The sequence below is a fragment of the Artemia sp. Qi Xiang Cuo genome, chromosome 15 (assembly GCF_049724085.1).
Source record: "Artemia sp. Qi Xiang Cuo chromosome 15, ASM4972408v1, whole genome shotgun sequence".
NCBI classification, from domain to species: Eukaryota; Metazoa; Arthropoda; class Branchiopoda; order Anostraca; family Artemiidae; genus Artemia; species Artemia sp. Qi Xiang Cuo.
The window spans coordinates 13,865,949-13,938,037 of NC_142808.1; the positions used below are offsets into that span (position 1 = coordinate 13,865,949).

The 72,089-nt window shown below is 35.8% G+C and overlaps 1 protein-coding gene across 4 annotated transcripts; it reads left to right on the forward strand.

Annotated features, from left to right (window-relative positions):
* The first annotated feature begins 1,336 nt into the window (after positions 1 to 1,336).
* Positions 1,337 to 58,998, forward strand: LOC148943355 (tetraspanin-9-like). 4 transcript variants are annotated; one of them, XM_089101654.1, is made up of 2 exons: positions 1,337 to 1,402; positions 57,263 to 58,997. In XM_089101654.1, the coding sequence occupies exons 1-2, from the start codon at positions 1,364 to 1,366 to the stop codon at positions 58,034 to 58,036; spliced, it is 813 nt and encodes a 270-aa protein (XP_088957780.1). In that variant the 5' UTR covers positions 1,337 to 1,363; the 3' UTR covers positions 58,037 to 58,997. The 4 variants fall into 4 exon arrangements, with proteins under 4 accessions (XP_088957780.1, XP_088957784.1, XP_088957783.1 ...); XM_089101658.1 differs by lacking the exon at positions 1,337 to 1,402 and adding an exon at positions 42,420 to 42,444 and having other exon boundaries at positions 57,263 to 58,998; XM_089101657.1 differs by lacking the exon at positions 1,337 to 1,402 and adding an exon at positions 52,923 to 53,063.
* Positions 58,999 to 72,089: the final 13,091 nt, after the last annotated feature.

Sequence of the window (72,089 nt, forward strand, 5' to 3'; positions counted from 1 at the left end):
AGGATCGAAGTATTTCAGGAGTTGTTTTTAAGTGATCGGAACAAAAAGTCAAACTTTAGCATAAAAATCGAAGCATATGAGAGGGCTGGAACCCCCTCCTAAATAGAAGGGGGTTGCCCTCCTCAATAATCCTATTCGTTTTAAGATTTGATGTTGCTCCCTACTTTCAGTTGAAAAAAAACTTATTTTTAAATTTAATTCTAAATACAATAATGGTGAAAAATAATGGCTCTTTTTTGTTTTGTTTAATGATTTTGTATATATACTTTTACCATTTAACAGTAATATTTGTTGTCATATATTAAAGAAGAAATCCTAAAAAATAAAGAGAATTGCTAATTGTGGATGCACTGTAATCCATACACAAAAAATTTAGGCTTTCTGTGTTTTTCTTTTTAATGTGCGACCCGCCTCATATGCGAAGTAATTTCTGTTCGTTTTATGATTTAATGTTGCTCCTTACTTTCAGTTGAAAAAACTTGTTTTTTTGAATATAATTCTATATGCAATATTGGTTGAAAACCATTTGGTAATTTTGCATAATAAACCATAACTGCAATATTTGTTGCTATACATTACAAAATAATTACTATAAATTAAAGAGAATTACTACTTAGGGATGCACTGTCATCCATATAAGATAAACATAGGGTTTTGGTTTCGTCTGAGCACTACGGTCCATGTCATCCACAAAACAATTTCTAAAAAGGGAGGGGAAGGACCCAGGGACCTGGATTTCAAAAGGCCTATATGCAAGATAGACTGTTGTTTTATGGGCATAGACGGTTCTTGAGAGAAAGTTAATCAAAATAGTGAAATATGTTACCCTTCTTCTCCTTCTGCGAAGCAAAACAAGGGCAGTAGCAGCTGCAGTTGGAGATAGAATCATTCTAAGAAGAATCTAAAAATAACTTGTTTAGCTTGGATTTTTCCACATTCAAAATGCGTTTTTCCCAAAAATATTTGCGATTTTTCCGCAAAAAGAGTGCGGATATCGCATTTCGTTTTCCCGCAATCCGCAGCATGTGGGAACGAAGGGTTATGTAGTTAAGAAAATTCCATAAATCGAAGTCATTAAAATATGGCTCTTATTTTTTAATGCACTCAAAATAAAAGTCAAGGAGGGCTCCCTTCTTAAACAGAACTGTAATTGATGAATTGGAATAAAAAAAAGATCTTTAACTGAAGGACAGTCAGAACCATTGCTGACTTACTGTGGTCCTTAAGAGTCAAAGTTTTTTACTATACTTTTTTCGAGCGAAAATCACTCTTTTTAGGCCTTAGCTTTCACTCGCTCAAAACGTTGGCAATCACCGGATTTGACAATATGCAAAAAGCCCATTACTTAGAAGAAATCAAAGAAATGTCAAAAAACAAGTTTTGTTGGTCAATGATGTCTAAGGTAAAAGAAAATTAATTTGCTGCCATGACTATTTCACCCTTATGTCACGATGGAATTAAAAGCTATGAAGTAATATTTGCAGACTTTGTAAAACTCTAGTTTAGCTACTTTTTTGCTATCTTTCAAGGGGTTAGGTTAGGAAAATGAATTTTTCAGCAATGAATCCAGGGCCAAAAATATACTCTGGGAAGGTATTGCAAAGCTTCTATGTTAACCCTTTTCTGATTTCCAAGTCTTTGAAATTTGCCTACATGATAGGTATAAAAATTTTGACAAAACAACATTCTACCTTAATTTTCAGTTATCTGTTTCCTTTTCTCTTGTTTTAGGTCTGAAAATGCAATTCCTGCTATTTGAGTTGAATTTTAAGCCATATAAATGATTTTTTTTAAATTTAGGAAACATATCAGCAGATCTTAGAAACATCATAGATTAGGATTGAGCAAATTTATGAGGCTGAAGTTATGAGCAAAGTTATGAATGTTACTGCAGATTCATTTCTTATCTTTGGAAGTTTGCTTGCTGAGCTTGGCAAGTAAGACTTTTAGGAATGGATTCAGATAGCCCATATATTCAGATAGCCTGAGGATAGCCCATATGTAAATAGTTTCCACAGTTGTAGTAGTGTCGATGATAGTGATTCATTTAAGAGTGGCAATAATAGTTGTGCTTTCCATTCATGCTCGAGCCCTTGCTCATCAGACATTAGTTTCAAGAGTTTGCCAAAAGTGATACATTATAGTAACCCTCCACAGACTAGTCAAAAGAAATTATTGAAGCTTTTTTACACGAACATTGATACAGTGACAAATAAGCTTCCTGAACTAAAACTTACAACTACTGCTGAAGAATACGATGTGTTGTGTATCTGCGAGCTGACCCCCAAGAACTCTACTACCCCACTGGAAGATGATCATATCATGATCCCCGGATATCGCCTGTTCTCGAATCTCTCAACTCACCCCAGAAGAGGCGTTGCTGTTTATGTGAAGGATGTATTACAGGTCAGAGATTTGACTTTGAATCATGATTATTCCCCATGGGTTGAGAGTGTTTTTGTTAATATTGTTATTGGGGGAAGCCACTTCTAATAGGATGCGTTTATAGAAGCCCAAGCAGCCCAGATGCCGCTGCCTCTTATGGGGCTCTTACTCAATTAGCTGATCATGCATCTAAGCATTGTAACCAAGATTTTATTTTAATTGGAGATCTAAATATGCCTGATATTTTGTGGGTGGATGGAGCAGGTTACCATCAAAGTTCAACTGCAACTAACCCGTTTGTGGAATATTTAGGCAATAATAATCTGTACCAATTAATTGATCAGCCAACCCGTTACAAAAACAACCAGATACCATCTCTACTAGACTTGACAATCACTAACAACCCAGGACTGCTAGTGAATACTGATTACCTGCCCCCCATTGGCGCTAGCGATCACCTCTGTATTTCCCATGACTTGCTAATAAGTCAACCACCAAACAACTGCACCAAACGAACGTATACCAACTACAGCAGGATCAGGGAAATACTACAGGCGGTTGCATGGGATCAAGTGACTAACAGTGATGATATAGAGCAAGCCTGGCTAAATTTCAAGAACGCCGTCCTCCATGTTGAGCAGCTTTGTACTTCAACGTCTTTTGTCAAGGCACCTAGAACACTGCCTCACATAGATCGACCCATTAAAAGAGCCATGAACAGGAAGAAAAAGGCACTTTCGAAGTACAAGAAGTGTGTATGCACACAACACTGGGAGCATTATGCCAGAGCCAGGAATAAGTTGAGACATCTAACTAGGCATTTTATGGCAGAATATGAGGAGAAGATAGCCTTTAGTATAAAGGAAAACCCTAAACGATTTTGGAGGTATGTGTCCAAGAAAGATAAGAACAGGCGATCAATACCATTCTTATTCAACGCTGAAGGGAAAAAGTTGGAAGACCCAGAAGCTATAGCAAACTTGCTTAACACTACCTTCGCTTCGAACTTCTCCTCAGACTCATCAGCTGAACCCTCATGTCCTGACCCCAGACATATCGAACATCTTATGCCGAAACTCATCATCACGACTGAAGAGGTTAAGAAAAGACTATCAAAGCTGGACCCTAACAAAGCCAAAGGACCAGACGGCATCCATCCCAGGCTGCTCAAAGAAATCTCTGATATAGTCACCGAACCGCTCTGCTCCTTGTATAATCTGTCTTTGAAGACAAAGAAACTACCACCTGATTGGCGTACAGCAACAATAACTCCAATATTTAAGAAAGGTTCCAGAAGCCAGCCAGAGAACTACCGGCCCATAAGCCTTACCTCAGTCGTTGCTAAGCTGATTGAAGGAATTGTCAATGATGCCGTTATAGCTCACATGACAAGGAATGGTCTCCTTTACAGCGGCCAACATGGCTTTAGAAAAGGAATGTCCATTGAAACGAACCTGATCCAAGCTTATGAATCAATCACTGAGGTTATCGAATCGGGATCCCCTGTAGACGTGTTCCTACTGGACCAGGCAAAAGCCTTCGATAAAATGTCCCACCGGTACCTGATGATTAAACTGTCAGCATATCACATTGATGTAGACGTAGCCCAGTGGATCCATAGCTTTCTGTCTGATAGAATCCAGATTGCTGCAGTCTACGACCACAACGGAAACCTCGTGTACTCGGCACCAGTAAATGTCAGAAGTGGTGTTCCACAGGGAACTAAGTTGGGCCCGACTTTATTCAACCTCTACATTAATGATGCTCCTGAGGTTGTCCAGAATCTGCTGGAACTATATGCAGACGATTCCAAACTCTTTGGACCTGCCGCTTCTGACGAAGACTGCAATGCCCTGCAACAAGACTTAACAAACCTCTGCCAATGGGCCTCAACTTGGACACTAGAGTTTAACCCAAGCAAATGTAAAGTTTTACATCTTGGACTGAACAACCCTTGCCATAGCTACCATATGTTGGACTCTACTGGTGCTATAACACCCATCCAAAGCGCAGAGGAAGAACGTGATCTCGGGGTAATCATAGATAATAAGCTGAAGTTCCATAGTCACTGCCGAACTCAAGCCGCAAAGGCAAACAAGATCCTAGGCCTAATCAAGCGATCAGTGACTAGTCGCCACCCCAGGGTCATTAAGAAGCTTTACACAGCCCTTGTCCGCCCTCATCTTGAGTTTGGGATGGCAGTTGCAAACCCCACTTTAAATGCGATGCAGAGTTGCTGGAAAAAGTCCAGAGAAGAGCTACTAGGCTCCCATTTGCCAACCAACAAATCCCATATGAGCAACGCCTAGAAAAGCTTGATTTGCAAACTCTGACCTACCGTAGAAAAAGGGGGACGTAATTTTGGCATATAAGTTGATGAACAGCAGTGTTATCAAGCCCATTCTCGAACAGGACCAGTCTAGCAGAGCGCGAGGTAACCCCATAAAACTCCGCCAAAGATTCAGCAGAAAGCGTGAGAAATACAACTTCTTCACCAATCGCGTTGTTCCGTTGTGGAATTCACTGAGCGATTCAACTGTTTCTGCAGCTTCAGTTAACAGCTTCAAGACTGGCGTTGACCATGACTGGAGGAACAAGCCATGGAGGACGCAGTGGGATGAGCCTGCATCCACCACTAGGGTCTATTAGTGTGTGATATTCAACTGTCCTGTATACGTGTAGGATGTGATGATCCACTATTGAATTGGGCAACGAACTCCTGTCAATACTACCTGGCGACATCTACAGGTTCCTGCAACCTTAGTCGCTAGAAGATGCGATTTAAGGTAATTTAAGGTAATTTAAGATCTTTTGAAGTAGGTTAGGCTAGCCTATTATTAACCCTGCATGATAATTTTTCCTGAGAAAGAAACACTTCAATAACAGAAGATGTACCATTCAACACCTAGCTTACCAAATACAATGGTAGCCAAATTAGCCTACCACAATAATTACTTCACCATCTTCTACCCCTAATAGAGCTAGGCCATAGGTTGTTCATACAAAAATATGGTAAAATTCTAGACAAGCTACTGTTTCCCATCTTGGAAAGTTCTAAGGTTAGGAAAATGAAGCTTTTAGGGATAGATCTACAGACTAAGGTGTGACATGGAAAGGCATTTTGAAGTGCCAACCTCCATTCCTTCTGGGTTATTTACATTTGACATTATAGAAAATTATTTCTTTAGCCTATATCTGAACAGTAGAATATTGTCAATTACTAGTGTAAAGAAAGGAGTATAAAGTCAAACATAGACAATATTCTGTTTTCTCTAATTATATAGGCCTAGGGTAAAAGACCAATATCCAATTGAGCAAAATTATGTAAAACTTAAAACATCATATCTTGTTATCAAATTAGAGTTGAAAAGGTTTGTATAGGCCCATGAATAGCTAAAAATCCAAGCTATGCAACAACATGGTTATTATTAAAATTATTTAAGATCATTCACTGAAAATGATTAGTTTATTGACTTACCTAGAAAGACCTCTTTTTGGAAATACCAATTATCCTGTTTTGATGTAAATATCTTTTTAGTGTTTCAGTATTATTCACATATTAATAGAAAGCTGATTTTCTTCTGATTCTAAAAATCTAACTTTTATTTATTGATTTTCATTCTATAAATCACAAATATTAAATATATTTTTTTTTCATTTCACTTGCTTGTCAAAACAGAGACCACACATTGGATTTATGATGACAAATTACTCCCACTGGGCTGGCTCTAGTGAGAGATACACTTGCATTGTGTCATACTGTAGTAAAAAAAAGGGTAGTCCAAAAACCCATTGCTATTTTTCCAAAATGCCAAAGAAAAGTGGTCTTTCCCAAAAAGAGGTCTTTTACCCTAGAATAAGAAAAAAGTCATGAAGATGACTTTTTATACCTTGTTCTATTTTAGGACAAACATAAATATAGTCATATAGTTGACTTTTTATACCTCATCCTCATAAGGCCAACATGGAAAAAGCTATACAGATGACTTTTGGTTTTACTTATATACTATAAAACAAAAGTTAAGAATAATACAAAACACATTTTAAACAAAAGTGTTTTTTAATCTCACTATTTTTCCATAATCAAAATATTTCAATATAGACATAATAGATGATGCACCTAAATTTTATACAGAATACATTATACTGCCCCAGTTCTATATAAGATAAACAATAAAACATATTACAGATGACTTCTTGTCCTACCATAATGACAGTATTGACACTTGTGTGAAAGAGCAAGAGAGAGGGGGGAGGGCAATTTTGGAGAGAAAACCAAAAATAGTCAGAATTAAAAATAAATTGGATCTGCCTCAAGAGGAAAGCTTAGAGACCCCTTGTTCCCAATTTCTGAGGACAGTAGGGGGGGGGTGTAATTTTGGAGGGAAAACCAAAAATGCTCAGCATTAAAAATAAATAGGATCTGCCTCAAGAAAAAGGCTTAGGGAGAGGGTAATTTGAGAGGGAGAACCAAAACTATATACATATATAGGAAAACAAATATACACTTTTATTTAAAATATGCTTTGTATATTCCTACATTAAGTTTTACAATATGTAAGGAAAACCAAAAAAAGTTATCTGTATGACTTTTTCCATGCTGCTCCTTAAGAGATGAGGCATAAAAAGTCATCTGTATGACTTTTTCCATCCTGCTCTTTAAGAGAGGAGACATCAAAAGTCATCTATATGACTTTATTTATGTTTGCTCTATAAAAGAATGAGGTATAAATAGTCATCTGTATGAATTTTTATAATTCTAAAGAATGAGGGAAAGTATGGTATTGGCTTTTGTTTGACTGTATACTGTTTTCTATATAGCAGTAAATGACAATATTTGATCCTTAGTATATAAAGGATCTATAAAAGAATGAGGTATAAATAGACACTGTATTACTTTATTCATGTTTGCTCTATAATAGTGTGAGGTATAAAAAGTCATTTGTATGACTTTATTTATGTTTCTTTTATGATAGAATGAGGTATAAAAAGTTGTCTGTATGACTTTTTTTATGTTTGCTCTATAACAGAATATGGTATAAAAAGTCACTTGTATGACTTTATACTGTTTTGTAGACAGTAGTAAATGTCAATATTTAATCCTTAGTATATAAAGGATCAATGACTATTATAGCCAAACATTGCAAACCCATTTCTTCTCCTTCTAGTGGGCACTCATCTTTGATGACCTTTAAAAATATTTATTTTATGAAAGTGAAACCTTAAAAAATTAATCTTCTGTCTAAATGAAGTACAAGAAAAGTATTTTCAGTTTCACAACTTTGCTCAATTCCAGTTTATGAGGTTTGGAAGATCTGGAAGTACATTTCCTAAATATAGAAAATCCCATTGGTATGGCTTAAAATTTTACTCAAATAACAGAAATTGAATTTTCACAACTAAAAAAATAGAAAATGAAACTGAAAATTAAATTATAATGTTTTATTTTGTCTAAATTCCAATAGATATATGACCTGTCAAGCAGGCCAGTTTCTAAGATGTCAAAATCAGAAGAGGGTTAACATAGTTGCTTGGCAATACCTTCCTGTAGTATGTTTTTGGCCCGGGATTCATTACTGAAAGTTTTATTTTGGCCAACCTAACTACTTTCCAAGATTACAAAAGTAGTTTGTCTAGAATTTTTCCATTATAATAGGCAGAAAATTTCTACAAATACTCTTTTCCATCTTAATCTATGCTTAACCAAGCTCTTTATAACCTATGGCACAGGCTAGGGTTGTATCTGGCCTAGTAAATAGTATGCTGTTTTATTAATGCGCCAGTTAAAAAAGATAAATACATAATTCAATAATTACTTCTGGTAGAAATTCCATTTTCAGCCCTTAATAGGGTACCAAGAGGTAAACAGTCCATAGTAACCAATAGTTTACCTTAAATTGCTGCATGGAGTAATCTAAGGATTTTTCTTTGTGGCTGATAATCCCTATGCCTTCTCAAGACCAGAAAACAATTTGTGCTTTACAGAAAGCAAAATATGTCTGAAATGTTTTCACCTTTCTTAATTTCACAAATGAAAAATTATCAAAACCTTAACAAAGAAATATCAGTATATGTCAATATAACTGACAATCCAGGGTCATTTGTTTTGTTTTTCAGTAAAGTGCAAATTGCATTCTGGTCTTGAGAAGGCATAGGGGTTATCAGCCCTACTCATGTTAACCTCAGAGCCAGCATATTTAAGAAACTCATTTACCAAACTATCAGCACCTGAAGCCTTATTATTTTTTAATCCTTTTAGTACTGTTGCTAATTCCTCCTCACAAAACAAATCATTCATTGCATCTAAGATATCACAAACTTTTTCATTTTCCTCTATATCTTTTTGTGCAGCTATATTGCAGTTTAGCAAATTCTCAAAATGTTTATTATTGACATAGTCTTTTCAGGGAAAAAAATGTTGTATATTTTTCAGTTTTCAACTATAAGAATCCATAGTATGGGTAGCTATTTGTATGTTGGAGAAGCTTTTTAAACAATTTTTAATCTTGACACAAATAGTATTTTTTAGTTTAATTTTATAGCTTTTGAAGCTGACCTGAAAAATAAAACTTAATATCATTCCCAAAAGATTCTATCTATGCTCTTTGACAACCTCAATACAATTACACTCTTTTTATTTATCAAAATTGTAAGATCATAAGTAGTAATAGTAGTATCCCCAAAAGCTTCAACTTAATACCCCCAATTGTTCTGAATATATTGCTGAGGTGTCATAAACCATTTACCACAGTGTCTTTTGATTTATTTTACAGCAACATTTAGTCTTAAAGCATAATGGGCCAATTGCATAATTGTGGGGGGTTGATATGCCTAATATCCCTAAAGATATAGTTGCTGGACTGTTCTACTATGCTGAACAAAATGGTTGTCTCAGAATTTTGACTGGATACATTTGGAAAATGAATGGGCCTGAGAGAAGAGCTGCTTGCCATCCAATCTCTTGTTACTCTTAAAAAAAAAAGTTACTCTCATTTGATTGGATGTGTTTGGGAAAATGGTGGGTGTGGAAAGGGTATTTGTTGCCCTCCAATCACTTACAACTATTAAAAAGGGCACTAGCCCTTCCAATTTTCAATAAAATAAGCCATTTTCAAAGTTTCTATGACAACTCCTTTGAAACAAAGTACCCTTTCTAAAAAAAAAAAAAAAAAAAAAAAGACCAAGAAATAAATAAATAATACATTGTGCCCACATTGCTCTTTACTTAGGCAGTTCTATTGTGCTGCCTATGATTATAGCCCTAGAAAGCAATGTAAAACCACACTTTTCATACAGCCTACTGTTTGAAATATGGTCAGTCAGTTTGTTACCCTGAACAATGTGTAGGCAATTTCTCTGGAAAAAAACTAGCAAATCTTCATCTGCTTTTCAGGGCACCCATGCTTCAGAACCATATTTGACCACTGTCAACACTGTAGCTTCCAATATTCTAATCTTTGTTTGCTGACTTATTTTCCTATTCTTCTAAACCTTTTTAGCTGTCAAAAATTAGGAATGCCTAAATTGTGGCATGGGAAGATCTTTTCAAGTGTTGACCTCCAAAGCACAAAAAAAGCACATGAAGAAATTTAGAGCTGTATTTTATCACAAGTAGCAAACAGAAAACACATTAATATAGTGAGTTTCTATCTGTGTTCCTTAAGAATGTACAAAATAGTGCTTGTACATCAAGTTATAATGTTAGTCTCATCATTCCAAATATAGAAGTTGTCATGGAAGAGGTCCTGAAAAACCACTCACTTGCATTTATTAACAAAAAATGTTGCACAAAAATAAATACCAGACCAACTCTTCTAAGGCGCCCTTACAAGGCAAGTGGACTGTATCCACAACTGCTGAAAGAAAATTACATTATAATTGAACTTCCTCTAGCTCACATTTCAACCGAAATTTTAAAGTCTCCTTAAACTCCAAAATATTGCAGAGAAGAAATTGAACACTGTTACCTACAAAATATAGCTTATTCAATTGCAACTACATTTTTCCTTTCCCGATTTTTTTTTGTATGTCAATTGGTTTTGCTGCATTTCAACTGAATTCAGCTGAATTTCTTTGCTGCCATTCCTGAATTTCTAGTATCTTTTTCCTTACCTGGATGTCAACAGAGTTGTCCATAGATGCATTAAGTGGGGAGGAGCATGATTACACAGGATGGATAAATGTCCAATCCCTCCTTAGAAGAGTTTCTTGATGATAATGCAGGTTGCATCATGATTGAAGTTAAAGAAATCCTCCAAGTGCAGCCAAAACTGACCTTCCTGGCTTTCAAATGGTTCAATACAAACCTAAAAAATAGAAACCACCTTTAAAGAGGAACATAAACCTGAAGTAGAAGTAAAGTTCCTTTACCAGAATTAAAGGGGGACAGCTGCTTCCCCCCCAGATAATGAGGCCTAAAATCACTACTGTGAACAACATATTACAAGTTTTCAGAAAAAAACCTGCTAGAAGCCAAAAGGAGTCTATTTTGGGGTACAGGTGCTGTTTTTCAGAAGAAGAAGATGATCAGAAAAAAATATTTTCACACCATAGCAAATATTGCATAATGTTTTCACAGCAAATATACTAAAAAGACTTCTTTCCACACCCTGGGGTTGTAAGGAGAAAACCTTACTCCAGTTTTATAAATCACATATAAGACCCCATATTGACTATGGGCTCATTGTCTATGGTGCATGTGCAAAGACCCAGATGCAAAAAATTGAAACAACACAAAATGATATAATACGTCTCATATTTGGTCTTAGGAAACCCACAAGCACCAAGTTTCTGCTTATGGAGAGTGGATTAACAACAATAAGGGAGAGACGTAGCTTTCTCTTGATAAAACATCTTACAAAAATTGAATCAAATAGCTCACACACATTACATAATTGGTTAAGAAATCCAGCCATGTATAGAGGTATTGCAGATGAGTATGCCAATATTCAAAAGAAGTTCCCTGTACCAGCAAAGTCTATTGCACCTACTTTTCCCCAATCCCCTCCATGGAATTGGTCATTTCCCATAATAAATACTGAATTTTCAAAATGGAATAAAGATTTAACCCCCATTGCTTTTGTTCAGAAAAAATTTGCAGAACTTAACACAATTACCTATAAAAATCACTTCCAAATATTTGTTGATGGGTCAAAAATGGATGAGAAGGTTGCAAGTGGTGTTTTCCTTCCTCACCTGAAAATTGCAATGGGTGAGAGATTATTTAATAATTTATCTATAATGTCTGCTGAGTTAAATGCCATAATCATGGCATTAGAACACCTTAAGCAAAACCAATCTTTGATTGAAAATTCGAATAATATTATCATTTATTCCGACTCTTTATCAAGCCTTGAGTTGCTGGCCTCAGCTCCTCAATATAAGTTGGACATTGACACTTATCATTGTCTCAGTATTATTGATAATCTTGCTTCAAGTGGCATAAAAACTTACTTTCAGTACATTCCTAGCCACTCTGGCATAAGTGGTAATCATCAGGTTGATGAAATAGCAAAAAATGCTATAAATATTGACCAGCCAAGTGGGAGACCAATCCCAATTAGAGATATTTACCGATGGAGGCTATCAGATATTAATTTTAATAAGATTAATCCTATTCTTTCCCCCTGTCCCAATAAGTATCTTTCTAAAATTTATCATAGAATTCGTTCTGGAACAAATGGACTAAATTTCCTTGCATTCTCATATAAGCTTTCTAATTCAAGTGGTTCAATTCCCCTGTCCCCTCTTTGCAGGTATTGTAATACGAATAATGAAACAATCGGCCATTGCCTATTTGAATGTAATATGCTGACGTCTGCACAGCATACCTTGCTTTCTAAACTGTTAAAATACTTCAAACACCACAAATTCCCACTATCAGCCAAGAGCCTAGCCAACTATACCTGCACACAGAGTATAGAAATCGACATCTATCATCTTATATTTGAACTCCTAGAGTCGAAAGATCTGCTGAAAGATATCTGAATATATCTAATAAATATGAGGCAATCAAGCCAGTAGCTCTGTAGCCCACAGAGTGAAGCAAAAGGAAAAGGGCTAAATAGTGTTACTGAAAAGCCCGCCTGCTGTTAAATAGAAGAAGAAGACCATAGACTGCAACTTTACTGCCAGCATTAACCAAATTGGTGCTTAGGTTTCAATATGAAGCACATATGAATAGGCCTTACAAATAAATATTTTACTAGCACCCTGGTTGAAACCAGCTGTAAATCCTTTTAAACTTGTAATTTATCATGGTCCTCTAGAAATCTTCCTTAAGAGAGTCCAATGAATAATAAAGATTGACTGGTCCCTGGAATTTCTTCTTCTTATGAAAAACAGCACCTGAAATCTATAATAGACTCCTTTTGGCTTCTAGGAGGTTTCTTCTAAATACACAATTAATGCAACCATCAGATAAACAAAAAGGCTTTTTCTTTTTTTGCTGTCAACATCAACACAATCAATAAGTTTTTTTTTCTGTAATTGTTAAAGAATATAATACACTTGGTTTTCATATAACAGAACACAAGGAAAATCAGAAACAGTGGAATTGGATGGCTTGTGGGAAGTGCAAGTACTCAAGCTGTCATTTCCCAGCAATTTAAGGCCTGGAGGCCAGCTAGTACCTATATGGCTCTTACTACTTGCTCTTGCTCTCTTCTGTACTCACTTTTGTCTCTTCAAACAATATTATTATCCATGAGAAAATCAATTATGCTTTTGTACAAGTATCTTTCATCTGTTGCATTATAATTGGCTTTAAATTGCTGGTTGATATCTTTACTTGTCTTCAGTCTTTCAAATGTCCATTTGATATTTGCTGTCAGGTAAGCTGTGCTGCAGCATTCAAAAATTATTTGTTGTTAGATCTCAGGCACAATTTTAAACAAAACCTGCAGTGTGGGTTGTCCCTTTTATTCCATTCATATTCTTCCTTTCTTAAAATCAGAGAGTTACTCTTTATTCTGAAATAAAGAACCTTAGTGTCCTAAAATGGGAAGATGAGAATAGGAGGTAAGAACAGTTTTTGAGGTATTCTATGTTGGGTTTTGTCATATAGAGTGAGAGACCTGGCATTGATAGAAATGGGTGTATCCACTGTATAATTTGCCAACAAATAAGCTATTTCATTATAGTGTATACCTGGATGACTTGGAACGTGTTGAATTTGGATGATAGTATTTCTCTGTTGAAGGTCAAAGAGAAGGCTTTAAAGGCAGTAGAGATCAGAGTCAGGTGCTGATTTGTGCACTTTAAAAATTAACTATAAAGCTGACCTTGAGTCTGAGAAGACAACACACTTTTTTGATAATGGAGTTTTTGCTTTAACTACCTTAAGTGCCTCATTCATAGCTTTAACCTCAGTAGTCAGGATGGAAGATCCATTTGGCAGCATTGTACAAATATTCAAAGAGTAACTTGGTATTGTTGCAGCTGAAGCAGCTTTGGACCCTTTTACCTAACCATCTGTCTTGATTTGTTGGAAATCAGGGTAATCATTTGACTTTCTGTCTGAAAACTACCTTAATCTGAGTGGGGAGAAAGCTTGACTTCTTATCCCTTATAAGCTCAGTGCATACTTGAATAGGATTAAACTTCCATTTGGAGGCTGAAGATGTAAAATACAACTCCCTGCCTCACTGTTCCAGTTGGAAACTAGTTTAGTGAAAAGAATCCAAGAGTGGATATGCCAGCTATTATTCATTGAACAATTATTACTAAAGGTTTTTGATTTTATTACTAAAGGATTTTTGTGTAATACTTGATTACCAGCGTGTTCCTCCTTTCTTGCACTGATGGCATACCAGTTAGTGCCTAGACTTTATGACTTAGGTATGGTTGTGAAAACCAAGGGCTATTATTATTGCCATGTTTTGGAGGTTTTCCAACTTTGCTAAACTTGTTTTGCAACATCCTCCGCGTGCTTCAATACCATACTCAATCTTTGACTGGATAAACCTTTTGTAAAAATCAAGTAGGACTGTTGGTGAGCTGGCCCATTTAGTAGTAGCTAAACGTTTTAAAAGAAAAGGCCTTTTCATGCAAGACTCTTTATTAACAAAATCAGTATGGTTTTTCCAAGTCAAACCTTGATCCAAATGGATACCAAGAACTTTGGGTGAATGGTCATAATCAATTTCATTGCCATTCATCCATATTTTGGGAGGGACAAATCCTTTGTTTTGTAAAATATAATTGCCTTAGTCTTTGATGCTGATACCAGAAGAGAATAAGCCACAGAAAAAGCCCATAGCTCTTTCATTAATCTGGTTTAATTCTGTTGCCATAACATTTGCATTGGACCCAGAGCTCCAAATCAAAAGATTGTCAGCAAACTCTGCTTTGTAAGCATTATCAGAGCTGAACTTTAAATCCAACAGAAACAAAGTGAACAATTAAGGGGTAAGTGAAGACCCCTGCGGGAGTCCTTTATGCACTGGATAGACATTACAGTATTCTCTATGGACTCTTAACTTTATAATGCCTGTCAGATAGGTAATTATCTAAAAATTTGATAACCCCCTCTGGGTTGTCCATATTTTGAAGAGTTTTGCCGAGTAAAGTTTTATCAACATTGTCAAAAGCAGCCTCAAAATCCACCAACACGGCAATTAAAATCTTTCCTTGCTCTGTGGATTGTCTCATAGCAGCTTCCACATATTGTCCACAGCATATCTACCCCAACAAAAACTTGATTGGGACCTTGGTAGTAACTGGTTAGATTCAACAAACTATTCCAGTCTATTATGAATTGTTTTCTATAAGAGTTTACCGAGGACCGGTAAAATTGAGATAGGTCTGTAAGACTGCTCATTCAGCAGGTTTTCCTGGTTCAGGTACTGGTACAATGATAGCTGGCTTCCATAACTTCGGAAATCTTCTACTCTGCCAAGATTGATTATAAATATGAAGCAGTTTGGTTTTAAAAACGTTTCCAGACTCAATTACCCATTTATAACTATTTTCATCTTCACTTGCTGCAGATGAAATATTGACTTCCCCCAGAACATCATTCAACTCTGTTATTGTCAGACGCACCAATAATTCCTCCTTTGACTTGCCTGTTTCATGGAGCTTGCAATTGAGGGGTTTCATCGTCGCCAAAATCTTGGTTTTCACAAAGCTGACGGCCAAAGCTTCTGCCATTTCTTTATCAGTATGTAATATTTTGTCTCTGGACCTTAATGATGGGACTGTGCTGCTTGTATTTTTGTTACATCCCATCATTTTATTTATAAAGGTATGAATCTTTGTTGAGGGGACATTTTCGTCTAATTCTAAGGAAAAATCATTCCATACTCTTCTTTTAGCTTTTAGTACTGTCTTTTTGACCAGAGATTATGTTCTCTTCATTAAAATCAGTGCTTCTTGGCTAGGGTGCCTTTGAAACCTGTTTCTTGCCTTTTTCTTATCCTCAACTGCCTTTCTGCAATCATCGTTCCACCATATTTTAGGACGTTTCTTGACTGTTGGAAAATTAACTTGATTAGAAATAAGCCCCATAGCCTTTTCAGCTGCTCTTTCTAATTGGTTTGAAATGAGGATTGCTTGACATTCTAGGTCTTGACATACAAAATCCCTCAGATTTGGTCAAACATCTTCAAGTAGGAAAAATGAAGCTATAAAATGTGATACCTGCGCTGATTGTCACTCATCAGTTACATGCAAAACAGCCCCCCCCCCTTCCATTTTTTTTTATAATTGTGGTCATGATCACAAATCTGTAGAAAAGTAAATGTGTCTTAAGTACTTTGAAAGGGTGGAATCTTCAAAAGACCTCAAGAGGAAAACCTGCCAGTATTAGTTTATTGGAATGAGGCAATATAATAATACTTCTAAACAAACCAAGCCATTGAAAACTAATTTTCAACTAAAAAGCCCAAATAATATCCATAATCTTAGGTCGCCCAGCATATAGTTTCTCTTCTAGAGCTTACAACAAACCTGCCAGGCCTGAACTATCAACAAAGCCACACCTGGCTACTGCAAGGTCCACAAAAGAGATGTCAAAAGCCCCAAAACAATCTCCTACCCTAAGACCAACCATTCTACCCTAATCTAGAAGAAAAAGCAGCTAATTTTGTTATTAATTTTAAAAACTTTTTCCACACAACAAGTTTTTCAAAATAAAGCGCTCCATTAAGCCAAAAATGAGCAGAAATAAAGTCAAATCTTCCAAGCGTAAAACAACCCAAAATCAATATCAACAAATAAATGAAACTCAAAACGAAGAGAAATTACAATAAATAGCCAAGTCAAACTCAAAACAAGAAAAAATCGACATGAGTAGGCCTGAAAACCCCCATGCCTTATCAAGACCAGAACATAATTTGTGCTTTATGGAAAACAAAATACGTTTTAAGTGTTTTCGCTTTTTTTATTTAATATAATAATTAATAATAATAATATATAAAAAAAATGAAAATGAAAAAAAAAACTGAACAAATGACCATGGACTGTCAGTTTAATTTACATATACTGAAATTTATTCCTTGAAGTTTTAATATTGTCTGTTATTTATTAAGGTAAAAAAAGTGGAAACATTTAAAACGTATTTTGTATTCACTAAAGCGCAAATATATTCTGGTCTTGAGAAGGCATGGGAGTTATCAGCCCTACTCATGTTTATTTTCGCTTTGTTTTGAGTTTGACTTGGCTATTTATTGTAATTTCGGTTCGTTTTGAATTCCACTTATTTATTGATATGGATTTGTGGTAATTTTACACTTGGAAGATTATTTGACTTTATTTCTCCTCATTTTTGGCTTAATGGAGCTCTTTATTTTTCTTTGAAGAACTTATTTTGTGGAAAACTTTTTTAAATTGATTTCTGTTCGTTTTTTGTTGACATAGTCTTTTTCATGGAAAAAAAATATTTATGTCTTTTTATAGGAATCCATATTTGGATTGCCCCAACACAAATAGTATTTTTTTAATTTAATTTTATACCTTCCTGAGTTGATCTGAAAAATATAACTTAATATCATTCCCAAAGATTCTATTTATGCTCTTTGATAACCTGTATACACTTACAATATTTTATTTATTTAAATTGTAACAGCAGAAGTAGTATTGGTAGTAGCCCTGAAACTTTCAACTTAATACCTCCAGTCATTCTCAATATATTGCTGAGGTATCTTATGGGCAACCATAAACAAAATGCCTTTTGATTTAGTTTTAAAGCATAATGGGCCAATTGCATAATTTTGGGGGGCTGGTGTGCCCAATATCCCTAAAGAAATAGTTGCTGCACTGTTATACTATCTTGAACATAATGGCTATCTTATAATTTTGAATGGATGTGTTTTGAAAATAAATGGGCTTGAGAGAAGTACTGCTTGCCCTGCATTCTCTTTTTACTCTTAAAAAGACACTAGAACTTTTAATTTTGAATTGGATTAGCTCCTTTAAATGTTTCAATGATACTTCTAGCTATTATAGTGCTGCTGTCTATGATATTGCTTATATGCCCTTTTGAAAACCTACATGGCTACAGTTTTTTCTTTTAATTGAGCGTCTTCCTTAATGTTCCCTAAAAGTTTCTCCTTAATATCCTTAGCATTATTAGTTACATTAAATGTAGTGGTAGTATTAAAAGTATACACATAGTGACTTCTGGCTAGTTCAAAATCCCCCACAACTTACCTTCAAAGGTCTAACTTAATAGGGTAAGCAGTTATTGTGACATTTACGTTTGGTGAAAAGAGGGGTAGTTGGGGGGGGGGGCTAGTTGACCTCCATCACTTTTGACTCTTAACAGGAAACTAGAACTTCCAATTTCAACTAAATGAGCCGCCTCTAAAGTTTATACAACCATCCCTTCCATAAGAACCTTAAATGCCCCAGAGTCATAATGTACAACCCTCACCCCCAGGCTCTGGTGGTTTATATCAACCCCTTAAGCCTTGCTATATGATCTTGGAATTATAACGTAATATAAGTTGCCCTTGAGATATTGCTTTGTCATCTTTTTGAAAGTCCACATGCTCATAGTTTGTTTTGATTTAGTTCAATATCTATCTAAATATTCCTTAAAAGCTTCACCTTAATACCCTTAGCTTGTGTAGTAGCAATAGTAGTAGTAGTATTAGTAGTAGCTTATACATAGCACCATTGGTTTCTCCAACATCCCCTTCAACACACGCTGAAAGTTTCAGCTTAATACCGTCAACCATTCCTGAAGTATTTCTGATGTGTCCGCTTGACAACCTGTGTGGGCATAGTGTATCTCGAATTAGTTCCATACAGTTTCTATATATCCCAAATTTTTTGCCTTAATACCTTTAGTTTTAATAGCAGTAGTTGTAGTAGCAGTAGAATTAATAGTCGTAGCCAAAGCTTTATTAGCAGTAGTAATCGTAGCAGTAGTAGTAGTATGAGTAAAATTAGTAGCATTAGGATGCAAATAAGATCTTTTGGATAGTTTAACATCCATCACAACAAGCCCTGTTAGTTTCAACTTCACACACCAAACTGTTCCTAAAATAGTGCAATTATGCCCTTTCGACAACCTGCATACAGACGGCGTATTGTGATTCAGTTCACCTTCCCCCATCAAAGTTCCTTGAAAATTTCACCTTCATGCCCTTAAGCATAGTTGTAATAGTAGTCACAGTAGTAGTATTGATATTGCTAGTAATAGTAATATAATGCTAGTAATTGTAATAGTAGTGTTAACATATTGCCTATTGGTCAGTAGAACATCCCTCTCATAAAGTCCTGGAAGTTTCAACTTAACAATTGCTACGGCATTGCTGATATGTCCTTTTGATAACCTGTATGTTCATATACTTCTTGAAATATTCATCTCAATGCTTTTAGCCTTACATGTAGTTGCAATATAAGTAGTAGTAGTAATAAATTTAGCAGTAACAGTAGTATTAGCAGTAGTGTGCACATATTGCCTTTTGGTCAGATGATCTTCCCCTTTAAGCATTCTCTGAGAGTCCCAACGTAATACCCAAGTCAATTCTTGAGGCATGCTTTTTCGACAATTTGCATGCACATATCGTTTTTCGATTTAGTTCAAATTTCCCTTCAATATTGTAAATGGAGTAGTGTAATATTGTAAATTGTGGTAGTTGTAGTAGTATTGGTAGCAAGCAAATATTGGCTTTTTGATCATCTCTCTTATCATTTCCTGAATTTTCCAAATTAATGTGCTCAGTTATTCCTGAGTTGCGCCCTTTTGACAATCTCTATACACATAACGTGTTTTGATTAAGTTCAACACTCCCCTCAACATTCTCAGAAAGGCTCACCTGAGTGCCCTTTGTCTTCTTGGAAAGTAAAGTTCAAAAATGAATACCTTTCTTTATAACAAATACTATGTATTTGTTGTATAGTATTTGTTATAAACAATGAATTAATTGCCTAACTTACAGCCCTTGCCTCGAGAACTGTGAGGAGGTAGACATCCCCAAAAACGCAATTATTGGATCTTTTAAGACTGCCAAACAAAATAACTCTCTTATAGTTTTGATCGGACGTATTTTGGGGAATGATAGGCTTGGGGGGGGCTGATTGCCCTTCATTCACTTTTGACTATTAAATGGGCACAAAAACTTCCGACTTTTAATCAAATGAGCTCCATCCGATCCAAAGTTAATACGACCACCCATTCCATAAAAACCTTATCTGCCTTGGGCCAAAACTTACAACCCTTGACCCTGGGCTCTGTGGGGTTGTGTCCACCCTAAAGACATTGCTATATGATTTTTGGACTACTAGTAATAAAATGGCTATCTTACGATTTCAATTGAATGTGCTTCGGGAAAAGAGGATGTCAGGGGGGGGGGGCTTGTTGCTCTCTTTCACGTTTGACTCTTAAAATGGAACTAGAACTATACGTTTTCAATTAAATGAGCCTGTTCTAAAGTTCACACGACCACTGCTTCCTTAAAAACCTTGTATGCCCAGGGACAAAATTTACAACCCTTACTCCCAGACTGTGGGGATTTGTGTGAACCCCAAGGCTTTTTTATATGATCTTTGAACAAATGGCTATCTCAAAAATTTTGATTGGATGTTTTTGGAGAAATGATGAGTGTGAGGGGGGTTTATTGCCCTCAATTTACTTTTGACTATTAAAAAGGGCAGTAGCCCTTTCAATTTGCAATCGAATGAGCCTTTTGAAGTTTCTATGACAACAAATGGCCATCTCAAAATTTCTATCAGATGTATTTCGGGAAAATATGACGTTTGGGGGGTGGACAGTATCTGTCCTCCAATCACTTTGACTCTTAAAAAAGGCACTAGAACTTCTGATTACCTATCCAATGAGCCCCCTCCAAAGTTTATACGACCATTCTTTTTACAAAAGCTTTATATGCCCCAGGGCATAAATTACGACCATTGCCCTGAGGGGCCATGGCGGGGGAGTTGTCACCCTCAGAAACATAATTTCGAGGCCTTTCAACTATGCTGAACAAGTTGACTATTTTTAAATTTTGATTGGATGTGTTTGGGGTTATGATGGGTGTGGGGGGGAGTTGGTTTGCCTCTAATTACTCTCGACTATTAAAAAGGGCAATAGTCCTTTCAATTTCCAATCGAATGGGCCCTTTTCGAAGTTTCTACGACAGCTCCTTCTACACGAAGTGCCCTGATCTAAAAAAAAAGAAAGAATAATAACAATACATTGTGCCCATATCGGTCCTTATTTAGGCAGCATTATTGCGCTGTCCATTGTATAACATTGTCACCCTAACACTTTGGACTATGCTTATTCAGTCATCAATTTGCATTCTTCAATTGAAATTCTGAAAAACTACTTAGTTTCAAGACATATTCTTTTCCAATTCAGTATTCCATCTGAGTTAAGTATAAACATATGCCAGGACCATGGGCACCCATAGTCCTAACAATATGTTATTTATTTTATTTATTTAGACCAGGGCACTTCTCATAGGAAGAAATGTCATAGAAACTTCAATAAGAGCTCATGGAGGGTAACCACCCCCCCCCCACGTCAATAATCTCCCCAAACACAAATTTTGAGATAGTCATCTTGTTCTGCGTAGTTAAAAGGTCCAGAAACTATGACTTTGGGGATGACCCCCCCCCCCCCACAACCCTCAGGGCAAGGTTTGTAAGTTATGCCCTGGAGGGATATATGAAGGGGTGGTCTTGTGAACTTTAGAGGAGGCTCATTTGATTAGAAATGTATAGTTCTAGTTCATTTTCAGAGTTAAGCGTGATGGAGAGAAAATAGCCCCCCCCTCTCCCTGATATTTTCTTTTCCCCAAACACATTCGATCAAATTGTGAGATAGTCATTTTGTAACCAGTAGTCCAAAGAGAATATAACAATATCTTCAGTAATCAAATATAAGAAATATTTAGATGGACGTTGAACTAATCAAAACAAACTATGAGCATATGGACTTTCAAATAGGTGACAAAGCAATATCTCAAGAACAACCTATATTATTTAGACCTTTAAGAGTAAGTCATGGGGGATTTTGAACTATCCAGAAGGCACTATGTGTATACCTTTAATACTACCACTAAAGTTACTGTAACTAATGACACTAAGAGTATTTAGGTGAAACTTTGAGGAATCGTTTAGGGGGAGTTCCAATTAAACGAAAAAACTGTATGCATGCAGGTTTTCAAAAAGGGATATAAGCAATATCATGGAAGCACTTCTGTATAATAGCTATTATCATTGAAACATTTAAAGAAGCTACTTCGGTTCAAAATTTAAAGTTCTAGTGTCCTTTCTAAGAGTAAAAAGAGATTTGAGGGCAATCAACCCGTCTCTCAAACCGATTTATTTCCCAAACAAATCCAGTCAAAATTTTGAGACAACTATTTTGTTCAGCATAGTATTACAAGTTTGTTCACCACGTTTCCTGGATTCAGAGTTCGACCACCTTAGAGATATTTTATTTGGGAATGAGTAGTAAGCGCCCAATTCGTACAGAACCTAAATGCAAACTTACGCCTGAAGGCATAGATATGTGTTTAGGTTTTCAACGAATTGGGGTTACCAGGATCATTAGCAAAGAGGTATCATTTCTATAGAAGCTATAGTAATTTGAAATATCATATGGAATTTGCTTGAAGGTATATGCTTTGCGTACGCGCCCGTACCAAACAGGTTGGTCATAATATGTTCTACTTCAAGTTTTTTCTGGCACGATTAACTTAATTTCTATTTCATGATAAACAAGTTTTTTTTTTAGGTTACATCCGTGTTGGAAAAACCGGTGTATCTTTTTTAGTAGGTAATTATTTTTGTATATATTCAAGTTTCAAGTTAGATTCCTCAACAGTTTGGAATAGTTTATTGAACATAACACAACTGACATTTTTAGTAATCACATAGAAAAAATGGATAATTCAAAGCAATTTCTGGTGAGTAAAAATTTTCTCATTATTAAAAAGAAATTGTAATTAAGTTAAGGAGTAAATAATATACATAAAATATAACTACGGGTAATTATATAATTATAATTATTTTTTTTTTTTGAAATTAAACCTATAAATAATTATCATATTGTTTTAATCTTACTTCGGCTTTTTTTTTTTTTTAGGTGTGTTTTTGAAAAAAATTACATGCCATACATCAATTAAGGTTTTATTTTTATAATTATAAGTTAACAATTTTAGTTATTTTTTTTAAAAAATTGATTATCTATATTGAAAAAAAAAAATGTTTTTCAATAATTTAAATTCATAAAATAAAATTAATTTTTTTAAACAGCAAAAATTTAATTTTTTTTTTTCAAGTATGTTTAAAAATTAAATACCCCCCCTTCTGTAAATTTTTAAATATCTATCGAAGTGATACTCATTCAATCTAAACTAAATTACTGTATAAAAATATCTCCTATAACTTCACAATACCAGCCCATTCCTGCGACTCTGTTAATGACAGTGACCTCTGACCCCCGTGTTAGCTCCATATCAGCTTGAAGTAACTTGAAAAGGGAGTGGACTGCCTTATATAATTCCTCAGCTCAACCTACTTAAGATTGTGACCTTAACCCCCCTAAAGTATTACAAAGGAGTTCAGATATAGAGGTCCAATTAGAATTTGTAAGTATATACATATTTTTTTTTTTTCTATCCCTATTTTCAAAAAATAATTTAAATTTTATACTGGGCATACATTTTTAAAAAACTAAAATTTTTTTTTAATATTTTTTATTTTATTTAATTACAAAAATTATCTATAAATATAACGTAGTTATTTAAATGAATTTATATAACAAAAAAAAAAAAAAAACCTTACATATTAAATTAAAACTAATATTCTTTAAAATTAAAAAAAAAATTTATACAAAAAAAAAACTAACTATTTGAAAAAACGAAAGTTAAAAAAATATATAAAATAAATTTAACGATCACTTTTAGACTGGTATTTTCATCCCTAATGCATGTTAATACATCCGCTTTGCATGATTAGATCTACCATAGGCTTTCTCTACAAGATTAATTCTCCGGAGGGTAGCATGCATAGTGTACTTTAAATAGAGCTGCGTGTATAGTAATTAATCAATATACAACTTTACACTTGTTTTTTTTGATAATTTCCCAATATGTCTTCGCTGCAATGTTGAGACACAGTCTGTTGGTGAATACGTTTTTTGATAATTTCATTGAAACACTTAGGTGTTTACGAGACAGACGTTGAGTTTGTTCTATTTGAACAGTGTTGTGAAGGCCACGCCCCCAGCCCCCTACCTCGACCTGGTACCAATCCTCCTACATCGACGGATGCCCCCCGGTCCCCAAGGGTCATCCCCGGGAGAGGGGGAGGGGAGGGAGGGTTATAAAAAAGGACTATAAAACATTTTAATTGAGCTGTATTTTTATATATGGATTGGGAAAAAATTTCTTCTCTCTTAAAAGAATCGATTCATAACGTGTAAAATTAATACAAATACTATGTCACTATACACAGGACAATACGGATTAGAGAGAATGTAGCATCATCATCAAACACCGACATATGAGGTTTATACTTTTAAAAAATACAAAGTTCAAAATTTGAAGCTAGCTTCAGCAGGAGATTAGTATACTAGTGGTGACACTTGAGATATAAGGAGCAAGAGCCCCCCCTATTTATGAAAAAATACCATATTGTTTCATTTATATTTTTAAAAAAAATACAAAGGTCAATATTCGAACCTATCGTCAGCAGGAGCTTAGGATAGTAGGGGGTTAACGTGCCCCCCCTATTTAAGAAAAAAATACCTTATTTTAGCCTTAATAATTTTTAAATATACAAAGTTAAATATTATAATCTATCTTAAGCCGTAGTGTTGGATAGTATTGGTGAAACATGAGAAATAAGGTAAAATAGCCACATATTTAAAAAAAAAAAATAAAACTTTTTTTGGCAATTATACTAATTAAAAATAAAAATTTCAAGTGTCGAAGCTATATCCAGCAGGATCTGATGATATGAGTGGTGAATAGTTTGATATAATTATAAATAGTCCCCTAATTTTGAAAAAATACCTAAGATTTGATGGTACAAATTTAAAATATAAACATTTAAAACGTTGACTATGGCGCCAGCAGGAGCTTAGGATAGTAGCGGGGGTCAAACAATCGACTTTGAATCATATTTTTCATTTTTTTTTAAAAAAAAAAATTTTTGGACAAAAAAACTAAATTTTTTATAAGACACAGCATCAAAGGTAATGAATAAAAAAAAAAAAAAAAAAATATATTTTTTAACTTTTTAATTTTAAATTTTTAAAGAAATAATGAATTTTAACTTTTTTTCTTCTTCTTTTAATTTTTTAGGTGATGGTGATGGTATTTTTAAAATTAATATGATAAATTTACAAAGTTTATTAACTATAAAAAAAATTTACATAAAAAATAAAACTTTTTTTTTCTACAGATTAAAAATATGGCACCACCACCACCAGCGACACCATTGAGTGATGGGGCAACTACATTTACAGGACCAATTCTGTCACCACCAACGGAGTTCCGTGATGAACCTACACTAATGCTAGAGAAGATTGAGTGGGACAGTGGCGTCCTTAAGGATGTTTTTGGTGAAATGGCCAGCCTGGAGGACTTAAGCTGTGATATTGACTTTGTTGAGGATCCGGGGTGTGTGGATAGTTTCCTGCGCGAATATTTAGATGATGATGTTACAAGTAACTCTTAAACGGGTCCTCATAACGAACATAGATTAGAGGACACTACCGGCTGGCTCGACAAATTGTCCCCAAACACCTTGGAATATGTGTTAGGGGACCTCATGCCAGACCCCTCCAATGTGATTGAACAGACTGGGGGGGGTGTTATTGACAATTCTCTGCCACCCACCACCACTCAACCTACTTCTATAGATAGAAGTAGCTCTAATACAACCGCACTAGTACCCCCTCGGCTTTATTTTTTTTCTCTCCAGCTCTTCCTTTCTTCACACATTAGTATACACCACAGAGGTTGGTGACAATTTCAACTATATCGGGTTGGGATATCTAATCACCGACTTTCGGGTCAGTTTACAGTCTTGTAATTATCAAATTCGAATCTTACTTTAAAAAACCAGTAGGAGTTGGGGTGTGGGGGACAAATTAAAGTCATCCATAGCACTCAAATTATTTTTTTTAAATGAAAGTGTGTTAGAGTTGTTTTCGAAATAATTGCACAGATATGTGGGAAATACCCCAAAATGTATAAAAGTTTTGGTAGTTTTTCATGAATGGGGCCAAGAGCCGAAGCCTTCCCGGTGACAATTATCCCGAGGGGGGGAGTGTGTATGTGGGTTTATTTATTTAAATTTTAATTTTTCAATGTGGGAGCTTTAAAAAGGATGTTATTTGCCGAGTGGTGCAGAGGGGCGGGGAGGCAATTGAATTAAAATATAAGTAAGATTTAGAGGGGTTTCAGGGGAGACAAAGAATCTGTTTCGATACGAGGCTGCAGTGTTTCAAGGACGCATTTTTAATTGCGTCATAAAGACCTCTTCGCACTGATGCCACTAAGAAGAAGTTGGTTAAAATTTCATTTCATGGGAGGGAGGTTACAAAGGTCCCCACCGTATATTTTAATTGATTAAAGGGCAAAGATCACGTGAGACTACATGTACTAGATCAGTTTTAGTTGGCTCAATCAAAATTAAATAGTTTTGTAATTGTGCTACAGTATGTAAATTCCTTTGACGAGGGTAAGCTTTCCAAGAAGAAGGGTATATTATTTCCAGTGCGGGCTCCTTCAATTGAATCAGTAAAATATTGGGTGTGGCTTCTATACACCCCGCCCACGGACTACTATTCATTTGGCTATTTTAATCCAATTAAAGAGATTAGAAGGTTTTTAAGTGAGGTTAAAAAGGGGCGTGGGGGTGTTTGCTATTAATGTCAAACATGCCTCTCAAGATTTCGCTCTGGTTTAAATTTATAACTTGACATGAAACAATGTCCACGTCATGGATACCAGGCTTTGGAGATAGTACTCGGAGATACAGCGATATTATGTTTTAAAAATTTTCAAACCACACTGCTACAGAGCACAAAGAGCACGTTAGACTGTAAAGATCAGCTGAAAAATGTTTGCGATCTGTCAAATTCAAATCATGTTAAAATACATGAAGCCATAGGGGTCTCTTAAGCTAACGCGCAATAAGATTCCAATAAGACCACGCAAGTGTTGGAGGTAGGGGAGATGTTGAGGGACGGTGAAGACTTCATGCTCTCGGCATTGGTCAGTCTAGTCAAAACAGCGACCAGTGCAAGATCACGCCTTCGCTATACAAACTATCCGATGGTCCTATCACCAGATGCCCTAGGTTCAATTAAAAATCTTCATCGGGGTGGGAGGTGCATGTGAAAATTGGATAAGGGGGGGTTGACTGGGGGGAGGAGGAAGGTATCTAATCCTGATCAGTTTCGGCATGAACTAACGTTTAGGGGGAATAACTTTAGAGGGGAAGCACACAAGTCATACAATTTAAACTTTATACAACAATATTTCGTACCTGTTCTTGTGCACAAGTCCAATTATGACTTAAATTGTGTTCTTCCAGCATTGGCCCGAATTGCCAAGGGAGAAGTTGTATATGACGCTTGAATATATGGTTATTTTTCACATAATACCATACCCAAATCATAGGAGAAGCTACTGCTTCAAGAATTCATGTGGAAAACAGTTGACAAGGGTAACACGTGCCTGAATAAAATCTGTTGTTTAGACTCTTTCAGCTTCGTCCCCAAATCTCTAAGTCAATTGATTCAGGTGCACAGGAGTGAAAATTTTGATCGCTTCCTCCTCCTCAAGCCGCGCGTTCACGATGATGAAATTCATGAGATAGTAACATGTCAGGGTATAAATCCATATGATTATTAAAACTCTGTTTCGAGGCTAGATGATGTGTCACTAACGCCAATTGAAAGTTTTTACAATTCTATTACTTAGAGTGAGTGCACCGCGAACGACTACGAATTTTCAAAAATGGTTTTGACAAAGTGCGGACGTAAAAACCGGTGGGAGTATTGTAAACTGTACTAGGCCAGTGACTTACTCACTCTTCTAAATAATGTTTGTAAAAATACGTATAAAATCTATGGGGACTTAGGGTGGTAGTTAGTTTATTATTTTTCCAACCCCTATTCGGTTTTGGACCAGATACTTAAAATAAGCAATGAAGAACTCGATCTGATTGCCATTGTGTATATGCATAGTTTTGTAGAGAGATCAAGGAGGGGTGGGTATGATTTTCACGAGGATCGCATCTGGAAAACTGATCCGAGTGGACAGCACACCGATGAATAGTCGGGCACCGTTTTTTTGGAGCTGAAGTCCCTTTACCCTTGGACAATGTCTCTCTATTGTTTGCCCTATGGCACGTTTAGGGGGCTTGCCAATCGTTGTGCTTCGAAGGTTACCCACCCTGCCTGTGTTAAGGAAACTGGGGAACATAGAGGTTTTTTTGAAATTTACGGTGAAATACCCTTTAAAATCCATAACTCGGTAAAGCACTTTGTTTTTCAGTGCATAAATAGACTGGTGGATAGGGACTCTCTGAGCCCCTACAATTTGTATTTATTAGAGGACGAGAGTATGCACTGGTTACCTTCAAAACAAAAACTAATTGCGGATTTCAGCCCGAAAAATAATATCGTTGTTCATCGCGTGCTATTGAAATGGATGGTGTCCAATGGTTTCAAGGTCACAAAAATTCATAGAGCCCTCCAATTTGATAAAAAGCTTGATATGAAAACATTTATTTACACCTTTGTCAGTCATCGTTCAAAAGCGAAAACTAAAGTTTAAAAAAAAGTTTATAAACTCATTTTGAACTCAAATTTCGGTAAAATGTGCGAGAGCATACAACACAGAAATCGAATTAACGTTTTAACCAACCCCAAAGATTGTGCTCGAATCATTGCTGATCCAAAATTCCCACAGTTTAAAATCATACACTCCAATCTGGTTCTCCTACATCACAAGAACAGAAGTATTGTTTTAAATAAAAATATTGAAGGCGGAAGTGTAATAATTCAAACATAAAAGAAACTCGTGTTGTCATTTTATTATAATGTGTGCAAGGTCCAGTGGCCGACGGAGTGAAAACTTCAAGTGTACTACGGGGACACTAATTCACTACTGTTAAAAGTCAGAACATAAAATATTTTGAATGATTTGGAAAATGTAGAGTACATTAGCTCACGACGGTACTATACTAGTAGGGAGGAATCTTTTTACCCAGAGCTTGTGAGACACCAGGCCTCAATTCAAGTTTTAATTTTAAAATCTGAAATGCGTAGCGATTTTACATAAAATTGTTTTTTTCCTTGACCAACGGACTACTGAATTGACAATCAAGGCAAGGACGTCACACAAGTTCGCAGGAGTTTACACACACGATTCGTAAAAAATAATTTCGCCCTCAGGGTTTATAAAAAAAGTGTGGAAGGTAGTTTGATACCAAGTCCGAAAGTAAGGGTGATTCGCACTTTAAACTTTAGAAACTACACAGTTAGAGTTGAGAAAAACGCTAGGTCTGCAATATCGGAAAACTTCTTTTTAATTGTGGTTGGTGTTAATTTTTTGCAAACCGTTATTTTTTAAATTAACGCTATTTTTTATTTTACATATTCAATAAAAAAAATCTTAAAACAAAAAATAAAATTCAATAACTAAAAAAAAAAAAAAAAAGTATAAATTGGGGGGGAGGTTTTTTTGTGTAAGAATGTTTTTTTTTTTTAATTCTTTTTTTTCTATCACAAAAAATTTCCATGTGTGTGTGTGTGTGTGTGTGTGTGTGTGTGTGTGTTTGCAAGGATTATAATGTTCCAGATTATATGACCGCCACCGGCCCGGGCCCGCCGCACGGGGCCCCCCCCGCCGCGGAGGTACGCGCCCCCCCCGCCGCCGGGCCTGCCCCCGGGGGGAGGGGGGACCCCAAATATTAAAAGGTTTTAAATAACAGTGTATGATAGTTCAACGTAGCAATAGTCCAATAACGTTTTTATTTTTTTTATAAATAAATAAACTGAAAAAAAAAAGTGTATTTATTTAAGTGTTTGTTTTTTTTTTTTTCTATTGTTTATGTTATTGTTGTTTATTTTTTTTTAAATAAATTAAAAAAAAGTGTATTTTTTTTTTATTCATGTTTAATGTGCCTTTTTCAAGGTATTTTATTTTTATTTAAAGTATTGTCACAATTTTTATTTATATAATAAAAGAAAATGTTATTCTTTATTCTTCTTCTTCTTCTCGTTATTATTATTATTCTTCAACGGAGTAGTAGTAGTAGTAATAGGGAAATTATTTATTTATTAGATGGCAATAGTCTACAGTTAGTTGGCCGGTTTAACTGTTGAGGGGAAAATGTATCAATTTAAAAAACAATTCAGATTTTTTCTGTTTTGACCTTCAATGTCGGGCAAAACAACACTCTTAACTAAAATAATTAAAAATTGTTATAAATTTTTTGTGTTAAAGCATAAAAAAATCTACTTTTGCTTTATTTTATGGCTTTAGTCTCACGATGTAGTGTAGGCGTGTTAGACCTCGCTGTGGTTGAGTACGTTATAATGAGTAAAGTGACTTAACGTTGTCAGAATTACTGATCCAAACTATTGTCGGTTTAGTTTCGACATGGAAAACCATATATTCCTCAGTCAAAAGTACATGATAAAACTGTTCGCTGGTCGCTCTCATCATAAACAGATTTCCGTTACTTTGGTTCTACACAATCTCTTTCATCAGAGCAAGTGTATGCGAACACTTCCATTAAAGTTCACCTTCTATATCATCTACAGATTTTTGCGTGATTCTAGGTCGCTACTAACTCTCAAGAAATAACTCTATCCAGGAGCCAAGAACTGTCTGCTCTCAGAATACAATCAGGCACCTAATAAAACCTATGTTTACATTTTAGTTGATCTTAATCAATATAACCCTGAGGATATACGTGTCTTCACTTATTTTCTTTACAATGAAATTAAAGTATTTCTCCCAGAGAACACTAAGAAGACCTATGAGTTGATATACTGAAACTGAAGAAACGACATGAAAAGAGAACTTTGTTTTCAGTTCTCATAACGTCAAACCCTCCACTTAGGAAAACAATACTCAAACATGGTATTGAAAACGAGGTCATTAATCGAATATACAAAATGTTTTTAAATTTGATCAAAGTTAATGTTCAAGTGCCATATATATTTAAGCAACTGGCAAAGCAATATCGTTCCAGTGTACGTACAGGGGCCTTTAAAAGTAAATGAGCTACTTAAAAGAGGACAAGACTTCTTCAGGCGGGTTGTAGCTTTTTCAAAAATCTACTTCCAATAAGTGCAGTAATTTTTCAAATTTTTATCTAGAAAGAGAGAGAGAGAATGTCAAAACAATCTAAAGTGACTCCAATATAACTATCTCTCTCACCAGTGAAACACTGAGAGAACAATCTGGGTAAAGTTATTGACACTTACAATATAGAGGATTATAAAAAAATACTTTTACTTCAAGATGTACTTTGCCGAGTGAACAAACACAAATCATATCGGTAGAAGCCAACTGCTGCTGCTGCTGCTGCTGATCCAAAGAAGTAATACCCTCCTCAGGTGGCTGGGTCTTTAAAAAAATGTCATATGTTGTAATGTTTTTGTTTGTTTATTAAATCGATAATAATAAGGCTCAAAAATGAGGTTGAAAACATAACACGAATTCGCGCACATCTCTTGGACCTTGATCATAGTCAATTTGAGAGCAATGGGGGAATCATTATAATTCAGAGCAAGAGATATAATCCACCCGATTTAATATGTGATATGTTTACAAATATTAAATGAATATTATCATTTGATAGTCACCTATACAACTTTATAAATACATGAAACGCCAAATAAATTCTCATTTTAAATATACAAAGTATAAAAAAAATAAATGAATATTAATAATCGTCATCATCATCATCATCAACAACACAATTTACAAAAATAAAAAATGAAATGTAAGAATAAGATTTCAAATCAAAGTTTTAAAATTCGATTACCCAACTGATCTCTCGACAAAGTATACTAATCCTCAGGTCACCACCACACCCATCCCTCCTGGCCCGTATACAACCGTGTCGTGGTCGTTACACAAAGGCTTTAAGTTCAATATGTTTGAAGTTCTGAATGGTGCGTATGAAAGGATTGGTGAGGTGGGGAGTTTAAGGTCCCCAACAACTCTTTACAAAGTCGCTGGTGTTCCCACTAAAAATGTACAAGACGATCTACAGAATGAATCAAGTTGCACTCTGCATAGAAATCATAGACTTCGTGCCCATCAAGCTCGAAAAACTAAAGACTTGTACCCGTTGCATATAGTACAAGAAGATCCCCTTACTCTAAACGAGGTTCAACGGAATCACTATACACAGTCATATTACATTCTACTTGAAATCATTTTTTATTGTCTCTATATATATTTAATTCTAGTGCAAACAACGTGAGGGGTTGAAGTTGCTCAGGGCCGTTAACGTATTCTCCAACGGGATTAATATAAAAAAAATTCAATCGGATTACGGTAGTGAATTTTTTAATCACCATGGTAAAAAAGTAATATGAAAATATAGTACACTTCTCTATTATAGTCACAGTCCTATAAAGTCTGCATGGGACGAAAGATTGATAAGAAGTATTTAAATTTCAATTTCAAGATATTGTAAATTGAAAAATACATTGTATTTTATTCATTATCTTTGTAAAATCATATTTATTTATAATCAACGACCTCATATATTGCTGTCAAACTCTATAACAATGGTAGTTCATCAGTCGGATCATGATAAACTTTAAACCTTTCTTAAACAATATTCCAATTAGACAACAGTCAAGAAGAAGAAGAAGAATAACGTATAGTTGAGCGATACTGGTAGAATTAATATAACAACACATGTTTTAGAAAAGGTGACTTACTTATGGTCTACCTAACTTTTTAAGGTGGTAAAAATACTAGACACTAAACCTATAACTTATCGTTTGCGTGATACCAAAGATGAAGAGATTCTCGGTTTCTTTTATGCCAATGAACTGCAAAAAGTTAAAAATATTATTGAAATAAATAAAATTTAACCGACATTAAAGACACGTAATAGCGGGGGTCAGAAACAGTTACTTGTTCAATGGCTATGATACAACTCTGATTTTGATTCTTGGATTGGTGTTGAAGATATTGACACTGCCCAATGATTTACATTTAACTTTCATGTCCAACGTGTCAGATCCTCTCTACCCTGAATTTAATACGACCAGTGATTTTTGGACAAAACTCTCCCCCTCCTGCAAATTTTACGGGGCCTCTTACGTGGCCCGGGTCGACGTCAACATAAAAATAATATCATGCATACTGAGAACGTATATAAAATATTAAATAAAAAACAGACCGTTTTAATTAGGCGATGAAGGTGCAATGGCAACTTTTGACTCTAATCAATACCCTAGTGCTCACATCCTCTACAGTGAATACAATACCCTGAATGCACTGTGTCGAGTCATCAACAAAAAATTGAAAGTATAAAAAAATACTGTTTCAATTTCAATTACTAGGCGGAACGAAGGAGAATTTATATTAACAATACGTATGAGAACGAAAGAATTTTCCTCAACGAGACTTTACTTGAGGTTCTTGGTTTTAAAAAACGTATTATTAGGAAAGAAAATGTCAGTGGTAGTGACCAAGTTATCTATGCAGACTATGCATCCAGCTTCTCAACTGACACTTGTATATTTCTCTACGCTTAATTTGTTGAAACATCTCGGTATGTTAATTCAAATTTTCCACTCCTATGAGTTCTTGAAAGAAAAATCACTCTATAATACGTTCACCACTATAATATAAATCATTTTCATTATATTCCTGTAAACACTTCCTATCGGTAACTCTTTCAGTTAACACTAAGAACTGAATTAGGTGATTAAATATCAATTTCAAACGGCCTCGCAGTGATTACTTGTCATTGTCGACCCATTGACAACTACGGTACAACCACCTTAAAAAATGAGCAATAGAAGAATTCCATTTGTCTGTCACGATAGTGACGGTTATGTTGGTGCTTTGAGTCCACGTCAAAGAGGCTATGGATTGGACTACTACATGGGGCGTACAACACTGACTGACTAAGGTCTTGGTAGCTGGTTTGCTATGCTCTTTCGTTCTGCACTACCCATTGCCGGAAAATATCTTGTACCTGCTGCGTCAAGTTTTGCTGCCTCCACACTACAGGACTGGGGGTCGGGTCAGAATTTCAAGGAGAGTGTGAATGAAAATATTAGATCTTCAGCAAGAGCCGTTGGCGAACACTGAAAATCGAGACCAACTGGTGAGTGATTGAAAAGGATGCGTTCAAGTCATTCACTCATCAATCTCCACCCAAGCAGGAAGCAAAGAACATCAAGAAGGAATTTGAGGAATAAAACACCGCAGTACAATACGCAGCATCAGAAGAAGAAGAAATATAAACAGATTGTTAGATCAAATACGGATTTATTCTCTTAAGATGGCTTATCTACCCCACAAGGACTCATATCCATAAATCACGTACAAAGAGAATATTTTTAATTATGTAAATGTTGATTTCAGCGTAAATTATGGCTCCAATTAACACTTTCAACCTCCACCACCTCCCTCTAAAAATATACCTGGTCAAATAATGTCCAATGAAGACCATTTCATTGATTTTTCATAAAATGTTATTGATCTAATTTTTGTTGTGACGAACTAGTCTTATAATACAAATCCGAATGCCGGTGATTGTCTCTCATATTACAACTGTATTCTAAACAATCTCGTCAAACAAATTAATGTATTTATTAATGGAACATTGGTGAGCACTAGCAATAATTTATCAAACTATGCTAGCTACATACAATTTATGATGATGACGCCAAAGGCGTACAAGGAGATGAGAGGACAATCGCTGGGCTATGAATATCAAACAGGTCTTGATACTGAAGGGGAGTTGACCACTGAAGTGACCCAGGAGTATCATCTAGTAGTAAAATTAAATCATGAGATATTCAATATATCAAAATGTTTACCTCCCAATGTGAAGATTTACATAAAGTGAAAAATGTCTCCATCGAATATCATTTTGAGAAAAATACTTCCTGCAGCACCCGATGCAAATGTTATTATTACATTGACAAGTCTCCATGTCCGAAAACAACAAGTTCTGAGCCCGGTTGCATTTGCTGTGGAAAAGCTAATAGCCACCGGTACCAATATCAAACTTCTTGTTCCCGCGACACTCACCACTCCACGTCACGGTACAATCGGTTCGCGTAGCTAGAGTGATTTGTCGTTTATCAATTGATAAATCAATTAAAAAGTGGGTTTGGCTTGTCTGACGAATTGCAGCGCCGTGGTACCCTGGACTCACTCTCCCCATGATTTCAATTTTTTCTGTTTATCTAGCAGTGTTTTAAAAGTTAAAGTTAGTCCACTTTACACTTTTTAGTTTTACAAAGAATCCTGTACAACTCTGTATTATTTGACTATTCAATAAATAGATCATGACTCCCAACTCTTTGAAAATGTAATAACAGAATCAATGTTTTCAAAAAATCATGAGGTTATTGCGTTGGATTTGTCAGTCGCACAGGATATGACCATAGTGCTAACAGTGACTGTCAGTTTATAGTGTAAATTTGCCGATGCTCTGAAAGAGATTATCAATCTACTATCACTGAGCCAATTTGAAACATCTTTGGAAATCACGCCCGACTGCAGTGTTCTGCTTTAACTAGCACCATGAACAAAAACCGAATAATCAATGAATTTAGAATGGACCAATACATGTCCCAATACAAGTCCTATTGCATACCTTCGTACTTCATTGAAAAAATTCCAATTGATAACAATACCCTGCTCATTTTTACTAGTAGTCCGTCGACTTTGACGACTGGCCATTGGATAAGCGTCTTTCAAACAGCGAAGAATATTGAATTTTTTTACACTCTAGGCCTATCGTATAAATTCTACGTTCCATACATCAGCAACTTTATTGAAAGCAGTGGGAAAACCATTATTCAAAATCAACAAAGAGTACAAGATTTAACGACTAAGACATCTGGCTTTCATGCACTACTCTTTTTCAAGATCAGATGTCTTGGCTACACCTGCAAGCAGTTTCTCAACGTCTACGTTGACCTACTTCAATTCAACGAATTTATTGTTTATATTAAACTTACAAGTTTTTTTAATTTTTTTTTTTTTGAAATAATAATAAATTTTTATAAATTTTTTTTTTAATTTTTTTATTATTAAAAAAAATTATATACATTATAAAAAACGACTTTTCTAATCTTTAGATTTCATACACTACTAGGTCTTTGTAGAAAACAACTATTGCAGGTAGATTATTCGAATTCACAGTGTACTGACTTTAATGTACTGCAATTTCAGGGTCACATTTTCGACAGTAGAGCGTGACTTCACTCTTTTCATATCTCTTTGTATAGTCAATGATACTATTCACATTCATTCTAAAGAATTCACATGTTTCAATTTTTGTATTTGAAGCAATTTCACAATCAGTGTCCTCGAGTGTCGAATCACATTCCGTCACAGCCAATTAAAAATCAGTGGGCTTATAATCATAACACACAATGTCTTCACAACGATGACGTAGAAACCATAGTCTTTTGTTGTTCCAGCAGTTGAATCGTGGACCCGGTTCCTCCTCACAGAACAGTCTAAAACCATGACGATACCAATCTTGTAGCAATAAAATAAAATCAAGGTTAGGATTCTTTCCAATAATACCGGGTTATGTACTCTCCCACTGCTTACATATTTCATAATGACAATTGGAGCATAGGTGGCCTCGAGGATGAGAGTCAAAAACCTAGTCAAGACATGACTTACAACCTTTAATTTTTACAGCATATCCTATCTGCTCTTTACACGGGTTGCATAATCTACACTTTTCATCATACTCCTCAATAATTGTGCAATTCTCACATGATGACCAGCTGCCCAGTGAGTACATACATAGTGGACATGTATGGAACATTTTGTCATGTGTTGAAGCTCTCACTGTCACAATGAAACTGAGCTAGCAGCAAAAAAAATTGCCTGAGATCGAGAGAGAGAGAGAGAGAGAGGAGTAAATCATCCTTGAGCACTATCTTTCTTATGAAAAAAAGTCCTAAATTTCTAGAAACTAATGTTTAAAAGCATATCCACAATATCATTTTGCTGTGTCGTGATCAATATATCAATAAATTGTGTAAATGCATTTGGACCACGATGTATAAGCTTCGTGCAAGAGTCTAATGATGGAGAATCAGTTTTCATTACATCTATAAGCACTCCCCGAGAAAACATCTTCCTTTGAATAGACAAGTATATAAAGTCATCATCTAGAATCAAACGTTTGTCCATAAGAACTAGATTCCTCATGATTCGATCCTTCTCGAATCTATCAATTTTTTTAGATTCCTAAATCAATCCCAACCAACTAAAGACTAATCAGAATCTCTTTTTTGTACTCTAGAAAATATACGCTAGTCTACTATAGAAAGAAAAAAGAAAAAATACCATTGATTTAGAAACATTTTTATTGAACATAATTACAATAATAATATTCACTGATGCATTTTGTTCTCATCAATATATTTCGATCGAACATCTAATGCTGACCGAAGTTTATTTATATGGAGAATATTTACTTTTCAAGCAAAACACAGCTGGTCCTCCTGCTTAAATTTGCTTAATGATATCACATATCTAGCATACATAGGGTCCCATTCAAGACATAGTCTACACCCAGCGGTTATTTCAACAGATCCATTAGCTACTCGTATATCGTTGATGTTGCTGCTGTCGGTTCCATCATTAATCCCCAATAGTGTAAATGCACCACTCATTTTTTCTCCACTAATATCCTCTCAAATAAACTATTCTCTTTGAATTATATTCTCTTACTAATATGAAATACAATGAAAATTACTCCTTATATCCGAATCCAACTACTAATCAAGTAGTTAGTGTGACCATCGCTCTCTCTCTCTGGTTGTCCTCCAAAAATGGGTGTCATAATAGAAAACATGTCTTTCAACCCATGTAGAGTTCATTGTAATAGGCAAATGACCCTGGTAACCGTCCAATTCGTTGAAAACCTAAACACATATCTATGCCTTCAGGCGTAAGTTTGCATTTAGGTTCTGTACGAATTGGGCGCTTACTACTGGAATGGTTATCCAATTAGTTTAATAAATTCTGTAATTGCAAAACGTTTTAAAATATTATCAGATAGTGACACAGTAAACGCAAATCCAAGGGAAAATTCAGTTTATCTTGGTCTCCCGTACGTTAAAGGGGTTTCAGACCACATTCTCAAAAATCTAAGGAAAAATAACATTTGCACTTGCTATAGACCCAGAAAAACCTCTTCTAAAGTTCACACGACCACCCCTTCCATAAAAACCTTATATGCCCCTGGGACATAACTTCTAGTCCTTATCCCAAGACTCTGGGGATTTGTGTATTAGTCCTTATGTATAAGACTCTGGGAAAGGCATTTTATATGACCTTTGGAATCTTTTTGAACAAATGGCTATCTCAAAATTTCAATTGGATGCATTTGGGGAAAATATGATGTGGGGGGGGTCGCTGCCCTCTGATCACTTTGACTCTTAAAAGGGCACTTGAACTTCTGATTACCAGTCCAATGAGCCCCCTCCGAAGTTTATATGACCACCCTTTCCATAAAACCTTATATGCCCTTGGGGCATAACTTACAACCCTTGTGCTGAGAGCAAGGGGGGGTCATCCTCAAAGACATTTTTTTTGACATTTCAACTACGCTGAACAGAATGGCTGTCTGAAAATTTTAATTGGATGGGTTTGGAGAAATGACGAGCGTGGGGGGGGGGGGTCTTGTTGCCCTCAAATCACTTTTGATCAATAAAAAGGGCATTAGCTCTTTCAGTTTCCGATCGAATGAGCCCATTTCGAAGTTTCTATGACAACAAATGACCATCTCAAAATTTCTATCATTTGTATGTCGGGAAAATACGACGTTTTTTGGAGGGGGGGGGCAAAGGACATTAGAACTTCTGATTACCCATTCATTGAGCCCCCTCCAAAGTTTATGTAACCACCCTTTCTATAACAAATTTATGCCCCCAGGGCATAACTTACAACCATTGCCCTTGGGGCACATTCATCTCATTAGAAAGGGCAATAGTCCTTTCAATTTCCAATCGAATGAGCCCTTTTTGAAGTTTCTACGACAATTCCTTTACGAAGTTCCCTGATAAAAAAAAAAAATTAAAAAAAATAATATGTTGTGCCCACATTGCTCTTTTTTTAGGCAGCACTATTGCGCTGACTATTGTATAAAATGGTCACCCTAACACTTTGGACTCTGCTTGTTCAGTCATCAATTTTCATTATGTAATTGAAATTCTGAGATACTACTTATTTTCGAGGCATATTCTTTTTCAATTCAGTATTTCAGAAGAGCTAAGCATAAACATATGCCAGGACCTTACTAAACCATTTTATTGGAGAGCGATCTGGCATGGGAGCAGAAAGAGCAATCCTGGGTTTACTTAATAACAATTAGGCAAATTAATACTGGTGTCTCACTCATATCCACTCATGATTCATAATACACTTTACAATGGAAACATAATTCTCAATAAATTTCAGGAGCTATATGAATATGTTTATTGTATTATTATAAATATAATTTGGCTTTTTAGAGTTTCATTGCCAGGCTTCAGGTGTTATACAAAGGATAGGAATTCCAATACAAATGGTGGCAGTGTTGCCATTATCATAAATGCCTTAATCCCTCATTTGGCTCTTCCAGTTGAAGGTCTTGAAGATGATTTAGATATAGTACAATAGCTGTCTTTGTCTTCCTTTTCAGTGCGTGTTTGTCTCCCTTTTCTTACAACTTCACCATGGTTTAACACATTCACAAAATGAGGCCCTGTTCTTATCTTTAACTGAGACAAGTCCAAATTGACTACTTACTGTCAATTTCCTAACATCCAAATAGAATATCCTACTGTTCTAGATTCTTGGCAACTTTATCCATGGTCTACATTTCAAACCTCATTAATTCATACTTGAATCCCTTATATGCTTCCTCTACTTTCTTTGTATTATCATATGGTATAACCAACCCTAAAGTGTGTCGATATTGTCCCTAGTTGCTTTTCTAGCAACTTTTAGTTGCGATCCTCCTTAAGACAGCTTTTGCTGCTACTTAAAATTAATTCATCCATCTAGATTGTCGAATATTAAACTCTCTAGTTTCATATTCCCCTGTTCCTGGAAGGTTCCTCTCAAATTCTCGTACTCGGATCTACTCACATTAGCTAATATTTTTCCTGTTATTGGGGCATCATAGCCATTTTTGCTAAAGTTTGTCTTCCAGAAAATCCTCAAATCCGATTTTTAACCTCAGACCAAATAGATTCAAGAACTACATTACTCAAATGTAGTGCACATTAGCCATTATACTTCTTCCATTAAAAGTGTGTGAACAAATTCTTGCAAAAATCAGATTATCAAATACCTTGTGGCTGTGCAGTAGATGACGTCAGTGGCTCTTGATCAAAGAAACGCTGGTTCAATCCATCCTGTCGCAAGGAAACCAATAATAGCTGCTTCATTTGTAATAATTTCCCCCCATATTTTAGGCTAGAAGCCTTCGATATCTTGTAACCTTTCTCTCTATATTTGAGGCCTTAGCCTGGATCCAATTCAGTCCGCCCCACTACAAAACAAAAAAGTTGAATTAAACCTTTCTCTTTGTTGGACTTTTGCCTGAATAATAAGATAGTAACAAGAAAAATATAGCCACCTGTGTTCTCGGAATACTTATATATTTCATTATATAATGGCCTAAAGGTCACTAAATCAGCACATAAATCACTAGATTATTAAAGAAAATCACTAAATTAATAAAAAAAAATCACTAAAATCTAGTGTTTTTCACCGGTTTTTTTTTCACCTTCCCCCCTCAAAGTACCTTGAAAATTTCACCTTCATACCCTTAGGCATAGTTGTACTAGTAGTCATAATGATAGTATTAACATTGCTAGTAATAGTATTAATAGTAATAGCGGTAGTACAACTAGCAGCACTAGTATTAACATTTTGCCTTTTGGTCAGTATAACATACCTCTCATCAATTCCTGGAAGTTTCAACTTAATACAAATAGCCATTGCTATGACATTGCTGATATGTCCTTTTGATAACCTGTCTTCATATACATCTTGAAATTTTCATCTCAATGCTTTTTGCCTTACAAGTACGGCAGTTGCAATATAAGTAGTAGTACCGCGTGACCCTTGTGTTTCAGGAGTCGTCTTTAAAGAATTGGGGCAAAATTTAAACTTTAGCGTAAAGATCGAGGTGTTGAGGGGCAACCTCCCTCATATACATTATAATTTATGTTTGTTTAAAGTTTCAATGTTGCTCCTTACTTTCATTTGAAGAACTTGTTTTTTTATTTAATTTCAGATCGTTTTTTAAATAACGTCAGGAAATCTGGATCCACCTCCACAGAAAATCTCCCCCCCCCCCTTCATGGAAATATACTCCAGAAAATTGAGTCCTGGTGAAAATTTACCCTGGACAATTACCCTTAATATCTCCACTCGTACAATTGAGTCGGTAAAGAGAAAGCAAAACATATAGAAGTTTCGCATAGCAATTCTGGCAAATTCCTTACGTATAAAATTTCCCCAGAAAAGCTCACCTCCTGGAAACTTCCCTCTCCATTGAAAATTCTCCCCGTGCAAAATGCCCCAGCGGAAAATTTGTCCTCCCCACCCGAAAATGTATTCATACTTCCCAATAACAATTAGTCTACGTAAACAATGGGCAAACTTTATAACTTCAGGACTATTCCCCAGGGCTGTAGGGGGTCATTTTATCTCCAAAGACATAGTTATTGGGCCTTTCAACTATGCTAAACAAAATAGCTATCTTAAAATTTTGATCGGACGATTTTTGGGGAAAAAGTGGCGTGAAAAGGAGCCTATTTACCCTCCAATTTTTTTGGCCACTTAAAATGGGTACTATAACTTTTAATTTCCGTTAGAATGAGCCCTCTCCGATGCCCTAGGCCTACTGCATCGATATGTTCACTCCTGGGGAAAACAAAACAAACAAATAAACGCATCCGTGATCTTTCTTCTGGCAAAAAAATACAAAATTCCAAATTTGTGTAGATAGGAGCTTGAAACCTCTACAGCAGGGCTCTCTGATACACCAAATCTGATGGTGTGATTTTCATTAAGATTCTATGACTTTTAAGGGGTGTTTTCCCCTTTTTTCAAAAACCAGGCAAATTTTCTCAGGCTCATAGCCTTTGATGGGGTAAGACTAAACTTAATGAAACTTATATATTTGACATCAGCATAATAAACCAATGATTTTGATATATCTATTGGTATCAGGACTCCGTTTTTTAGAGTTGCGGTTACTATTGAGCTGGGTCGCTCCTTACTTACAGTACAACTGTTTGATAGGCTTAGATGAGGTCACAGCTCTGTGGATACAGCTTATTTAGAAGTTCATAGAGAGAAGTCTCGAAGTTCACGGTTTTACCAGGTGAGGAACATCTTACAAGATTGTGGTGTGGGATGAGTATGGAGTAGTGCGGAGTGTGGAGTTGGAGGAGTATGGAGTAGCTATAGATAACGAGGTGGTAAATATGACAGAAAATATTTTGCAAGATCAAGATGATAAATGTTTGGCAGTATGAAAAACGCCTTTCTGATTCCCTGCGCCTCTACACAGTGGTAAAGAAGATACGGATGAATGAATATTTTTTAAGGTGTATTTAAGAAAGTATATTATTGTATTGATGGTGAATAGTTTAGGACTTTGGGCAAAAGGAAAATATTTAGGGAGGAGGCTAAGGCAAGAAGGTCTTTCCTTTTGCGGAGCTATGGGTCTCCGCAGGAAGGTCTTTCCGGTGTGGAGATATGGGTGAGATTGTTGGTCATAGGATGTTTGAAGAATTGAGCGAGTTCAAGGAAGTGTATGGAGACATGGGCGCCCATTTGGGGGGCAGGGGGGGTTGTCGCCCCCTCCTGGCTGAATGATGCTGCCTTATTTTTATATTTTTGTTCTGAGATGTCTATTATATAGCATTAACAGTGCCAATTAGACGAGGTTTGCCCCCCCTGGAATTCAGCTTATTGGCGCCCATGTATGGAGAGTGTAGGTTTAATGAAAGATGCCTGACGAGTATAGTGAGTGATGAGTGTTTGTAAGTGTTGAAAGGACAGGACGATTTTTCAGACTAGCAGTGGAGCACAAAAATATATTTTAGTAGTTTATATAATGTTTTTGTTTATCTAGTGGGAATTCATTAGAATTAAGTTTTTGTTTTGTATTACCATGGCATTAGAACTTTTAGAGGAATGAAAGTCATTTTGTTTATATATTATCTTATGCTCAATTGAGAGAGTACAAACAATTTTAAATGAGAAGAATTTTAATAAATTCCCTAACCATCCTGAAGTATAATCTTGTGGCTCAAATGAAGACTATGGTACAGATGATGTCTCTTGCATCCCTGCCTAAAGCCTAAATGTCGCTCCTTATTCCATATGAGGTATGCCCTAATGACTCAGAGTATGGTAAAGGTGCTGCCTCTTGCATGCCTTAGACCTTGATACTACTTCATATTCCACTTGATATGCTATACTCTGAGGAACCTCAAAGTAATCGAAATGCCTCTAGAATTGTTGGTTGATTGCAAACTGACATCGACAAATAATCTCGTTTAGACTTACTTTCGGTTGGCGGTATAGCTGGTCAGTGACGCCAATTTGGAAGAGGGTATTTCTCCTTCCCCAAGATTTTTACCATCCTCGCCCATCCAGATTTTGAAAAATGCATTTTCTGAGGTAGTTCCATTGGAAACAATAAAAAAGAATTGTCCTGAAAATTACATTTTGCCCCCGCCCTCAACATTTCGTTAATTGGCACCACTGTATCTGTTATGTTCAGTGAAGTTTTGAGTCCCTAATTCACATCTAAAGCCAATTCATAAACTTATGTGGAAGTTCAGGAGCAAGGGAAACCAGCTCAAGGTCTAACATATACCTAGCCACAAAGGAACTAAATGGGTCCTTCTTTTAAGTGGAATGTTAAGGATGCTTTCAGGTATAGAGGAAATGCTCATTATTCTCAAATGTTGTTTTCTCAATTCCAGACTAGGGACATGTCCGTAATTTATTATTGGCTGAAAGCTGGGTATCATTTTTACAATATGTTCATTTTGTTTGGAGCCTACATAGTTCTGCTCTCTGTCAACATTGCCATCAATCTGATGAAAATATTTTCATCGAATTGATCAAATATAGGCCTATTTTCTTTGAGTGCCCACCTCCTGCAGGTGAGTCCAAGATTTTGAAGCATTCATTCGAGGGTTCACAAAAACGAGAAAAAGGCTGGGTTGGTATTGGCCATCATTTCCCCGATCAAACAGAATTAATAATTTCTAAGCGTATTAACCCTTTCCGACGAAGTGGTTCCAACGTGAAACCACCTTTTTATATTTCTTTACCATGATTCGTATGTGGTAAAAATAATAAACCACTGGTCTAGCATATGCCTAGCAACGCTATCTGACGGGCAAAATTTTATGGGCAGTCTAATTGACACCTAGTCAGGTGACACCAAGTATTTAGATTGGACCACGTGCTGTTTTTTAATAAAAAGTAAGAAAGTTTAAAATACTTGGAAATAGTAGTATCTTTGATATTATTTTCATGTCAATTTGTTCTTTGTGTAGTAGAGTACAAGTTAGTAGTATCACAGTTTCAGATATGAAGCACGATAAGGAGATATTGGACATGAGAGGCTGGTCCCCAATTACCACCTTGCAGCATATGCTAAAAATTTTTTTTTTTTTTGCGTGGTTTGAGCTTGAGACCACTTCAGCAGCTCGACAAAAAAATGAAACTCAAGCAATTTCCATAAAACTGAGTCTAGCATCTAAAATCTTAAAATAAATTTGCTCTTTTTTATTTTTTAATTCTAAATTCTTGATCTGATTGACCACATCGTACTTCAAAAAAACTTCTAAGCTACTCAGAAAGGTGTTTCGTTCACCCCAATTACTCGAGATGAAATGAAAGTTTTTTTAAGCAATAAGTATGCTTATGGGTGTCAGACAGTACCATCTTATTGAGATTTCTGGTCAAGTCATGATGAACTCAGAGATAATTACATCTCTGGACTGATGAATATAAGCCGTTTCAGCTGGCTTCTTGCTCATGTTCATCTCAATAACAATTTGATCTTACCTCGGAAAGGAAGTGACAACTATGACAAACTCTACAAGATCAGGCCTCTGATTGAAGAACTACGCTCAAGCTTTTGAAAGATTTTAGAGCCTACCAAAGAGCAGGCCGTCGACGAAAGCACGCTCAAATTCAAAGGACGCATCGCTTTCAAACATTATGAAGCCCATAAAACGAGGCTACAAGATCTGGGTCAGAGCAGACACAAACGGTTTCGTTTGTGATTTTTAGGTCTACACCAGGAAGTTATCTGACACTAGAGAGTTTGGACTCGGAGAACGAGTAGTTATCGATCTTACCACGGGATTGGAAGGCAAAAATTATTTCATTTATTGTGACAATTTCTTCAGTTCAGTAAACCTCATGGAAAAAAGGAAGAACAACAAGCTCTACTGCTGTGGTGCAGTTCGGGCAAACCGTAAAGGTCTACCCAAACTCAAAGCCGAAAAAGAGCTGAGACGAGGTGATTCGGACTACGCTGTGAGTTCAGATAGAATCTTTTTTATATAATGGAAGAAAAAATGATGTGTACAACTTCTTTTGATGACTCATAAAGGAAGAGAAGTGACACAGATCGGTAGGAAGGAGAAAGATGGATATATTGCCCAAGTCACATGCCCAAACGTGGTCGTCGAGTACGTTTATGGGATGCGTCGACAATGCTGATATGTTGAAGTCTCAATGGGATTGACAGAAAAAGCAGAAAGTGGTGGCACCGCCTACTGTGGCACTTCATAGACATTACAACGATGAATGCCTTTGTCTTGTTCAAGTTGTCCACTATACCAGATGCTAACAAGACGACGTTGAAAGACTTTAGATGTCGCATTGTTACTGGTTTGGTTGGAAGTTATTTGTGCAAGGGTGAGAGAGGTCGGGCATCCAGAAAATTGAAAATTTTCCCCAAATTCAAGCCTTGCGATCCTCCATAAAAGAGATTGGATCAATAAAAAACACTTACCTGTTCAAGCTACATCCAGAAGATGTGCTCAATGCAGTACAAAGATTAAGCCCCATCGCACAAAATAGCAATGTTCAGTTTGTAACGTTCTATTGTGCATGAATTACACAAAGAACTGCTTTAGTTCTTTTCACTAGAAGTGAGGTTTTTTCTGCACATGTTTCAAAGTGGTCTCTACCAGACACCACCTTATATTTCATTTCATAGTAGGAATAAATTTTTTTTAGTTCAATATTTGTCGGTTTCTAAGCCCAGGGACACAGGAAATGTAAAAAAAAAGCGAAATTTTCTGACGATTTCATAATTCGTGCCGGAAAGGGTTAATAACATATTAGAGAAAAATATCACAGGGTAGTCCCTAGATTGCCTATGCCAGCCACAGTACGGCTGTGGCAAACCAAAAGGTGGTAAGAGACATTTTATAAATTTTACAGGAGACGTGAAAAACGTTTTAAACAAATAACCCAATTTAAAACTAGGAAAATAAGTTGCTGGGAATCATTTCTGAACATGAGCAGACGTAATTTTTCGGGCTGAATCACGGGGTGCTTTCAAAAATCCAACTTTCCATTTACTTTTGGCACTTTTGTCACTTATCTCCTTTGGTCGCGTTTTTCGGCAGACCAAAAGGAGGTATGTGCCATTTTGCCGTTTAAAATTAAATGCGAAAAAAAAAATTAAATTTTGACAATGTTTTCAGCTAAACTTTTTTACCGACATTTTTTTCTTACTCACCGAATAGATCATGTTGAAAACTACCCTCTGATGCCACCCACGCCTGTGAAACGCAGAAAGCAGAGGTCAAAATCGTGCAGAAACGTCTCCTATGTATCGCATTCTCAGAACCATAACTTCAACTATTTTAATGCAAAAGAACGTATAAAAGGATTGTTCGGTAATTTGGAAATTGACCAGAAAACAGGAACAACATTCCACTTCAATTAAAATTTTAGGAACTCAAAAAAGCAAACATAATTATAGTCGATCTTGTTCTTCACATCCCTCAAAAGTGAGATCAGCTGCTTTGTCTTCCGTTGGTATCTTTTTCCAGAATTGTTTGGATCTCTGGTAACTCATGTGTGGTACCAGCTTTGTCATGATCTCACCTTTTTTCGAGGCATTTATTCCCCTCGGTTGTTTCAGAGACTTTGGCAATCCTTTACCAAGTTCTTTCTTCGCTGCAACTGTAAGGAAATCGTAAGAGACAAGCTCCTGATCAAAATTCTCACGATAAAGCATAGAGGATTCACCTTTTTTGAACACAACTTCAACTATTTCTGTAGCAGCACTGGTTAGTTATCTTTCTTCTTTTTGGAGGACTTTTCGTTTTTCCACTCGCGAAAGTCACTGATGCAAAGCTCCCTGACGCGAGTATTTTCCCTGGAATCTTCCATCAGCTTCTTCAAAGCGCCAAAGTCCTCAACATTTCTGTTCTTCTTAATTTTAGCCTCGATAAGTCCATGGAGTCCATCGGCAGACATATGAGTATGAGCTTTCGTCAAATATTTGATGGTGATCTTGGCGGGTGCCCAGGGTTCGTTCGAAATCCTCACTAGCATAAACAACAGAATGTAATTTTTATTTTGTCCACTACACTTGTCGGCATAAAATATGAATTCATCTATGTCCCTATGCTCGTCAATAAGTGCATGATAAGCTGAAGCAACTGCGTCTACACTTCTTCCGTAAGTTGCCCCGTGCCAGACAATACAATAGGCTGGAAGATGAGCCGACCCTGTGGTTTGGCTTTTTGTAGTCACAAACGTTTCGTTGAAATATACCAGGTGGCTCATGAAAAAATACTCCCTAACAGCAGGCCTTATTGGGAGTATTAGAACGTTTTGCATATCGACAGTGAAAATCAATGTTTTTGGTGCAAAGCTATCCTTCACGTCTCTCTGGAGCTGAATTCGCGCCTTTTCAGCCATCTGCCAATTAAACTGATACTCCTGTTTTTCTAAATCTGTTGCGGAGCCTTCGCTATCCTTCAACTTAAAAACCTCGCAATACCCACATACGTCTGACTTTGGCATTTTGTTGGAGATCTTCATCGCACTCAACATCTCTCCGTAACTGCGCAACGAACAATTCTCTTCTGGGAATCGCTCCCGAAGATCTTCCCACATATCTTTAACTGAAATTTCTCTTGATATATACCTAGTATATGGTGCATTGTATCGGCGATAGTGAGCGACACAAGGCTTATAGGACTCGATGTACATCCCTTAATACTATTTATCCACTTCTTTGTGCTGGTTGCCACCCCTTCTTTGTTTTGGAAATTATGACACACCGTCTCGAAGAATTCCTTCAACAACAACTTCGAGAACCTTGGTGTGCTTAAGGCCAAAGGTGGCTAAAAATGTTTTTTGACACACATGGATCATATCTAGTTTTCTTCTTTTCTTCAGACAGTAATGAAAGTGACGAAAAAATACCGGCGTGGACGACCAAAAGGCACTAAGTGACAACTTGAAAACTTGTTTTACTGGTATCCACGGCAGCCCAAAAGGTGATAAGTGCAGGACTTGTCCGTCGGTGAACTTAACTCCTTTTGGCCTGCAAGACAGCCCGAGAAATGCACATAACCCCTTTTTAACGGATCACAAAGCTTTGAATGTCTCGGGAAGGAAAGGAGATACGTACATTATGAATAGATCAATCGATCGAACGTGTTCTGTTTGGTGGGGATAGGGATAAAACTCATTTTTCGAGAACATGTCACTTGCTGCCGTTTGGTTAGCCACAGCCGAGTAGCTGTTCTACAGATCGAAAGATGAAAGGAACTTTTCATGATGGCCTGTATACTTTGTTGCATAGAAGAAGAAGAGATTGGTTGAAAACAGGTGCAACCCCAATCTTCAAAAAGGTTCCATTATAACTGAACCCGCGTGTAACTGAACCCCAAGCAACTGAACCCCCATGTAACTAAACCCCCATGTAACTGAACCCCCGTATAACCGAACCCTCGTGCAACTCAACCCCAGTGCAACTCAACCCCATTTAACGAAACCCCCGTGTAACTGAACCCCCCTATAACCGAGACCACGTGTAACTGAACCCAAGTGCTTCTGAACCCCCGTGCAACTCAACCACCGTACTTACATTGGGTAAAACGCAATAGGTTATGAACCGTAGTTCTGTAACTACGGTATAGTCATTTAACCTTTAAACTGTTTTAAATAAAATGGCCGTCCCGAAATTTAGATCGGATGTATTTGGGGGAAAAATAGGGCGGGGGGGAAGCCCTCCGATCAATTTTAACTCTGAAAAATTGCCCGTGAACTTTTGATTCCCAAACTACTGAGCCCCCCCCCCCCCAAACCTCATACAAATTTTATTCTACAAAAACCTTGTGTGTTAGCAATGAGCAACTAGCTTAACTTACAGCCCTTTCCCCAGGTGCTGCTGGTGGGGTTATTAACCCCAAAGGCATGGTTATTTGACCTTTAAACTACTTTGAACAAAATGTTTATTTTTATTTTGATCGGATGTGTTTGGGGGGGGGATTGTCGGTTAAGAGGGAAAGGCTGATTGTCCTGTGATTACCTTTGATTCTTCGAAATTGAACTTGAACTTTCAATAACACTATTATTACTTCTACTGCTCCTACTACGACCTCTGCTACTATTAAACTAGCACTATTAAGGCTACGGATATCAAGTTGAAAATTTGACAGAATGAGGTATTTGAGGTGGAACTTGAACTAAATCAAAAGACACTATGTGCATGCAGATTTTCAAAATGGCATATCTCAAAAAGGGATTTGTGTATTAAGTTCGAACTTTCAGAGAGTGCTTAAAGGGAAAGTCAATTCACCAAAAAGAAATATGTGCACGCTCAGGCCTGGATTTACCACTAGGTCCCTAGGCCCAGACCTAGAAGCGCATAATGCTAGCGGGAGCAATAAATTATCACTGAGTATTTTTTTCCTGACAAAAACTGGACTGATGTGATTTATCGTCGCCAGGTGCACTCTGCCGCCACGCTGCCTATTCACAGAAAAGGGACTTTAAAACAACACAGGAATTCCATGGTCATTTATAAACTGTAAGATGTCTCCCAAGAATGGTAGCTGAGAGTTCGGTATTACCCCTCTCTTTCATCACTTTTCGCTCATCAGTTGTGCTCTGTTAACACACAGTTACATGGGGGTTCAGTTACACGGGGGCTTAGTTAAATGGGGTTGAGTTGCATGAGGGTTAAGTTAAAGGGGTTTCAGTTGCACGAGGGTTCAGTTGCACGGTGGTTCGGTTATACGAGGGTTCAGTTATACGATGGTTCAGCTACACGGGGGTTCAGTTACACGCACACCCTTCAAAAAGGTCGGAAGAGAATTTCAAGAACTACCAACTAATCAACATGCCCTCTATTTGCTGACAATAGAAAACTGACGAATAAATGAGACTACCCATTGCAACATGGCTTTAGGTCAATGGTTTCACCTAGGTATTTCTAAAATCCTGATGCCTCTACTCGTAATATTTAAATTTGGTTTTTTCAAAATTTTACACGTATTCACCTGAAGGAAGCTTAAAAGGTCATTGGTATTTGGTACACCAACTTCGTCAAAAAAAAAATCAGGTCGTCATCTAGGCATATTTTGTGCTAATGAAAACTATTTTCTGTATAAAAACCTTTTTATTGCATGACGTTATTGCAATACTTATTTTGCTCTTTAAATGCATTTGAATGTGCCATCTTTCCCTTGAAAGGGGTTTTAAATTAAGGATCTAAGATATAGTCTGCCAAAAGGGTGCACGTCCTGCCCCTGACTCACCAAAATATTACCATGCCCCATCGGTGGGGCCTGCACCGCATGTTGGGAATTACGGCTTTAGAGGAAAAAGGTCTATCGACAGTAACCTGATAGTGACCTAAAGCTTGGTCACAGAACAATCAGAAAAGATACTCATGTACACGTATTTTCCATGGACTTGACAAGAGCTTTCAATAAAAATCCCCATAAATAAATGGTTGGGGAGTTAAATCCCATGGGAAGAACTGTTCATATTCGATTTTTTTTTTTCAATCGCGAGCAGTGACTGCATCTTTTTAATCATCAAGTATGATGCATAGTATGATGTATAGTATCAAGTATCATAGTATCAACATCATAGTATCAAGTATGATGCAAGTATGATGCATATGATGCATAGTTCAACGATAGCTCAAAGGAATCATTGCTAAATAGCAATTGCTTTGAGAGATGGTTTCCAGATGAACGTGCAGTATTGAGGAGAATGGGCTTCAAGTGCTTTTCCGTTGTTTTATTCTACCTTTAGATAATTGGAATGAGCTGTTTCCATGCCTGTGAGGCCTGGCAATTAGGGAGTGTTATCAAAAGTGGCGCTCGTGCATAAACCGTGGGGGGAATATATTTTTCAAAATCTAGGGGGGATTCTTTTCGTTTTTTCAAATTGGAAACACCAGAAAAGTACTTTTTATGAAAATACCAAAAGGTATTTTGAAATCTACTGAGTACAAATGTCCTCGTCCCTCCCCAATTGGTACCACTGGCTACCAAGTATCTCGCGAGTTTAAATATACTGTAGGCAGCCATATTAGGTAACAGGTCTAATGAAGCTTTTATTTTAGAGGATAATCGAACTGTATGAAAAAAAGCCCATTGATTAAAAAGGTACCTTCAGTTTTATTGAGTAGAAGATTCGGTTGAATCGATGTTCCATTCTCCCTCCCAAGAACAATTGAGAAGTGCAATATTCGTATAGAAACAGACTGAAAATAAGTATTAATGCTGGGGAAAAAAATAATATTTAATCCTAAATATCTGCTTCTTAGTAGCCTACCCCACGAATCCGGGTTTGTGTACTTTTATCGTTTTTTGACTGACATTTTCCAATGGGACAGACAGTGGTGGTCCGTAAGAAAGAATTTGCGAACTCCATCTCTTTTCGAAAGAAATGTTATTGTGTTTCTGTTTCATAAAACTATCCTCGTGCCCAGACCACATTATAGTCACACTTGTCGATAAAATCAAAGTTACGCACGACTACAGCGCCAATTATGTACGCCGTTCTAATTTCTGGAGTTGAACCTTGTTCAACTTTCAAGCATAAAATTCTTGATTGACCAATCAGAGTCACGATTTAAGGGATAATGTTTTGAAACTAGAAAAAATAAAAGCTTGAAACAGCAATTTTTCTATCAGTAACATAAATCTGACAGAAGTTAAGAAGACGTAGTGTTAGTAAAGAACTGTTGGAAGCAAGTTAGTGTTGATACAAAGTTTTTAAACCAATTTTTTGCAATTTTAAATTGTCCGGTTCTGAAATGCAATTGTGGCGCCAAAATCAAGAAAAACCCCGGTACTTATTTAGGATCCGATAAACACGCGAGAATTGTATTGAAGATCAGATAGCATTACCCGGTGAGATTCTGTATAAACAACGGGTTTCTCACTCCGGGAAACTATATTTAAACTTTAGTTTTTTGGGTTTAGTGGGAATAAAAGGTACCTAGGTTGGGTTAGTTTAGGTTACGTATTTAATATATACGCTTTACCTCCTCCCCCCTAATGTGAAAATATATAGCCCAAATTTGTTTCTGAACTATTATATTTTCATCCTATTTTGTTTATTTCACTAGCATTAGCGAAACTTCACTTCTCGTGTTTGTCGGATTCTAAATAAGTACCAAAACACCTTGTCATTCTTGAACTTGGCCTTTTTATCGACAGATATGACTATAGTGTAGCTATGGCATCATTCTAAATTAATATAAATGCGAATTACAACATGTTTCCAGATGACCGCTAGTATTCTGAGCGCATGGTTTGTTTAACCACTGTTTCCTGTAGCAACATACATAGAATCCGCATTGTATTAAACCATGTTTTTTTAAAGCTTAGCCAGTAATCGCAATTGAGTAGTTACATGTATCAGAACTAAACTGTAGGAAGGATTAAGAGACAAGTTTCATTCAAACCGGTATTTATTAGTTTGGTATTTTTCTTCTTGTTGAGGGCTGGGCATGAAAACACGTCATTGAATGGACATAATTTGACAATTAGTGATTTTTAGACAGTTCGCTCTGAAGTGTCCAACCTGAAACAGTTTTGAAAATGAGGATGTTTGGCTTTTTGGTAGGCTATGTTTCTTTTGAATTTCACAAAATAGGAGGATGAATTATCTGATAATCAAATGAAATCAGAATGAGGTTGTAATAAGATCTAGTTTTGGTACTTAGGTATTATCCAGAAAATACGAGAGAATTGGATCGCGAAAAATAGTCAAGCAACATCTTTAGCAAGACAACTCTTTTGTCTTGGCAGGCTAACAGGGGTTTCTCGTACCGTGAACAATATTTAAACTTTAATTTTTGGGGGTTTAGGGGGGAAAAGGTACCGGTAAATATATACCAAATCATATTATTGAGTTTCAAATAAAGTGAATACACAATTCGATGCCTTTTTTTATGCTGATTACGAATATGGTAAAGTTCTACCAAATAATATTATTGAGTTAGAAATAAAGTGAATGCACCATTCGATGCCTTTTTTTGTGCTGATTACGAATATAATAATCATTTCTATCGGAAATGAATTTCAGCCTCCCCCCCCCCCTATATATGCCAAGTCAGGGTTAGGTTAGGTTGGGTTAGGTACATATAGGGGAGGCGGGCTGAAATTTATTTCCGATAGAAATGATTATTATATTCGTAATCAGCATAAAAAAGGCATCGAATGGTGTATTCACTTTATTCCTAGCTCAATAATATGATTTGGTGGAAATTTACCACGAATATAATAATCATTTCTATCGGAAATGATTTTCAATTCAGCGCTATTTTTGTTGACGGCATTTGAAAAACTTGAAACGGTAGGAAAACGGTTTATATTTGAGTTGCCTAATAAATGAGGTTTAAATTGTTATAAATAAGTATTTTTGGATCATGTTACCTTTGAACAACCTATTTATAAAGTAGTGATATGATTTTTACCATTAGTCAATGATTTAACAAGTTTTGATAGTTTCTTTGTGTGTTTACAAAAACGAAATACATTTGGGGCCCCTTCAAGGATTCAAGATGCAAATAGCCCCAGAAGCGATTATTGAATTACGAAAGAGCATAAAAAAAGACACCAAATGACATTTTCACTTTTATTTCAGCTAAATTATAGCGCCACCTAGAAATTTAACCTCGATACACATTCTCGAGTGTGTACTATAACAAGGAAGTACGAAAAAAGTTTTCAACAAAGTTTTAAAAAGAAGCGTAAAGTACGATACTAAAATCCAAGTAAAGTAGAAATATAGCTGTGACTATTTTGCCTGTGTATCCTAGAGCGCCGGTATAACCTCAATGTCCTCAATGTATATTAAGAGATCGAGTTATAGCCTATAATTTGAGGTGGAGTCCCATTCTCCCCGGAACATGGGCCTATCCAGGATTATTGTTTGGGATGAATAAAAAGAACAGTACAAAAATGTATCAATAATTTTAGGTACTTATGTATTACAACGACCAAACTCAAGAAGGGAAGTTAGGTTAATCTTAATGAAATGTACCAAGATCTGATGAAAATAAAATTCTTTAGTAACAAAATTATGGAAACTACAACAGAGAACTATGGAAAACAGGCTGTCCAGAACGCATTAGGGGCGTTTTTTCACTCATCAATATTCTAAGATATTACATATTTTGTCAGAAAATGCTTAAAAGTGAAATCTTTGAAAAAAGATCTTACATCTTTGGTCGTTTTGGTGCAAACATCTTTCATCATTCTTCTCTGATCAGGGGTCTGAGAACAATGATGAGTAAATCATCAAAGTTCTCTCATCATTGTTTTATATGGCAAAACAGTGGCAGTCTTCACACTTTTTGCTAACATCAGTGAGCTGCAAGATCTTAGAACAAAGATGAGTTAAAAAACGATAATCTTTGCAGAAAGATGTAAGATCTTAGATGTAAGATCTTAGTGCTAAAAAACGGGCCTATTATATTAAATACCTAACCAACTCTATATGTTAAATATTTAATTGAAATATACCTGCATAGTAGTTAATCTCACTCAGGCTATGCTAATTATCTCCGAGTGCACACAGAGAAACTGGTTTTAAGATAGATCAAGAACAACAGTGCGATCTCTTTAATACACTAGTAGGTGCCTTTCTTTATGTGCATTTTGTTACTTATTACGAGACGGACAACAATTTCGGTGGGTGGGAGAGGTTCAAACCCCGTGTCCCCCCTGGATACGGCCTTGCCCCGCTACTACTACTTACAACTCGCCGCAGCACCAAGTCGCTTGAGGCCAACACAGCTACGCACGACCCTGTTCCATCCTAATCTACTCAAAACCTCCGTCTTTACACCCTCCAGGAAGTTTCCATTTCTCTTAGTTCTTTCTTTACGACATCCTCACACCCCAACCGCGGACGACCTGCTTTCCGTTTAGTCCTAGATGGTTGGCCAAAAAGTACAATCTTTTTGCCCTAGCCCTGGAATGGGAATGCATTTACCTAAATCTAGGGGACATTTTTTTTTTTTTTTTAATGAAAATTCCAAAGAAGGTTATTTTCCAATCAAAACACACAAAAGAATATTTTTCAATGAAAACACCAAAAAAGCTATTTTCCAAAACCTAGGGCGGGCTAGAAAATCTAGGGGGTAAGCCCCCTCCCCTCACTGCCTTCACAGTTGGTGCCACTGCCTCTGATGGAATGTTATGGACTGGACTGTTGGTCTCTTTGATTATTAATAATAAACAGAACAAGTTTTTTTCGACTGAAAGTAGGTCTAAGGACTAAAACTTAAAACGAAATAAAAATGATTCTGTATATGGGGGAGGGGCTACCCTTTCCTAAACCCTCGCTCTACGCTAAAGTCTTAAAGCTCTTTGAAAATAATTCTCATTCGAATTCAATGGCCCATGTGTTAGAGCAGTGTCTCTTAAAGAACTGTAGCAACAATCTAAACTTTAGAGTGAATAGCGAGGGTCAAGGAAGGGGTAGTTCCCTTCGTGTACGGAATAGTTTCTGCTTTTTGCTCAACGATTCCCAGAAATTCTATATGCGTCGAACGCTTTCTGTGAGGCCGTATGCGGCTCTTTAAAACGTGTGGATATAAGTGCATCGGGAATTTTAGAGTGTATCATTGAGAAGTAAAAGGAAATAGGGAATTTACAATTGTAATACAAGTGTGTCATTAGGTTTGTTGTCTCATAATTTATCGCATTGAGTTTGAAATCAAACACGTTTTTGCTGCTCTGAGATTATTACCTGTGAGAGGAGGCATTTTAAAATGATTTTCCGATGGAGAAAAGTTTTTTCAAAAGCTAATAACTTCATAAGATTAGATTTTATTTCTGAGAAACGGCTATCACATGCCTAGCTGGGCCGAATTCGCGCTTTAGAGTCAAAAAGTACATACAAGAGGAAGTAAATATAAGTCATAAAAAAATAACTTGCATAAAGTTTGAAAGATATTCGTAAACACGGTATCGAATAGCATCCTACTCTGATTAAACCACAGAGAGGAAAAGAATAATAGAGGGCAGATCCTGCTAATTTCGCGGACAGCTTCCGGCGTTTACCCGAGACTCCGCTATATTTTAGAATGGAATAAATTACAAAAATCTGACCTCAGGGGTGGTCTTAGGGGAGAGACAGAGGGTGTATTTGCTCCGGGCGTAGAAATTTTAGGGGCGGAAAATTTAAAGTAAATAATCTAATTGTTATAATCCTTTTGTATTTTTTTAAATTTATTTTTATTAAAATATAGTTTAATGAATGAAAATAATTAATAAAATATTGAGTAATTAGTAAAATAAAAATAAGTTAAAATCATTATATGATGATTATTAAAATAATAACATCAAAATAGTTAAAAAATAAATTATTGTTTAATTAATAAATCGAAAGTGATTGTGTCAATAAATAATCGTTTTGTTAAAAAATTGGCCTGAAAAATCTTATAAGAGACAGGGGGGGGGGGCTAATCAAGATTTTGCCCCGGGAACTGCCAGTGTCTGGCCTCTGTTTCCTTTTCTGTCTCTATAGACTGGACTCAAAATGCCTTTAGTGAGCCTTGAAAGTCACATCTATAAAATTTGTAGGCTTTGACACATTAATACTGACTTTCAGCAGGGTAATGTCAAAAAACTAATTTGGTTCGTCTCTTTCAGCTAAGGATGGGGCACGGGACCGAGTTGGAAGGCTGCGGGAAATGCATCAAATACACCATGTTCCTATCCAATTTTCTAATCCTTTTTGGAGGGATTGCCGTTCTTGCTGTTGGAATCTGGACACTAGTTGAACATGCCTATCTGGAAACACTGGTCGGAACCAATCTTTACAAAGCGTCGGCAGTTATATTAGTTATAACTGGATCAATCGTGTCTGTTATATCCTTTTTAGGCTGCATGGGTGCTGTTAAAGAAATCAAATGTTTGTTGTTGACTTACTTTATTCTGATGTTTGGCATTTTTATTACAATGTTAGTTGGTGGAATTTTGGCATATGCATTCCGTGACAAAGTTAAGGAGATTCTCAGTGCACGGTTGTTGGCATCAGTGCCTGAAGCTTATAATAACCAAACACAGAATCAACGCAGTCTTGCTATAACAGAAGCTTGGGATTTGGCACAAAGGAAGATGAACTGCTGTGGTGTTGAAGGGAATGCAGGTTACGCTGTTTGGCGAAAAATGAATAAGGGATTTCAACCCCCAAATCCGAACGTTGTCCCAAGGGCATGCTGCAAGCTTAACTCTGATAAAACACCGATGTCGTGTCAGGCCACGCCCACTGAAAAGAATGCTCATCTGAATGGATGTTTTCCAAAGATCCTGCAGACGGTTACTGATTCTGGAACTGTTGTTGGAGGTGTTGGTGTTGGAATTGCTTTTGTTATGCTCTTAGGAATGATTTTCTCAATGGCTCTCTTTAAAGCTATCATTTAGACATCTACAGGTTTTAGTTTCATTTTTATATTGTGTAAAACAAGTAGCTAGGATAACATGTCGGCATTTATTCGGCTAATGTATTTTATCTAAATCGGAGAATTGTTCTGAAACATTTTCGAACTAAAGGGGATGGAGATCATATACTAAGAGTCCTAGGGATACTCTATGACTATCGCCCTCTTTCATCTCTAATTGCCCCCCCCCCCATTTAAAAACAAACAAAAAATTTTGTCCGGCTTTTAAAAACGTAACAAAATGCATATAGACAATTTTTTATTTTAAAGTTTTTTGTACCCCTCCCCCCATATTTAGGGCGCCGTATTTAGCCCCCCCCCCCATTTAAAAACAAGAAAAAAATTTCCGGGTCTTAAAAACGTAACTGAAGGCATATAAACAATTTTTTGTTATTTAAAGTTTTTGTACCCCCCCCCCCCCCCCCTAACAAAAATCATGGGTACATCCTTGCTAATGGGAATTATAATCTTACATCGACTTCTCAAAACCGGAAAATGTATCTCATCTTTTCATGAATTTACAGAGAAAGGAAAAAAAAGGAGTTTTAAGTGTTTTTTTTTTTCACGAGAGCTCTCTTCTTTGAGTATTTAAATGAAAAAATCCATCCTAATTACGTCAGATATATTCTTTTGGCTAATAATATGGAAGCTTTTTTTCGATCATGGTTTATCTTCCCTATCTCTTACAAAATAAATGTGCCATCTTGTACGCACCAAGATAATCACTGTCAGAAAATGTGTAAGATGTGCCGTTTGGCTTTGGGCATGATCGTGAAAATTATAATATATAATATGATATATTATAATATGGGTGTTTAAGAATAACTCAAAATGTAACCTTTTTTGAAAGCACTTATGTAATTCATCTTAACAATCATTGGGCAAATTTAACAGTGAAAAATATTGCGACTATTATATATATATATATATATATATATATATATATATATATATATATATATATATATATATATATATATATATATATTATATTATACATAAATTTGTATATATGTATGCATATAGATGTATCCAGGATTTTGATCGAGGAGGGAGGGGGGTACAAAAAACAGCATAGTGTTTTGTATGAGTCGGACAAAAATTCCAGGGGGGAGTGTTAAACCTTGTAATAACTCCCCCTCCCGGTCACGGCCCCGCTTGGAGCCCTCCAAAATATGTTAGACTTAATCTGCTCTTTACGTAATTTGTATAGAAAACAATTTTCTGGCAAATTGAGGATATTATATTCTTTTCCTCTGCTAAAAACTTTGTTTCCTGTAAAGGAAAATCGAAAAAATATTGAATATGGTGCTGGCAAGTTTTCCTACTTCTTATCATTTTTGAAAATTTTACGAGAATTTATTTTGTTTATAATTTCTTTTGTTTCGTTTTTATTTTCATACAGTTTCTATGTAATCTGCAAAGACGTGTAGGTGTTTTATACAGTTTATCAACGATACGTGTGGAAAGGACACTAGAGAATTTCTACTTAGATCTGGACAAGCATTTATCTTGTCTATTTTTCACAGTTATGTACTGCCTGACATGATTTTGACATTTTAATCTTGTGTATTTTTCGCTTCTGTGTGCATTTTCATACTTTTCTGTCCTTCTGTATTTTTCAACTCAACTCAAAGGATTTTATTATCAAATACCTTACAAGGTCATGCTGGTCAGTGGCGATCCTTGTCACTTTAAAAGATAAGGCTCTAAACATATACTAATCACAGCCATACCCGTCGTCATACAAATTTATGCGCAACTGAATAAAAAAATATTAAATAAATAGTGAAACTCGAAATAACATAGTTAATCTTAAACCTAAAATTAAAATTCTAATCTTCTAAATTCTAAAAATTTACACATAACGGAACAAAAAATATTAAGTAAATAATAAAACTTGAAATAGCGAAAACAGAGCCAAACTAAAACCTAAAATACCCGTATCTAAAATGATAACTTAAAAAAAACTTAAAATCAACAACGAATAAAAGGAATAACAAACTAAAAAAAAATGTATATTTACAATTATTGACGAGGGATTGTAGCATTAAAGCCCTTGATAATTCAGGTAACGAAACTATATGCGTAACGAGTATGTCGTGCTGTTACCGACTGAAATTTTAAGCAAAGCCTTCGTTAAATAACTAAATGCAAATGTGTTCAAAAGCAATAATCCATGTTGTTCCGTTTTCCTTCTTTTTTTTTCCAACGGCTCAAGTACACCATTTCGAATTTGAAATTGGATACCGATATGCTCATAAGAAAAGTTGATAAATATGAAATTTTCGATGTGAAAGGAGAAATCTAAATATGTGCTTTGGAGAATATGTGCTTTGGAGCTCGTTGTTCCAAAGCGGAGACTCTTGGGTGCATACTTCAGCATTGAAGAGGAAAACTTATTATCTTCATTATTATTTCGTAATATTATATTTAAAGTGTGAAATTGTTGACATTTTTAGTAGTGTGAAATTGTCGACTAACTGGAATAAAGTCCCTCCCCCCCCCTCTCTAAAGAAAGCCTGTCCTGAAAATTTCGGCTTGGTCTCCCAGCCGTGAGAAAAAATAGTATATACTCTTGTGTTATTATCAGAAACAATCTAAATTGTAATTATAAAAATACTATGGAAGCTACCAATTGTATAACCTCACATTATTGGCTAATTATTAAGGACCCTGACCAGTTATATAAAGTAAGATTGTTAAGTTTAGGTAGACATTTCAGGGTTGTCATTCAGGACTTTGATTTGGGTTCTGATCAACTACGGAAAAGATCTTTTTGCTGTTAAGTTGCAAGAAAGTTTTTTTTATGTATTTTTTAGCCTTGGGATGCATTCCAAGAAACACAGAATATAGATAGTATTAAAGCTTTTGTTTGGAATTTTTTTGAGTTAACCGTTACTGTAACTTAACTGTTAAGTATCTAGTAATCCAAAGTAAGTTTGGCGTTAAAGTTTTGTTGCAGAAACTTTGACAGACAGCAACAATCTTACAGTAGCAATAGTTAAAGAATGTATATGAGGTTATAGTTATTAATGGTTTTAGCAAGGCCGTATCCAGGGGGGGGGGGGGGGTTTGGCCCCCCCCCCCCCCGAAATGTTTTTCTGACTCATAAAAACGTAAAAAAAAATGGACATAAACAAATTTTGTATCCGTTTTTTGAGTTGTTTTTTTTTTTTTGTGTAAAACCCCCAACATTTTTTTTTTTTTAGTAAAACCCCTTCCGAAAAATATCCTGGGTACGGCATTGGGTTTTAGCCAATTGTGTTAAATTGATTTAGTAGTCAAGGGGAGTGTTCGTAGGATGTGTTTTCTTTTTTTTCGTTAATTTTCTTTTACAAATTCCTGATTTTATACAATCCCGTGTATAGAATAGAATTTATTTGCCCTAAAAGCCCATAGGCCATGGCAGAAAATATAAACCAAGAACCATTACAAAGAAACTGCCCAAGTTCTAACATAATCCTACAGAAACCTACTTCTATGATTTATTGCGAGACGAAGGAAACGCGCCAAGCTTCTGATACCCATAAAACACTTATCTGCATATACTCTCACCAACCCACTCAAAATCATAATCCCCCCTACCAAACACTTCAAGTCTCCAATCACTTAGCTCCTCACATTCACACATCAAGTGGTATACGTTCTCATCTAAACCTCCACACATAGGACAAAAATAAGGATCAGCCCTAGACCTTTCCCTCCTGATAAATTTTGTTCCTTGACCCAGTGGCAAAATATCAGCCCTCATTTCAATTAATAACTTTATTTTTGTTCAAACCCACCTTAAAAAATAAAACTTCATCCCAAATCTCCTTCGACCGACAATTAAGACCCAGGGAATTCGAAAGCGAACGCTGGGCCGCCTTCATCACATATGTTTAATACGTTTAAGACTTGGATGTTTGATCAAATTAAAAAATTAGTTTCAATACAATTTATTGTAATAGATTTTATTTTTTAAATTAGTTTCTTACGCAGTCATGTAAAAAGCAATCCAGCCATCGACATTTTATAATTTGGATGTAATCGTATTTAAATGCCAAAGTCAAGGTTATTTTTTCATATTGAAATAGCAGATGGTTTATCTTGCCGTGAGATAAGTTAATTGTTGAGAAAGTTGATTAAGTATCCGAAATTGTTTAACGCAAATGTCTGAATATTTCAGCCTCTATCCGTCCATTTCCTATGCACTGTCTTTTGTTAACGACGTTTATTGTAGTAAAATATTTTCTCATGAAATTTGAATTTGTTTTAGTGAACATTAATTACCTTACAGTTAAAGACGCTACCATCCTAAGCCTAAAAGGTGTATCTCAGGAAGCTCATTTTATAGTTGTTTTTTTTTTTTGTGATTTTTTTTTATACATAGGCTACTGCATTTCTGTCATCGTGTTATTTGTTTAAGGAACTTAGTCATGGAGCTTAACCCGAAACAAAAAACAAAAATCCAGGAAAAAAACTGAGATACACCTCTATGCTTAAATGGTATCATAGGCTATCAGTAAGTAAAATAGGTATATGCAGAAAAGACGCAAACGCATATATTTGTTTTGGTGATGGTCTAATCGTTAAGGGGAAATTGTCTCGAAAACACACAAAAAGCTGCTAAATTAGAGACAAAATATGAAGCAAAGTTAAAAATCTTGGGGTTTAAGGGGGCATGTAGATTACTGGTAAATCTGCTTAACAAGACCTTTAAGAAGACATACATTTCTTCCTGAAAATGGACCTGAGATGGACTTGAAATTTGAATTGACAGCCCTGTAAAATTTTACATACTTGGAATCTGTGAGGGAAATTTTGTAGACTTCATCCGATAAAGACATTTGGAAGCTGTTTGACTTTTGTTGTTCTCAGGACCCAAGAAAATGCCATCAAATTTCTCGTAAAGCTGAAAGTATATATGCAGAAGTAAGTACTCCATAGGTGCCCATAGGGGTGGGGGGGGGTAGGGTTGCGAGCCAGCCCGGCCGAATGACGCTGCCTCATATATATATATATTTTCAAGATTTCTATTGCCGATTAGACCAGGTAAGCCCCCCCCCCTTCTAAAATTCAGCTTATGGGCGCCCATGCAGAACTCTAAATAACAGATAAAAAGATCGATCCTAGATAAAAACTCGGTGTAGTAACCAGACCCAAATTTTTCTTGAATGTAAAGTAATAAGTTTATCAAGAAAATCATGAGTCGCTTCTTACTCTTTGAAACTTAGTTGATACAAAAGTTTAAATTTTAATAAAATTTTCAAAAGGCCAACTTTTAATAAAATTTTCTATTTGTCAACAAACCTATTTTCAATTTACTAATTAGTTAATCATTTATTGTTTGTTATTTTTTAATCTATTAGTTTAAATTATTTAATTATTATTAATTATTTTATCAATTGATTAATGATTTAAATTTTTTAACTGTCCCCTTTACTTTTTTAATAAAAATAAATTACAAAATGATTTTCACTGTTAGATTATTTATTTGAAACTTCGCGACCCTAAAAGTCTTGCGCCCGGGGCAAATGCCCTGTGTCCCTCCCCTAACACCGCCTCTACCCCTGTCTGAATGTTGCGCGTAAGTCTTTTCCCGTTACTGACACCTTTATGTCTTTATATGGGTTTGTAAAGCTACAGCTTTCATTGATTTAGACTATTAACTGAAGACTGCTGGTTTCCAGCGAAACCCAAGTAATCATATTTCAGAAATAATCCCGTAAAGCATGATATTAGCATTTGAGTCCGGTCTTCTCTCAATGTAGAAAAGGCCAAAAAAAGATTGTTTCTCTTTTTTTAATACACTGTAACTATTCCATAAGCCATTAGTGAAAAAAAAACATATGATATTCTTCTGTTGCTCCAAAATATTAATTATAAGCTAAAAAGGTTTGTACATAAATTTATGCATGTTCATAAAAACATTTGTGCATAAATTCACTTTAAATGGCACCTCAGTCAAATTCAATATGATATTCAAGAAATTTCAATCTTGTGTTGAAGTCCAAACTATTTTGATTAATATAACCTATTTGCGTCGAAAATTACATTTTTTCTACTGAAGAGTGAGCAAATCTTAATAATTTCAATAATCTGTAGGAATTCAATAAGCAAGTCACAATTTCAACAGAGGAATTGGATTTTTTTTATTTGTTTGAATTCAATAAGCAAGTCACAATTCCAACAGATTTTTTTTTTTTTTTTTTTTTTTTTTTTTTTTTGACTTGAATTCGAGCAAAACATTTCGTTGGAAATCAATTTATATATATATATATATATATATATATATATATATATATATATATATATAGTGTATTAATTTAGGCTGTGTTATTTGTTGTCACTTTATTTTCTTTTCATTATAGTGAGTAAACTGGGATGCGATCTGTCTTTTAAAAATTACGTGTTGGCTGTGATATTAAGCGAACTTCAAATTGTCACCTGATCATCTTCAAGTAAAACATTGCATACAATTCCCTTTAGGCTGCTCTGTTTGTATATAAATCAAGCCTCTTAATCAGCTTATATATTATCTCGACTATCCTAAGCGATTTGGTTAGGCAATGGCTTGGGGCATGGACGCCTATAGACTGAATTTTAGGGGGGGGCTTACCTGGTCTAATCAGCATTTCCAGTGCGTATAATTGAAATCTCAAAACAAAATATCATGGGCAGCGCGATAGCGCTGCCTAAGTAAAGAGCGATGTGGGCACAATATATTGTTTTTTTTAGACCAGGGCACTTCTTATAGAAAGAAATGCCATAGGAACTCCAAAAGAGCTCATGGAGGGCAACCAGCTCTCCCTCTCCCACTTGAATCACTTCCCCAAACACATCCAATCAAAGTTTGGAGACAGCCATTTCGTTCAGTGTAGTTTTACGGTCCGGAAATTATGACTTTGAGAGTGACCCCCCCCCCCACAAACCTCATAGCAAGGGTTGTAAGTTATGCCCTGGTGGCATATAAGGTTTTTATAGAAATGGTGGTTGTAGGCTATAAACTTCAAAGAGGGCTCATTGGATTGGTAATCAGAAGTTATAGTGCTCTTTTTAAGAGTTAATTGATCAGAAGGCAAATACCTCCCCCCCCCCACACACACACACGTCGTATTTTACAGAAACGCATCTGATAGAAATTTTAAGATGGCCATTTGTTGTAGAGACTTCGGAAAGTGCTCAGTCGGTTGGTAATTGAAAGGGCTAGTACCATCTATAATAATTAAAAGTGATTGGGGGGCAACCACCACCCCCCTACAACCATCCTTACTCCAAACCCTTCCATTCATAATCTCGAAATGGTTATTTTGTCTGACGCAGTTTATGAGTCCAAGATATTATGTTTCTGAGGTGGATAACCCCCTCATGGTGCACAGGGCACGGGTGGAAAGGTATGTTCTGGGGGCATTTAATGCTTATTTGGAAATAGGGTATACACCTTGGAGGGGCCTCATTCATAGGCGTAGGGAGGGGGGAGGGGGGCAACTGCCCCCCTAGACCTTCAAATTTACATTAGATATGGCTGAAAAAGCAGATGGTTTGGAAAAAGTAGTTGATAAAACTCCATCACACTATCGACTGCCCCCCTCCCCCTAGACAATATGGCCATGGGCTCATTGGATTGGAAATCGGAAGTTGAAGAGCCATTTTTTAATACTCAAATTTATCGGAGGGTAGCTATACAACAGCGCCACCCCATCCCCCACGTTATATTTTCCCCCAATGCATCTGATAGAAATTCTAAGATAGCCATTTATTCAAAAATAGTCCAAAGATCCCATAACACGGCCTTTGGGATTGACACAACCCCCCGAAGTATGGGGATAAGGGTTTTAGGTTATGCCCCTGGGGAATATAAGGTTTTTATAAAGAGGTGGTCTTGTGAACTTTAGAGGAGGTTCATTTGATTGGAAATGCATACTTCTAGTTTCATTTTAATAGTCAAGCATGATGGAGCAAAAATAGCCCCCCTCCCCTCTCCCTGATATCCTCTTTTCCCCAAACACATTCGATCGGAATTGTGAGACAGCCATTTTGTAGTCAATAGCCCAAAGAGAACATAACAATATCTTCAGTAATCAAATATAAGAAATATTTAGGCGGACGTTGAACTAAATCAAAACAAACTATGAGCATGTGAACTTTCAAAAAGGTGACAAAGCAATATCCCAATAACAATTTATATTATTAAGTTAGATCTCGAAGAGTAAGTTGTGGGGTATTTTGAACTAGCCAGAAAGCACTAAGTGTATACTTTTAGTACTAAAACTACAATTACTGTAACTAATGTCGCTAAGAGTACTAGGGTGAAACTTCTAGGAAGTGTTTAGGGGCGTTCCAATTAAACCAAAAAACTGTATACATGCAGGTTTTCAAAAAGGCGTATAAGCAATATCATAGGCAGCACCACTCTATAATTGCTAGAAATATCATTGAAACATTTAAAGAAGCTAATTCGATTCAAAATTAAAAGTTCTGGGGTTCTAGGGCCCTTTCTAAGAGTAAAAAGAAATTGGAGGGAAATCAGTCCGTCTCTTAAGCTGATTTATTTCCCAAACATATCTAGTCCAGCAACTATGTCTTTAGAAATACTGGGTATGTAAACCCCCGCAATTATGCCAAACTATGGATTCGTATAGAAGAAAAGACCGAAAAGATATAAAATATTGTTTTTTTCCATGAAAATGACTTTCAATCAAAAACGAACAGAAATTTATCTAAAAAAAAAACTTTCCACAAAACAAGCCTTTCAAAGAAAAGTAAAGAGCTTCATTAAGACAAAAATGGGCAGAAATGAAGTCAAGTAATCATCCAAGCGTAAAACTACCACAAATGACTATCAATAAATAAATGAAACTCAAAATGAACAGAAATTAGAATAAATAGCCGAGTCAAACTAGAAACGAGCAAAAATTAACATTAGCAGGGCTGATAACCCCCATGCCTTCTCAAGACCAGAACATAATTTGCGCTTTACTGAAAACAAAATATGTATAAATGTTTTCACTTTTTTTTTATTTAAATAAGTAAAAAACTTTTTTTTCATTTTTTTACCCATTTTTTATTTTAAGGAATAAATATCAGTATAGGTAGATTAAACTGACAATCCACGGGCATTTGTTTTTTGTTTTTCTTTTTCAGTATAACCTAAGTTATGTTCTGGTTTTGAGAAGGCATAGGGCTCGTCAGCCCTAGTAATGTTAATTTTTGCTCGTTTTCAGTTTGACTCGGCAATTTATAATAATTTCTGTTCGTTTCGAGTTTCATTTAATTGTTGATAGTGATTTGTGGTAGTTTTACGCTTGAAAGATTATTTGACTTCATTTCTGCCCATTTTTGAATTAAAAGAGCTCTTTACTTTTCTTTGAAAATTTATTCTGTGGAAAGTTTTTTAAATTAATAAAAATATATGACACCGTCCTTCAGCCAGGGGGGACAGCCGCCCCTCCCCCCTTATGGGCGCCCATGGCTTGGGGTCATTAGGCAATATATTGGTTGCTTTCTAGTACACATAAAAGGCTTAAAGTTTGATATTGCTTATGGATCATAAAAAAAATTAAAACATTTCTTGGTTTGATAAAAGTAAAATAAAGTAAACAATGAAGAATGTACTACTTGAAAAATTTACTTATAATGCTAATTGGTTTGATCTCGCTTTTCATTTCGTCTAGCTTGTTGTTCGAGATACGGTCAGTCAGTCGAGTCCCCACAACAAGCCGTAGGCAATTGCTCTTGAAAACATCTAGCAAATTCTCCTCCGTTTTTCGAAGCACCCACGCTTCAGAGCCATACTTGATCACTGTTGCTTCCTATATTCTAATCTTGGTTCGCGGATTTATCTTCTATTATTGTAAACTTTTTTGGACTGTGAAATAACATACTGAACCTTGGCTATTCTACTTTTAGCATCTCTACTGCACTCACAAGTCGATCAAGGGGTGCTGTTAACTCTTGTTTTCACGGACTGTCAAAGGTGGTAAAGGAAGTTGCTTGTAACTTGCCGAATCATTTGTGTAGCATGGAAAAGTAAAATATTTTCTAATATCAAAAACTTCGCGGTATCGTACTGCAAGTAAAGAGTGGTTCCGTACCGTCAGTAACTGAAATATGATAACAATATATATATATATATATATATATATATATATATATATATATATATATATATATATATATATATATATATATATATATATATATATATATATATATATATGTAATTCATTTCGGTAAACTTCATTAAGTTTAAAGTTACCCATGAAAACTTATAAGCAGCTAACTAATTTTAGAGAAAGGGCAGAAAGACTTTAAAGGGGAGATGGGGTTGATCTTGAACCATCAATTTAAGCTTATTTGAGAACCCCTGGAGTGGGTGTTTGAGAACCCTATTTATGCAGGCACGAAATTAATAATAGGTTATGAATTTGTGTAAATCTATTCGTTTCTACTTAGCTTTTATTGCAGGGGTGGTCGTATCGTACAGGATTTTGAAAGATAGTTCATTTGAACGAAAATTGATAGTTCGTGTCCCCTTTAAAATAATAAAATATATGTTTCCATTTTGAAGTGACAAGATCTACTATTTTCTGAACAAACAATAGTTTTGTCCAGAGAGGGCCAAACGGCTTAGAGGGAAAATTCTGGTATAGCCAATGTCTTTTGAAAAACAGGAAATGTACCTATTTGGCCTCCCATTATTAAGGAGGGACGCCAGTCCAAAGCCGTTTCGTCCGATTCGAGCCCTTTTCCTGGTCGGCAAAAAGGCTTAAACACAGAGGTATCAGATTTCACACAAACTTGAGTAAACAAACTCGAAGAGGGCGACTTCCAGGGGTTCCTTACGCTTTCAATATTAGTTACATTTTATGATAGATACTTTCACGGAGTGTAATAGGTAGGCGATTGAGTTAGGTGATTGAATGGTTAGGCGATTAAGTTAGGTGATTAATTATGGTATAAAATGGCTTTGGAAAACGACAAATGAATTACTAAATGTATACATCTATGATCCTACGCATGTCTTCTAATCCTGTCTGCCTTAAGTTTATCAGCTTATCTGAATTTGTGCCCTAAGGCATAGATGACTTAGGAATTCTCCTCTTTTTGATTAAAACCAGTATATCCCCTCTCTCTCTGTTATGCCTATATTTGAAAAATCAATCTTTGAAAAATCAATCTATATTTGAAAAATCTATATTTGATATATCCTGTATATTTCTTATCCTGTATATTATCCTGTATATTATTTCTTAGTATATCCTTATCCCAACACCCACGGGGGCGAAAAAAGTACCTTCCCTTTTTATCATTCTCGATTTTTTCTGCTCGGTTTTATCATTCATTCCTTCGTCCCTACTCAAAACTTGAAATCAAAGAGCTATAATAAACATAAGGCAATGCCTTAAAATACCGTTTTTTCTAAGGAATTTTTAAAGTTTTTTGTTGGTTTATTATAGGCATACACAAGGCCGTACCAGGGGGGTTAGGAGATTTTGAACCCCCCTCCCTCGAAATGTTTGACTGACTCGTAAAAACGTAACAAAAATGGATATAAAAAATTTTGTATGCGCTTTTTGAGGTTTTTTGTGTAAAACCATCTCAAAATTTTTTTTATCAAAACCCCCTCCGAAAAAAATCCTGGGTACGGCCTTGGGCACACACTCAACAAATTAACAAAAAGAATTGGTGAAACACCATCAATCTAGTTGATGGAACCGAAATGTATGAAAAAAGAAAAAAAAAACTAATAATAATAACATCCAAAAGATTGTTTGAACAAGGAACTGAATTTTTACCTTTACTGAAACAGTTATACTTCTCAGGAGGTATTCAGGTTACTAAACACTTTACCTGATCAAAGGGATTTCAAACCCACAATTTAATCATCAGGGGGCCTGCCGACATCATCATCAGGGGGCCTGCTAATTTCCTACATTTTCAAGATTTCATTTAATATTTATATTTGAAAGGTATGATGAGAGGCGTAGTTTTCTAAGAAATATACTGGTATATATACAGGATATCCTTAAAACCAGTATATTATGCCTATATTTGGAAAATCAACTAGATTTGTATTCTTACACTGGCAAAAACGGTTCCCGAATTTCCATGCTTCTCGGCAACCATCCATCAACTATTTCTGGCAATAACGCTTCAAAATAAAATTTTTGTAACTTCGGCAGCATCTTATTTTTCCAGAATTCCAGAACATTTGGCAAACCCAACCCACGCTTATTTCTCTTTTTCCCCATAGTTGTCAAACTTGATTGTTGAATTCACAATTTCCCAGTACATCCAACTTATTCGCACAGTTTGTAGAATGTCCAACTCTCAAGCTAACGCTTTCAAATTATACACACCAAATAAATCATTTCAAGAGCTAAAGCTTCACTAAATCAAAGTCCAACTGACCGCTTTTGAACAAAAGGAAGCGTTAACCCCCTCAGCATAATTTATGCGCCCACATCCGTTTGATTCCAAGTATTTTAGGCTTTTTGTCGGGTGATAAGCAATTTGAAACGTTGGTATGTAAAGTATTCGAAGGGACAGCAGTCAGCAAGTGTTTTTTTTTTATAAAAATATGCTGCAACTGATTCAATAGAATATTTTTCGCTGCATGTTTAAGTACCAATTACGACAATATTGACTGCAGCGATCTTGCAGGCAAACCCAAAATAGTTTTTTGAGTTTTTTTGGCATTTCAGGAAAAATAGGTGTCGGCTTTAGCATTTTGCTAAATCAAAATGTTCACCTGATTTTATTCTATTAGAAAAGACTGAGACCGCCTAACTGCCTCAACTATTAATGTCAGACAAACTCAAAACGCTTACTATGGGAGAGATAGGAAGGTCGCTTCAAGTATGGCCGCCCCTTAAGGGTGCTGCATAGTGGCGAATTCTTCCCATAAGATATATGCAATTCAAAAAAAGGAAAAAATGGACTACAATAGACATTTATATTTAAATTTCATTCTATTGAGTTAATTGATTTGAGGCTTCATTAATTTACCAGCATTGTATAGCTGTGTGAACACGGCTATAAACAATCGTATAGTCAGCATTTTGATTGAGCTAGGAAAGTACATTTTCGTAAAAACTGGAACAATCTCTGAGGCAATTTGCAACGGAGCTCAATCTACTGAATAGTAGCCCCCGTACATCGAAAAAGCATGTGAGTGCATGTGGGCCCTTTTCACAATAAGATTTTTTTAATACCGAGATTAGCTAGTGCTAGTTTAAGTCAATCAGAATTTTTCTTAAAATTTATAAGCTACTCACATAATTTTACGAAAAAACTGATTGACTCAAATTGGCGCTAGCTAAATCTTGGTATTAGTTAAATCTCACTGTGAATTGGCTTTTACAGAAAGTTTCATCCAGAAATTTAGGCTAAATAAACAAAAAAAACGATATATACGATTTATCTGTACTAAAAAAGGAGGAGATTCAGGTCTAACTCTCTGTTTATTTGTTTTGGTAGCTTTGCTAAGGAATTGATGTATCATTTACAGTCTCAACTTATATTTAACAATATTCTTTTTTTGGTGGAAAATAACTTACAAATGTCCATTTTTTTAATAAAATTTTTGTTGATCGAAAGTTAAAGCGTCTCAAGGCATGCATCCCTCTATTTCTTTTTTTATTACAACGATATACGAAACATGATTAGTTTGTTTTTTCTTAGCCGAGCTGTTCCTTTTTTCTCTTCTTTTTTCTTTAAACAAAATAAATTAGCTCTAGATTTATATTCTACTCCAGTATATAATCAATGAACCGAATAACTTGAAAATAAGGTTTACCATTCTTCAGTGAAAAATACCCCCCCCCCCTCCTTCTGTGTAAAGCAATAGAAAAAGAAAATTTGGGACGATACATAATTTTACATAATTATATATATATATATATATATATATATATATATATATATATATATATATATATATATATATATATATATATATATATATATATATATATATATATATATATATATATATATATATATATATATATATATATATATATATATATATATATATATATATATAT

Coding starts and splice junctions, on each gene's coding strand:
- LOC148943355 (XM_089101654.1), top strand. CDS start 1,364: ATGTCAAAAAACAAGTTTTGTTGGTCAATGATGTCTAAG. Junction 1,403..57,262: donor GTTGGTCAATGATGTCTAAG/GTAAAAGAAAAT, acceptor CGTCTCTTTCAG/CTAAGGATGGGGCACGGGAC.